Source organism: Phyllobates terribilis, unplaced genomic scaffold, assembly GCF_046119375.1.
Source record: "Phyllobates terribilis strain yellow unplaced genomic scaffold, ASM4611937v1 Scaffold_2__4_contigs__length_985480577, whole genome shotgun sequence".
Classification (NCBI taxonomy): Eukaryota; Metazoa; Chordata; class Amphibia; order Anura; family Dendrobatidae; genus Phyllobates; species Phyllobates terribilis.
In genome coordinates this window covers 574,877,903-574,949,991 of record NW_027362762.1, presented here as the reverse complement: position 1 = coordinate 574,949,991, position 72,089 = coordinate 574,877,903, and positions in this window count along the sequence as shown.

Sequence of the window (72,089 nt, the reverse complement as noted above, 5' to 3'; positions counted from 1 at the left end):
AGCTTAGTATAAATGGCCTAATAGAATGAGTACCACACACTGCTACAGGCCCAAAATTATTTTACAGGCAAGATGCAGCTAAATTTTTTTAGTAATTTAAAAACTGGTGGAGCTTAGTATAGATGGCCTAATCGAATGAGCACCACGCACTGCTAATATGCCCAAAATTATTTTACAGGCAAGATGCAGATAAAAATTATTAGTAATTTGAAAGCTGGTGGAGCTTAATATAGATGGCCTAATAGAATGAGAACCACACACTGCTACTGTGCCCAAAATTATTTTACAGGCAAGATGCAGCTAAAAACTATTAGTAATTTGAAAGATGGTGGAGCTTAGTATAGATGGCATAATAGAATGAAAACCACACAATGGTAATATGCCCAAAATTTTTTTACAGGCTAGATGCAGCTAAAACTTATTAGTAATTTGAAAGCTGGTGGAGCTTAGTATAGATGGCCCAATAGAATGAGTTCCACACTACTAATATGCCAAAAATTATTTTACAGGCAAGATGCAGCTAAAAATTATTAGTAATTTGAAAGCTGGTGGAGCTTAGTATTGATGGCCAAATAGAATGAGTGCCACACACTGCTAATATGCCCAAACTTATTTTACAGGCAAGATGGAGCTAAAAATTATTGGTAATTTGAAAGCTGGTGGAGCTTAGTATAGATGGCCTAATAGAATGATTACCACACACTGCTACTATGCCCAAAATAATTTTACAGGCAAGATGCAGCTAAAAATTATTAGTAATTTGAAAGCTGGCGTAGCTTAGTATAGATAGCCTATTGTAATGAGTAACACTCACTGTTACTATGCCCAAAATTATTTTACAGGCAAGATGCAGCTAAAAATTAATAGTAATTTGAATACTGGTGGAACTTAGTATCGATGGCCTAATAGAATGAGTTCCACACACTGCTACAGTGCCCAAATTATTTTACAGACAAGAAAAAGCAAAAATGATTAGTAATTTGAAAGCTGCTGGAGCTTAGTATAGATGGCCTAATAGAATGAGTACCACACACTACTAATATGCTCAAAATTATTTTACCGGCAAGATGCAGCTAAAAATTATTAGTAATTTGAAAGCTGGTGGAGCTTAGTATAGATGGCCTAACAGAATGAGTACCACATACTGCTACTATGCATAAAATTATTATAGAGGCAAGTTGCAGCTCAAAATTATTAGTAATTTGAAAGCTGGTGGAGCTTAGTATAGATAACCTAATAGAATGAGTACCACACCCTGCTACTATGCACAAAATTAATTTACAGGCAACATGCAGCTAAAAATTATTAGTAATTTGAAAGCTGGTGGAGCTTAGCATAGATGGCCTAATAGAATGAGTACCACACAATGCTACTATGCCCAAAATTATTTTACAGGAAGATGCAGCTAAAAATTATTAGTAATTTGAAAGCTGGTGGAGCTTAGTATAGATGGTCTATTAGAATGAGTACCACACACTGCTAATATGCCCAAAATTATTTTACAGGCAAGATGCAGCTAAAAATTATTAGTAATTTGAAAGCTAGTGGAGCTTAGTATAGAAGGCCTAATAGGATGAGTACCACATACTGCTACTATGCATAAAATTATTATACAGGCAAGTTGCAGCTAAAAATGATTAGTAATTTGAAAGCTGGTGGAGCTTAGTATAGATAACCTAATAGAATCAGTACCACACACTGCTACTGTGCCCAAAATTAATTTACAGGCAAGATGCAGCTAAAAATTATTAGTAATTTGAAAGCTGGTGGAGCTTAGTATAGATGGCCTAATGGAATGTGTACCACACACTGCTAATATGCCCAAAATTATTTTACAGGCAAGATGCAGCTAAAAATTATTGGTAATTTGAGAGCTCATGGACCTTAGTATAGATGGCCTAATAGAATGAGTTCCACACTACTAATATGCCCAAAATTATTTTACAGGCAAGAGGCAGCTAAAAATTATTAGTGATTTGAAAGCTGGTGGAGCTTATTATAAATGACCTAATAGAATGAGTACCACACACTGCTACAGGCCCAAATTTATTTTACAGGCAAGATGCAGCTAAAAATTTTTATTAATTTGAAAACTGGTGGAGTTAGTAGAGATGGCCTAATCTAATGAGTACCACACACTGCTAATATGCCCAAAATTATTTTAGATGCAAGATGCAGCTAAAAATTATTAGTAATTTGAAAGCTGGTGGAGATTAGTATAGATGGCCTAATAGAATGAGTACCACACACTGCTAATATGCCCAAAATTATTTTACAGGCAAGGTGCAGCTAGAAATTATTAGTAATTTGAAAGCTGGTGGAGCTTAGTATAGATGGACTAATAGAATGAGATCCCCACACTGCTACTATGCCCAAACTTATTTTACAGGCAAGATGCAGCTAAATATTATTAGTAATTTGAAAGCTGGTGGAGCTTAGTATAAATGGCCTAATAGAATGAGTACCACACACTGCTGCTCTGCCCAAAATTATTTTACAGGGAAGATGCAGCTAAAAATTATTAGTAATTTGAAAGTTCGTGGAGCTTAGTATAGATGGCCTAATACAATGAGTTCCACACTACTAATATGCCAAAAATTATTTTACAGGTAAGATGCAGCTAAAATTTTTTAGTAATTTAAAAACTGGTGGAGCTTAGTATAGATGGTCTAATCGAATGAGCACCACGCACTGCTAATATGCCCAAAATTATTTTACAGGCAAGATGCAGATAAAAATTATTAGTAATTTGAAAGCTGGTGGAGCTTAGTATAGATGGCCTAATAGAATGAGAACCACACACTGCTAATATGACCAAAATTATTTTACAGGCAAGATGCAGCTAAAAATTATTAGTAATTTGAAAGCTTATGGAGCTTAGTATAGATGGCCTAATGGAATGAGTACCACACGCTGCTAATATGCCTAAAATTATTTTACAGGCTAGATGCAGCTAAACATTATTAGTAATTTGAAAGCTCGTGGAGCTTAGTATAGTTGGCCTAAAAGAATGAGTACCACACTTCTAATATGCCCAAAATTATTTTACAGGCAAGATGCAGCTAAAAATTATTAGTAATTTGAAAGCTGGTGGAGCTTAGTATAAATGGCCTAATAGAATGAGTACCACACACTGCTGCTATGCCCAAAATAATTTTACAGGCAAGATGCAGCTAAAATTTTTTAGTAATTTAAAAACTGGTGGAGCTTATTATAGATGGCCTAATCGAATGAGCACCACGCACTGCTAATATGCCCAAAATTATTTTACAGGCAAGATGCAGATAAAAATTATTAGTAATTTGAAAGCTGGTGGAGCTTAGTATAGATGGCCAAATAGAATGAGTGCTACACACTGCTAATATGCCCAAACTTATTTTACAGGCAAGATGCAGCTAAAAACTATTGGTAATTTGAAAGCTGGTGGATCTTAGTATAGATGGCCTAATAGAATGAGTACCAGACACTGCTACTATGCCCAAAATAATTTTACAGGCAAGATGCAGCTAAAAATTATTAGTAATTTGAAAGCTGGTGGAGCTTAGTATAGATAGCCTATTGGAATGAGTAACTTACACTGATAATATGCCCAAAATTATTTTACAGGCAAGATGCAGCTAAAAATTAATAATAATTTGAATACTGGTGGAGCTTAGTATCGATGGCCTAATAGAATGAGTTCCACACACTGCTATAGTGACCAAATTATTTTACAGACAAGAAAAAGCAAAAATGATTAGTAATTTGAAAGCTGGCGGAGCTTAGTATAGATGGCCTAATAGAAGGAGTACCACACACTACTAATATGCTCAAAATTATTTTACCGGCAAGATGCAGCTAAAAATTATTAGTAATTTGAAAGCTGGTGGAGCTTAGTATAGATGGCCTAATAGAATGAGTACCACACACTGCTACTATGCCCAAAATTATTTTACAGGCAAAATGCAGCTAAAAACTATAAGTAATTTGAAAGATGGTGGAGCTTAGTATAGATGGCATAATAGAATGAAAACCACACACTGGTAATATGCATAAATTTTTTTTACAGGCTAGATGCAGCTAAAACTTATTAGTAATTGGAAAACTGGTGGAGCTTAGTATATATGGCCCAATAGAATGAGTACCACACACTGCTACTATGCCCAAAATTATTTTACAGGAAGATGCAGCTAAAAATTATTAGTAATTTGAAAGCTGGTGGAGCTTAGTATAGATGGTCTATTAGTATGAGTATCACACACTGCTAATATGCCCAAAATTAATTTACAGGGAAGATGCAGCTAAAAATTAATAATAATTTGAAAGCTCGTGGAGCTTAGTATAGATGGCCTAATACAATGAGTTCCACACTACTAATATGCCAAAAATTATTTTACAGGCAAGATGCAGCTAAAAATTATTAGTAATTTGAAAGCTGGTGGAGCTTAGTATAAATGGCCTAATAGTTTGAGTACCACACACTGCTACAGGCCCAAAATTATTTTACAGTCAAGATGCAGCTAAATTTTTTTAGTAATTTAAAAACTGGTGGAGCTTAGTATAGATGGCCTAATCGAATGAGCACCAACCACTGCTAATATGCCCAAAATTATTTTACAGGCAAGATGCAGCTAAAAATTATTAGTAATTTGAAAGCTGGTGGAGCTTAGTATTGATGGCCAAATAGAATGAGTGCCACACACTGCTAATATGCCCAAACTTTTTTTACAGGCAAGATGCAGCTAAAAATTATTGGTAATTTGAAAGCTGGTGGAGTTTAGTATAGATGGCCTAATAGAATGATTACCACACACTGCTACTATGCCCAAAATTATTTTACAGGCAAGATGCAGCTAAAAATTAATAGTAATTTGAATACTGGTGGAGCTTAGCATCGATGGCTTAATAGAATGAGTTGCACACACTGCTACAGTGCCCAAATTATTTTACAGACAAGAAAAAGCAAAAATGATTAGTAATTTGAAAGCTGGTGGAGCTTATTATAGATGGCCTAATAGAATGAGTACCACACACTACTAATATGCTCAAAATTATATTACCGGCAAGATTCAGCTAAAAATTATTAGTAATTTGAAAGCTGGTGGAGCTTAGTATAGATGGCCTAATAGAATGAGTACCACATACTGCTACTATGCATAAAATTATTATACAGGCAAGTTGCAGCTAAAAATTATTAGTAATTTGAAAGCTGGTGGAGCTTAGTATAGATAACCTAATAGAATCAGTACCACACACTGCTACTATGCCCAAAATTAATTTACAGGCAACATTCAGCTAAAAATTATTAGTAATTTGAAAGCTGGTGGAGCTTAGTATAGATGGCCTAATGGAATGTGTACCACACACTGCTAATATGCCCAAAATTATTTTACACTCAAAATGCAACTAAAAATTATGAGTAATTTCAAAGCTGGTGGAGCTTAGTATAGATAGCCTAATAGAATGAGTACAACACACTGCTACTATGCCCAAAATTATTTTACAGGAAGATGCAGCTAAAAATTATTAGTAATTTGAAAGCTGGTGGAGCTTAGTATAGATGGTCTATTAGAATGAGTACCACACACTGCTAATATGCCCAAAATTATTTTACAGGCAAGATGCAGCTAAAAATTATTAGTAATTTGAAAGCTAGTGGAGCTTAGTATAGAAGGCCTAATAGGATGAGTACCACATTCTGCTACTATGCATAAAATTATTATACAGGCAAGTTGCAGCTAAAAATTATTAGTAATTTGAAAGCTGGTGGAGCTTAGTATAGATAACCTAATAGAATCAGTACCACACACTGCTACTGTGCCCAAAATTAATTTACAGGCAAGATGCAGCTAAAAATTATTAGTAATTTGAAAGCTGGTGGAGCTTAGTATAGATGGCCTAATGGAATGTGTACCACACACTGCTAATATGCCCAAAATTATTTTACAGGCAAGATGCAGCTAAAAATTATTAGTAATTTGAAAGCTCATGGACCTTAGCATAGATGGCCTAATAGAATGAGTTCCACACTACTAATATGCCCAAAATTATTTTACAGGCAAGATGCAGCTAAAAATTATTAGTGATTTGAAAGCTGGTGGAGCTTATTATAAATGGCCTAATAGAATGAGTACCACACACTGCTACAAGCCCAAATTTATTTTACAGGCAAGATGCAGCTAAACATTTTTATTAATTTGAAAATTGGTGGAGCTTAGTATAGATGGCCTAATCGAATGAGTACCACACACTGCTACTATGCCCAAAATTATTTTAGATGCAAGATGCAGCTAAAAATTATTAGTAATTTGAAAGCTGGTGGAGATTAGTATAGATGGCCTAATAGAATGAGTACCACACACTGCTAATATGCCCAAAATTATTTTACAGGCAAGGTGCAGCTAAAAATTATTAGTAATTTGAAAGCTGGTGGAGATTAGTATACATGGACTAATAGAATGAGTACCACACACTGCTGCTCTGTCCAAAATTATTTTACAGGCAAGATGCAGCTAAAAATTATTACTTATTTGAAAGCTGGTGGAGCTTAGTAATGATTGCCTAATAGAATGAGTACCACACACTGCTACTATGCTTAAAATAATTTTACAGGCAAGATGCTGCTAAAAATTATTAGTAATTTGAAAGCTGGTGGAGCTTAGTGTAGATAGCATAATGGAATGAGTACCACATGCTTTTACTATGTCCAAAATTATTTTACAGGCAAGACGCAGCTAAAAATTAATAGTAATTTGAATGCTGGTGGAGCTTAGTATCGATGGCCTAATAGAATGAGTACCACACACTGCTACAGTGCCCAAATTATTTTACAGGCAAGAAAGAGCTAAAAATGAATAGTAATTTGAAAGCTAGTGGAGGTTAGTATAGATGGCCTAATAGAATGAGTACCACATACTGCTACTATGCATAAAATTATTATACAGGGAAGTTGCAGCTAAAAATTATTAGTAATTTGAAAGCTGGTGGAGCTTAGTATAGATAACCTAATAGAATCAGTACCACACACTGCTACTATGCCCAAAATTAATTTACAGGCAAGATGCAGCTAAAAAATTTTAGTAATTTGAAAGCTGGTGGAGCTTAGTATAGATGGCCTAATGGAATGTGTTCCACACACTGCTAATATGCCCAAAATTATTTTACAGGCAAGATGCAGCTAAAAATTATTAGGAATTTGAAAGCTAGTGGAGGTTAGTATAGATGGCCTAATAGGATGAGTACCACATACTGCTACTATGCATAAAATTATTATACAGGCAAGTTGCAGCTAAAAATTATTAGTAATTTGAAAGCTGGTGGAGCTTAGTATAGATAACCTAATAGAATCAGTACCACACACTGCTACTATGCCCAAAATTAATTTACAGGCAAGATGCAGCTAAAATTTTTTAGTAATTTGAAAGCTGGTGGAGCTTAGTATAGATGGCCTAATGGAATGTGTACCACACACTGCTAATATGCCCAAAATTATTTTATAGGCAAGATGCAGCTAAAAATTCTTAGTAATTTGAAAGCTCGTAGAGCTTAATATAGATGGCCTAATAGAATGAGTTCCACACTACTAATATGCCAAAAATTATTTTACAGGCAAGATGCAGCTAAAAATTATTAGTAATTTGAAAGCTGGTGGAGCTTATTATAAATGGCCTAATAGAATGAGTACCACACACAGATACAGGCCCAAATTTATTTTACAGGCAAGATGCAGCTAAAAATTTTTAGTAATTTGAAAACTGGTAGAGCTTAGTATAGATGGCCTAATCGAATGAGTACCACACACTGCTAATATGTCCAAAATTATTTTACATCCAAGATGCAGCTAAAAATTATTAGTAATTTGAAAGCTTGTGGAGCTTAGTATAGATGGCCTAATAGAATGAGTACCACACACTGCTAATATGCCCAAAATTATTTTACAGGCAAAATGCAGTTAAAAATTATTTGTAATTTGAAAGCTGGTAGAGCTTAGTGTAGATGGACTAATAGAATGGTTACCACACACTGCTACTATGCCCAAACTTATTTTACAAGCAAGATGCAGCTAAAAATTATTAGTAATTTGAAAGATGATGGAGCTTAGTATAGATGGCCTAATAGAATGAGTACCACACACTTCTGCTCTGTCAAAAATTATTTTACAGGCAAGATGCATCTAAAAATTATTATTTATTTGAAAGTTGGTGGAGCTTTGTAATGATGACCTAATAGAATGAGTACCACACACTGCTCCTATGCTCAAAATTATTTTACAAGAAAGATGCAGCTAAAAATTATTAGTAATTTGAAAGATGGTGGAGATAAGTATAGATGGCCTAATAGAATGAGTACTACACACTGCTAATATGCCCAAAATTCTTTTACAGGCAAGATGCAGTTAAAAATTATTTGTAATTTGAAAGCTGGTAGAGCTTAGTGTAGATGGACTAATAGAATGGGTACCACACACTGCTACTATGCCCAAACTTATTTTACAGGCAAGATGCAGCTAAAAATTATTAGTAATTTGAAAGCTGATGGAGCTTAGTATAGATGGCCTAATAGAATGAGTACCACACACTTCTGCTCTGTCAAAAATTATTTTACAGGCAAGATGCATCTAAAAATTATTATTTATTTGAAAGTTGGTGGAGCTTAGTAATGATGACCTAATAGAATGAGTACCACACACTGCTACTATGCTCAAAATTATTTTACAGGCAAGATGCAGCTAAAAATTATTAGTAATTTGAAAGCTAGAGGAGCTTAGTATAGATGGCCTAATAGAATGAGTACCACACACTTCTGCTCTGTCCAAAATTATTTTACAAGCAAGATGTAGCTAAAAATAATTATTTATTTGAAAGTTGGTGGATCTTAGTAATGATGGCCTAACAGAATGAGTACCACACACTGTTACTATGCCCAAAATTATTTTACAGGCAAGATGCAGCTAAAAATTAATAGTAATTTGAATGCTGGTGGAGCTTAGTATCGATGGCCTAATAGAATGAGTACCACACACTGCTACAGTGCCCAAATTTTTTTACAGGCAAGAAAAAGCTTAAAATGATTAGTAATTTGAAAGCTGGAGGAGCTTAGTATAGATGGCCTAATATAATGAGTACCACACACTACTAATATGCCCAAAATTATTTTACAGGCAAGATGCAGCTAAAATTATTAGTAATTTGAAAGCTGGAGGAGCTTAGTATAGATGGCCTAATAGAATGAGTACCACACACTGCTACTGTGTCCAAAATTATTTTACAGGCAAGGTGCAGCTAAAAATTATTAGTAATTTGAAAGCTGATGGAGCTTAGTATAGATGGCCTAATAGAATGAGTACCGCACACTGCTAATATGCTCAAAATCATTTTACGGGCAAAATGCAGCTAAAAATTATTAGTAATTTGAAAGCTGGTGGAGTTGAGTATAGATGGCCTAATAGAATGAGTACCACACATTGCTACTATGCCCAAAATTATTTTACAGGCAAAATGCAGCTAAAAATTATTAGTAATTTGAAAGCTGATGGAGCTTAGTATTGATGGCCTAATAGAATGAGTACTAGACACTGCTACTATGCCCAAAATTATTTTACACGCAAAATGCAACTAAAAATTATTAGTAATTTCAAAGCTGGTGGAGCTTAAGTATAGATGGCCTATTAGAATGAGTACCACACACTGCTACTATGCCCAAAATTATTTTACAGGAAGATGCAGCTAAAAATTATTAGTAATTTGAAAGCTGGTGGAGCTTAGTATAGATGGTCTATTAGATTGAGTACCACACACTGCTACTATGCCCAAAATTATTTTACAGGCAAGATGCAGCTAAAAATTATTAGTAATTTGAAAGCTGGTGGAGCTTATTAAAATTGGCCTAAGAGAATGAGTACCACACACTGCTACAGGCCCAAATTAATTTTACAGGCAAGATGCAGCTAAAAATTTTTAGTAATTTGAAAACTGGTGGAGCTTAGTATAGATGGCCTAATCGAATGAGTACCACACACTGCTAATATGCCCAAAAGTATTTTACAGGCAAGGTGCAGCTAAAAATTATTTGTAATTTGAAAGCTGGTGGCGCTTAGTATAGATGGACTAATAGAATGAGTACCACACACGGCTACTATGCCCAAACTTATTTTACAGGCAAGATGCAGCTAAAAATTATTAGTAATTTGAAAGCTGGTGGAGATAAGTATGGATGGCCTAATAGAATGAGTACCACACACTGTTGCTCTGTCCAAAATTATTTACAGGCAAGATGCAGCTAAAAATTATTACTTATTTGAAAGCTCGTGGAGCTTAGTAATGATGGCCTAATAGAATGAGTACCACACACTGCTACTATGTCTAAAATTATTTTACAGGCAAGATGCAGCTAAAAATTAATCGTAATTTGAAAGCTGGTGGAGATTAGTATCGATGGCCTAATAGAATGAGTACCACACACTGCTGCAGTGCCCAAATTATTTTACAGGCAAGAAAAAGCTAAAAATGATTAGTAATTTGAAAGCTGGTGGAGCTTAGTATAGATGACCTAATATAATGAGTACCACACACTACTAATATGCCCAAAATTATTTTACAGGCAAGATGCAGCTAAAAATTATTACTTATATGAAAGCTGGTGGAGCTTAGTAATGATGGCCTAATAGAATGAGTACCACACACTGCTACTATGCTCAAAATAATTTTACAGGCAAGATGCAGCTAAAAACTATTAGTAATATGAAAGCTGGTGGAGCTTAGTATAGATGGCCCAATAGAATGAGTACCACACACTGCTATTATGCTCAAAATCATTTTACAGGCAAGATGCCGCTAAAAATTTTTAGTAATTTGAAAGCTGATGGAGCTTAGAATGGATGGTCTATTAGAATGAGTACAACACACTGCTAATATGCCCAAAATTATTTTACAGGCAAGATGCAGCTAAACATTATTAGTAATTTGAAAGCTGGTGGAGCTTAGTATAGTGGGCCTATAAGAATGAGTACCACACTTCTAATATGCCCAAAATTATTTTACAGGCAAGATGCATCTAAAAAATATTAGTAATTTGAAAGCTGGTGGAGCTTAGTATAAATGGCCTAATAGAATGAGTACCACACACTGCTGCTATGCCCAAAATTATTTTACAGGCAAATTGCAGCTAAAAACTATTAGTAATTTGAAAGATGGTGGAGCTTAGTATAAATGGCATAATAGAATGAAAACCACACATTGTTAATATGGCCAAAATTATTTTACAGGCTAGATGCAGCTAAAAAATATTAGTAATTAGAAAGCTGGTGTAGCTTAGTATAGATGGCCGAATAGAATGAGTACCACACACTGCTAATATGCCCAAAATTATTTTACAGTCAAGATGTAGCTTAAAATTATTAATAATTTGAAAGCTGGCAGAGCTTAGTATAAATGGCGTAATAGAATGAGTACCACACTGCTAATATGCCCAAAATTATTTTACAGGCAAGATGCAGCTAAAAATTATTAGTAATTTGAAAGCTGGTGGAGCTTAGTATAGATGGCCTAATAGAATGAGTACCACATACTGCTAATATGCCCAAAATTATTTTACAGGCAAATGCAGCTAAAAATTATTAGTAATTTGAAAGCTGATGAAGCTTAGTATAGATGGCCTATTAGAATGAGTACCACACACTGCTAATATGCCCAAAATTATTTTACAGGCAAGATGCACCTAAAAATTATAAGTAATTTGAAAGATGGTGGAGCTTAGTATAAATGGCCTAATAGAATGAGTATCACACACTGCTACAGGCCCAAAATTATTTTACAGGCAAGATGCAGCTAAAAATTATTAGTAATTTGAAAGCTGGTGAAGCTTAGTATAGATGGCCTAATAGAATGAGTGCCACACACTGCTACTATGCACAAACTTATTTTACAGGCAAGATGCAGCTAAAAAATTTTAGTAATTTGAAAGCTGGTAGAGCTTAGCATAGATGACCTAATAGAATGAGTACCACACACTGCTAATATGCCCAAAATTATTTTACAGGCAAGGTGCAGCTAAAAATGATTAGTAATTTGAAAGCTGGTGGAGCATAGTATAGATGGACTAATAGAATGAGTACCACACTGCTAATATGCCCAAAATTATTTTACAGGCAAGGTGCAGCTAAAAATTATTAGTAATTTGAAAGCTGGTGGAGCTTAGTATAGATGGCCTAATAGAATGAGTACCACACACTGCTAATATGCCCAAAATTATTTTTCAGGCAAGATGCAGCTAAAAATTATTAGTAATTTGAAAGCTGGTGGAGCTTAGTATAGATGGCCTATTAGAATGAGTACCATACACTACTACTATGCCCAAAATTATTTTAAAGGCAAAATGCAGCTAAAAATTATTAGTAATTTGAAAGCTGGTGCAGCTTAGTATAGATGTCCTAATACAATGAGTACTAGACACTGCTACTATGCCCAAAATTATTTTACAGGCAAGATGCAGCTAAAAATTATTAGTAATTTTAAAGCTCTGAGAGCTTAGTATAGATGGCCTAATAGAATTAGTACCACACACGGCTAATATGCCCAAAATTCTTTTACAGGCAAGATGCAGCTAAAAATTATTAGTAATTTGAAAGCTGGTGGAGCATCCTATAGATGGCCTAATAGAATGAGTACCACACACTGCTACTGTGCCCAAAATTATTTTACAGGCAAGATGCAGCTTAAAATTATTAGTAATTTGAAAGCTGGTGGAGCTTAGTATAAATGGCCTAATAGAATGAGCACCACACACTGCTGCTATGCCCAAAATTATTTTACAGTCAAAATGCAGCTAAAAAATATTAGTAATTTGACAAATGGTGGAGCTTAGCATAGATGGCATAATAGAATGGAAACCACACACTGGTAATATGCCCAAAATTATTTTACAGGCTACATGCATCTAAAAACTATTAGTAATTTGAAAGATGGTGGAGCTTAGTTTAGCTAACCTTCTAGAATGAGTACCACACACTGCTACTGTGCCCAAAATTATTTTACAGGCAAGATGCAGCTTAAAATTATTAGTAATTTGAAAGCTGGTGGAGCTTAGTATAAATGGCCTAATAGAATGAGCACCACACACTGCTGCTATGCCCAAAATTATTTTACAGTCAAAATGCAGCTAAAAAATATTAGTAATTTGACAAATGGTGGAGCTTAGCATAGATGGCATAATAGAATGGAAACCACACACTGGTAATATGCCCAAAATTATTTTACAGGCTACATGCATCTAAAAACTATTAGTAATTTGAAAGATGGTGGAGCTTAGTTTAGCTAACCTTCTAGAATGAGTACCACACACTGCTAATATGCCCAAAATTATTTTACTGGAAAGATGCCACTAAAAATTATTAGTAATTTGAAAGCTGGTAGAGCTTAGTATAGAAGGACTAATAGAATGAGTACCACACACTGCTACTATGCCCAAACATATTTTACAGGCAAGATGCAGCTAAAAATTATTAGTAATTTGAAAGCTGGTGGAACTAAGTATAGATGGCCTAATACTATGAGTACCACACACTGCTACTGTGCCCAAACTTATTTTACATGCAAGATGCAGCTAAAAATTATTAGTAATTTGAAAGATGGTGAAGCTTAGTATAGATGGCCTCATAGAATGAGTACTACACACTGCTACTATGCCCAAAATTATTTTACAGTCAAGATGCAGCTAAAAATGATTAGTAATTTGAAAGCTGGTGGAGCTTACTATAGATGGCCTAATAGAATGAGCACCACACACTGCTAATATGCAGAAAATTATTTTACAGGCAAGATGCAGCTAAAAATTATTAGTAATTTGAAAGCTTGTGGAGCTTAGTATAAATGGCCTAATAGAATGAGTACCACACACTGCTACTGTGACCAAAATTATTTTACAGGCAAGATGCAGCTAAAAATTATTAGTAATTTGAAAGCTGGTGGAGCTTAGTATAGATGGCCTAATAGAATAAGTACCACACCCTGCTACTAAGCCCAAAATTAATTTACAGCCAGATGCAGCTAAAAATTATTAGTAATTTGAAAGCTGGTGTAGCTTAGTATAGATGGCCTAATAGAATGAATGCCACACAATGCTAACATGCCCAAAATTATTTTACAGGCAAGATGCAGCTAAAATTTTTTAGTAATTTGGAAGCTGGTGGAGCTTAGTGTAGATGGCCTAATAGAATGAGTACCACACACTGCTAATATGCCCAAAATTATTTTACAGGCAAGATGCAGCTAAAAATTATTAGTAATTTGAAACCTGGTGGAGCTTAGCATAGACGGCCTAAAAGAATGAGTAACACACACTGCTACTATGCCCAAAATTATTTTACAGGCAAAATGCATCTAAAAATTATTAGTAATTTGAAAGCTGGTGGAGCTTAGTATAGATGGACTAATAGAATGAGTACAACATACTGCTACTATGCCCAAAATTATTTTACAGGCAAGATGTAGCTAAAAATTATTAGTAATTTTAAAGCTCTGGGAGCTTAGTATAGATGGCCTAATAGAATGAGTACAACACACGGCTAATATGCCCAAAATTATTTTACAGGCAAGATCCAGCTAAAAATTATTAGTAATTTGAAAGCTGGTGGAGCTTAGTATAGATGGACTAATAGAATGAGTACAACATACTGCTACTATGCCCAAAATTATTTTACAGGCAAGATGTAGCTAAAAATTATTAGTAATTTTAAAGCTCTGGGAGCTTAGTATAGATGGTCTATTAGAATGAGTACCACACACTGCTAATATGCCCAAAATTATTTTATAGGCAGGATCCAGCTAAACATTACTAGTAATTTGAAAGCTCGTGGAGCTTAGTATAGTTGTCCTAATAGAATGAGTACCACACTTCTAATATGCCCAAAATTATTTTACAGGCAAGATGCAGCTAAAAATTATTAGTAATTTGAAAGCTGGTGGAGCTTAGTATAGATAGCCTATTGGAATGAGTACCGCACACTGTTAATATGCCCAAAATTATTTTACAGGCAAGATGCAGCTAAAAATTAATATTTATTTGAATGCTGGTGGAGCTTAGTATCGATGGCCTAGTAGAGTGAGTACCACACACTGCTACAGTGCCCAAATTATTTTACAGGAAGAAAAAGCTAAAAATGATTAGTAATTTGAAAGCTGGCGGAGCTTAGTATAGATGGCCTAATATAATGAGTACCACACACTACTAATATGCTCAAAATTATTTTACAGGCAAGATGCAGCTAAAAATTATTAGTAATTTGAAAGCTGGAGGAGCTTAGTATAGATGGCCTAATAGAATGTGTGCCACACACTGCTACTGTGCCCAAAATTATTTTACAGGCAAGATGCAGCTAAAAATTATTAGTAATTTGAAAGCTGGTGGAGCTTAGTATAGATGGCCTAATAGAATGAGTACCACACCCTACTAGTATGCCCAAAATTAATTTACAGCAAGATGCAGCTAAAAAATATTAGTAATTTGAAAGCTGGTAGAGCTTAGTATAGATGGCCTAATAGAATGAGTACCATACACTGCTACTATGCCCAAAATTATTTTAAAGGCAAAATGCAGCTAAAAATTATTAGTAATTTGAAAGCTGGTGTAGCTTAGTATAGATGGCCTAATACAATGAGTACTAGACACTGCTACTATGCCCAAAATTATTTTACAGGCAAGATGCAGATAAAAATTATTAGTAATTTTAAAGCTCTGAGAGCTTAGTATAGATGGCGTAATAGAATGAGTACCACACACGGCTAATATGCCAAAAATTATTTTACAGGCAAGATGCAGCTAAAAATTATTAGTAATTTGAAAGCTGGTGGAGCTTCCTATAGATGGCCTAATAGAATGAGTACCACAAACTGCTACTGTGCCCAAAATTATTTTACAGGCAAGAAGCAGCTAAAAATTATTAGTAATTTGAAAGCTGGTGGAACTTAGTATAAATGGCCTAATAGAATGAGCACCACACACTACTACTATGCCCAAAATTATTTTACAGTCAAAATGCAGCTAAAAAATATTAGTAATTTGAAAGATGGTGGAGCTTAGCATAGATGGCATAATAGAATGAAAACCACACACTGGTAACATGGACAAAATTATTTTACAGGCTAGATGCATCTAAAAATGATTAGTAATTTGAAAGCTGGTGGAGCTTAGTACAGATGGCCCAATAGAATGAGTATCACACACCGCTAATATGCCCAAAATTATTTTACAGGCAAGATGAGGCTTAAAATTATTAATAATTTGAAAGCTGGCAGAGCTTAGTATAGATGGTCTAATAGAATGAGTACCACACCATGCTACTATGCTCAAAATCATTTTACAGGCAAAATGCAGCTAAAAATTATTAGTAATTTGAAAGCTGATGGAGCATAGTATAGATGGCCTAAAAAAATGAGCACCATACACTGCTACTATGCCCAAAATTATTTTAAAGGCAAAATGCAGCTAAAAATTATTAGTAATTTGAAAGCTGGTGGAGCTTAGTATAGATGGCTTAATACAATGAGTACTAGACACTGCTACTATGCCCAAAATTATTTCATAGGCAAGATGCAGCTAAAAATTATTAGTAATTTTAAAGCTCTGAGAGCTTAGTATAGATGGCCTAATAGAATGAGTACCACACACGGCTAATATGCCCAAAATTATTTTACAGGCAAGATGCAGCTAAAAATTATTAGTAATTTGAAAGCTGGTGCAGCTTCCTCTAGATTGCCTAATAAAATGAGTAAAACACACTTCTTCTGTGCCCAAAATTATTTTACAGACAAGATGCAGCTAAAAATTATAAGTAATTTGAAAGCTGGTGGAGCTTAGTATAAATGGCCTAATAGAATGAGTACCACATACTGCTAATATGCCCAATATTATTTTACAGGCAAAATGCAGCTAAAAACTATGAGTAATTTGAAAGATGGTGGAGCTTAATATAGATGGCATAATAGAATGAGAACCACACACTGGTAATATGCCCAAAATTATTTTACAGGCAAGATGCAGCTTAAAATTATAAATAATTTGAAAGCTGGCAGAGCTTAGTATAGATGGCCTAATAGAATGAGTACCACACCCTGCTACTAAGCCCAAAATTAATTTACAGCACGATGCAGCTAAAAATTATTAGTAATTTGAAACCTGGTAGAGCTTAGCATAGACGGCCTAATAGAATGAGTAACACACACAGCTACTATGCTCAAAATTATTTTGCAGGCAAGATGCAGCTAAAAATAATTAGTAATTTTAAAGCTGGTGGAGCTTAGAATAGATGGTCTATGAGAATGAGTACCACACACTGCTAATATGCCCAAAATTATTTTACAGGCAAGATCCAGCTAAACATTATTAGTAATTTGAAAGCTCGTGGAGCTTAGTATAGTTGGCCTAATAGAATGAGTACCACACTTCTAATATGCCCAAAATTATTTTACAGGCAAGATGCAGCTAAAAATTATTAGTAATTTGAAAGCTGTTGGAGCTTAGTATAGATAGCCTATTGGAATGAGTACCACACACTGTTAATATGCCCAAAATTATTTTACAGGCAAGATGCAGCTAAAAATTTATATTTATTTGAATGCTGGTGGAGCTTAGTATCGATGGCCTAGTAGAATGAGTACCACACACTGCTACAGTGCCCAAATTATTTTACAGGAAGAAAAAGCTAAAAATGATTAGTAATTTGAAAGCTGACGGAGCTTAGTATAAATGGCCTAATAGAATGTGTGCCATACACTGCTACTGTGCCCAAAATTATTTTACAGGCAATTTGCAGTTAAAAATTATAAGTAATTTGAAAGCTGGTGGAGCTTAGTATAGATGGCCTAATAGAATGAGTACCATACACTGCTTCTATGCCCAAAATTATTTTAAAGGCAAAATGCAGCTAAAAATTATTAGTAATTTGAAAGCTGGTGGAGCTTAGTATAGATGGCCTAATACAATGCGTACTAGACACTGCTACTATGCCCAAAATTATTTTACAGGCAAGATGCAGATAAAAATTATTAGTAATTTTAAAGCTCTGAGAGCTTAGTATAGATGGCCTAATAGAATGAGTACCACACACGGCTAATATGCCCAAAATTATTTTACAGGCAAGATGCAGCTAAAAATTATTAGTAATTTGAAAGCTGGTGGAGCTTCCTATAGATGGCCTAATATAATTAGTACCACACACTGCTACTGTGCCCAAAATTATTTTACAGGCAAGATGCAGCTAAAAATTATTAGTAATTTGAAAGCTGGTGGAGCTTAGTATAAATGGCCTAATAGAATGAGCACCACACACTGCTGCTATGCCCAAAATTATTTTACAGTCAAAATGCAGCTAAAAAATAATAGTAATTTGAATAATGGTGGAGCTTAGCATAGATGGCATAATAGAATGAAAACCACACACTGGTAATATGCCCAAAATTATTTTACAGGCTAGATGCATCTAAAAACTATTAGTAATTTGAAAGAGGGTGGAGCTTAGTTTAGATAACCTTCTAGAATGAGTACCACACACTGCTAATATGCCCAAAATTATTTTACAGGAAAGATGCAGCTAAAAATTATTAGTAATTTGAAAGCTGGTAGAGCTTAGTATAGAAGGCCTAATAGAATGAGTACCACACACTGCTACTATGCCCAAACATATTTTACAGGCAAGATGCAGCTAAAAATTATTAGTAATTTGAAAGCTGGTGGAGCTAAGTATAGATGGCCTAATACTATGAGTACCACACACTGCTACTGTGCCCAAACTTATTTTACATGCAAGATGCAGCTAAAAATTATTAGTAATTTGAAAGCTGGTGGAGCTTAGTATAGATGGCCTCATAGAATGAGTACTACAAACTGCTGCTATGCCCAAAATTATTTTACGGTTAAGATGCAGCTAAAAATGATTAGTAATTTGAAAGCTGGTGGAGCTTAGTATAGATGGCCTAATAGAATGAGTGCCACACACTGCTAATATGCCCAAAATTAATTTACAGCAAGATGCAGCTAAAAATTATTAGTAATTTGAAAGCTGGTGGAGCTTAGTATAGATGGCCTAATAGAATGAGTACCACACCCTGCTACTAAGCCCAAAATTAATTTACAGCAAGATGCAGCTAAAAATTATTAGTAATTTGAAAGCTGGTGGAGCTTAGTATAGATGGCCTAATAGAATGAGTGCCACACACTGCTAACATACCCAAAATTATTTTACAGGCAAGATGCAGCTAAAATTTTTTAGTAATTTGGAAGCTGGTGGAGCTTAGTGTAGATGGCCTAATAGAATGAGTACCACACACTGCTAATATGCCCAAAATTATTTTAAAGGCAAGATGCAGCTAAAAATTATTAGTAATTTGAAACCTGGTGGAGCTTAGCATAGACGGCCTAATAGAATGAGTAACACACACTGCTACTATGCCCAAAATTATTTTACAGGCAAAATGCATCTAAAAATTATTAGTAATTTGAAAGCTGGTGGAGCTTAGTATAGATGGACTAATAGAATGAGTACCACACACTGCTACTATGCCCAAAATTATTTTACAGGCAAGATGCAGCTAAAAATTATTAGTAATTTTAAAGCTCTGGGAGCTTAGTATAGATGGCCTAATAGAATGAGTACCACACACGGCTAATATGCCCAACATTATTTTACAGGCAAGATTCAGCTAAAAATTACTAATAATTTGAAAGCTGGTGGAGCTTAGTATAGACGGCCTAATAGAATGAGTAACACACACTGGTACTATGCCCAAAATTATTTTACAGGCAAAATGCAGCTAAAAATTATTAGTAATTTGAAAGCTGGTGGAGCTTAGTATAGATGGCCTAGTAGAATGAGTACCACACCCTGCTACTATGCCCAAAATTATTTTACAGGCAAGATGCAGCTAAAAATTACTAGTAATTTGAAAGCTGGTGGAGCTTAGTAGAGATGGCTTAATGGAATGAGAACTACACGATGCTAATATGCCCAAAAGTATTTTACAGGCAAGATGCAGCTAAAAATTATTAGTAATTTCAAAGCTGGTGGAGCTTAGTATAGATGGCCTAATAGAATGAGTACCACACACTGCTACTATGCTCAAAATTATTTTACAGGAAAGATGCAGCTAAAAATAATTAGTAATTTTAAAGCTGGTGGAGCTTAGAATAGATGGTCTATTAGAATGAGTACCACACACTGCTAATATGCCCAAAATTATTTTACAGGTAAGATCCAGCTAAACATTATTAGTAATTTGAAAGCTCGTGGAGTTTAGTATAGTTGGCCTAATAGAATGAGTACCACACTTCTAATATGCCCAAAATTATTTTACATGCAAGATGCAGCTAAAAATTATAAGTAATTTGAAAGATGGTGGAGCTTAATATAGAAGGCATAATAGAATGAGAACCACACACTGGTAATATGCCCAAAATTATTTTACAGGATAGATGCAGCTAAAAATTATTATTAATTTGAAAGCTGGCAGAGCTTAGTATAGATGGCCTAATAGAATGAGTACCACACCCTGCTACTAAGCCCAAAATTAATTTACAGCAAGATGCAGCTAAAAATTATTAGTAATTTGAAAGCTGGTGGAGATTAGTATAGATGGCCTAATAGAATGAGTGCCACACACTGCTAACATGCCCAAAATTATTTTACAGGCAAGATGCAGCTAAAAATTTTTAGTAATTTGGAAGCTGGTGGAGCTTAGCGTAAATGGCCTAATAGAATGAGTACCACACACTGCTAATATGCCCAAAATTATTTTACAGGCAAGATGCAGCTATAAATTATTAGTAATTTGAAAGATGGTGGAGCTTAATTTAGATGGCCTTATAGAATGAGTACCACACACTGCTAATATGCCCAAAATTATTTTACAGGAAAGATGCCGCTAATAATTATTAGTAATTTGAAAGCTGGTTGAGCTTAGAATAGATGGCCTAATAGAGTGAGTACCACACACTGCTACTATGCCCAAACCTATTTTACAGGCAAGATGCAGCTAAAAATTATTAGTAATTTGAAAGCTGGTGGAACTAAGTATAGATGGCCTAATACTATGAGTAACACACACTGCTACTGTGCCCAAACTTATTTTCCAGGCAAGATGCAGTTAAAAATTATTAGTAATTTGAAAGCTGGTGGAGCTTAGTATAGATGGCCTAACAGAGTGAGCACCACACACTGCTAATATGCCCAAAATTATTTTACAGGCAAGATGCAGCTAAAAATTTTTAGTAATTTGAAAGCTGGTTGAGCTTAGTATAAATGGCCTAATAGAATGAGCACCACACACTGCTGCTATGCCCAAAATTATTTTACAGTCAAAATGCAGCTAAAAACTATTAGTCATTTGAAAGATGGTGGAGCTCAGTATAGATAGCCTTATAGAATGAGTACCACACACTGCTAATATGCCCAAAATTATTTTACAGAAAAGATGCCGCTAAAAATTATTAGTAATTTGAAAGCTGGTAGAGCTTAGTATAGAAGGCCTAATAGAATGAGTGCCACACACTGCTACTATGCCCAAACTTATTTTACAGGCAAGATGCAGCTAAAAATTATTAGTAATTTGAAAGCTGGTGGAACCAAGTATAGATGGCCTAATACTATGAGTACCACACACTGCTACTGTGCCCAATCTTATTTTACATGCAAGATGCAGCTAAAAATTATTAGTAATTTGAAAGCTGGTGGAGCTTAGTATAGATGGCCTCATAGAATGAGTACTAAACACTGCTACTATGCACAAAATTATTTTACAGTCAAGATGCAGCTAAAAATGATTAGTAATTTGAAAGCTGGTGGAGCTTACTATAGATGGCCTAATAGAATGAGCACCACACACTGCTAATATGCCCAAAATTATTTTACAGGCAAGATGCAGCTAAAAATTATTAGTAATTTGAAAGCTTGTGGAGCTTAGTATAAATGGCCTAATAGAATGAGTACCACACACTGCTACTGTGCCAAAAATTATTTTACAGGCAAGATGCAGCTAAAAATGATTAGTAATTTGAAAGCTGGTGGAGCTTAGTATAGATCGACTAATAGAATGAGTACCACACCCTGCTACTAAGCCCAAAATTAATTTACAGCAAGATGCATCTAAAAATTATTAGTAATTTGAAAGTTGGTGGAGCTTAGTATAGATGGCCTAATAGAATGAGTACCACACACTGCTACTATGCCCAAAATTATTTTACAGGCAAGATGTAGCTAAAATTTATTAGTAATTTTAAAGCTCTGGGAGCTTAGTATAGATGGCCTAATAGAATGAGTACCAAACACGGCGAATGTGCCCAAAATTATTTTACAGGCAAGATGCAGCTAAAAATTATTAGTAATTTGAAAGCTGTTGGAGCTTATCATAGATGGCCTAATAGAATGAGTAACACACACTGCTACTATGCCCAAAATTATTTTACAGGCAAAATGCATCTTAAAATTATTAGTAATTTGAAATCTGGTGGAGCTTAGTATAGATCGCCTAATAGAATGAGTACCACACCCTGCTACTATGCCCAAAATTATTTTACAGGCAATATGCAGCTAAAATTATTTGTAATTTTAAAGCTCTGGGAGCTTAGTATAGATGGTCTAATAGAATGAGTACCACACACGGCTAATATGCCCAAAATTATTTTACAGGCAAGATGCAGCTAAAAATTATTAGTAATTTGAAAGCTGGTGGAGCTTAGTATAGATGGCCTAATGGAATGATAACCACACGATGCTAATATGCCCAAAATTATTTTACAGGCAAGATGCAGCTAAAAATTATTAGTAATTTCAAAGCTGGTGGAGCTTAGTATAGATGGCCTAATAGAATCAGTACCACACACTGCTACTCTGCTCAAAATTATTTTACAGGCAAGATGCAGCTAAAAATAATTAGTAATTTGAAAGATGGTGGAGCTTAGTATAGATGGCCTAATAGAATGAGTACCACACTTCTAATATGCCCAAAATTATTTTACAGGCAAGATGCAGCTAAAAATTATAAGTAATTTGAAAGCTGGTGGAGCTAAGTATAAATGGCCTAATAGAATGAGTACCACATACTGCTAATATGCCCAAAATTGTTTTACAGGCAAAATGCAGCTAACAACTATGAGTAATTTGAAAGATGGTGGAGCTTAATATAGATGTCATAATAGAATGAGAACCACACACAGGTAAAATGCCCAAAATTATTTTACAGGCAAGATGCAGCTAAAAATTATTAGTAGTAATTTGAAAGCTTGTGGAGCTTAGTATAAATGGCCTAATAGAATGAGTACCACACACTGCTACTGTGCCCAAAATTATTTTACAGGCAAGATGCAGCTAAAAATTATTAGTAATTTGAAAGCTGTTGGAGCTTATCATAGACGGCTTAATAGAATGAGTAACACACACTGCTACTATGCCCAAAATTATTTTACAGGCAAAATGCATCTAAAAATTATTAGTAATTTGAAAGCTGGTGGAGCTTAGTTTAGATGGTCTAATAAAATGAGTACCACACATGGCTAATATTCCCAAAATTATTTTACAGACAAGATGCAGCTAAAAATTATTAGTAATTTGAAAGCTGGTGGAGCTTAGTATAGATGGCCTAATGGAATGAGTACCACATGATGCTAATATGCCCAAAATTATTTTACAGGCAAGATGCAGCTAAAAATTATTAGTAATTTCAAAGCTGGTGGAGCTTAGTATAGATGGCCTAATAGAATCAGTACCACACACTGCTAGTATGCTCAAAATTATTTTACAGGAAAGATGAAGCTAAAAATAATTAGTAATTTTAAAGCTGTTGGAGCTTAGAATAGATGGTCTATTAGAATGAGTACCACATACTGCTAATATGCCCAAAATTATTTTACAGGCAAGATCCAGCTAAACATTATTAGTAATGTGAAAGCTCATGGAGCTTAGTATAGTTGGCCTAATAGAATGAGTACCACACTTCTAATATGCCCAAAATTATTTTACAGGCAAGATGCAGCTAGAAATTATAAGTAATTTGAAAGCTGGTGGAGCTTAGTATAAATGGCCTAATAGAATGAGTACCACATACTGCTAATATGCCCAAAATTATTTTACAGGCAAAATGCAGCTAACAACTATGAGTAATTTGAAAGATGGTGGAACTTAATATAGATGGCATAATAGAATGAGAACCACACAAAGGTAATATGCCCAAAATTATTTTACAGGATAGATGCAGCTAAAAATTATTAGTAATTTGAAATCTGGTGGAGCTTAGTATAGATGGCCCAATAGAATGAGTACCACATACTGCTAATATGCCCAAAAATTTTTTACAGGCAAGATGCAGCTTACAATTATAAATAATTTGAAAGCTGGGAGAGCTTAGTACAGATGGCCTAATAGAATGAGTACCACACTGCTAATATGCCCAATATTATTTTACAGGCAAGATGCAGCTAAAAATTATTAGTAATTTGAAAGCTGGTGGAGCTTAGTATAGATAGCCTAGTAAAATGAGTACCACACACTGCTAATATGCCCAAAATTATTTTACAGGCAAGATGCAGCTAAAAATTATTAGTCTTTTTTTAAGCAGGTGGAGCTTAGTATAGATGGCCTATTAGAATGAGTACCACACACTGCTAATATGCCCAAAATTATTTTACAGGCAAGATACAGCTAAAAATTATTAGTAATTTGAAAGCTGGTGGAGCTTAGTATAAATGGCCTAATAGAATGAGCACCACACACTGCTACAGGCCCAAAATTATTTTACAGGCAAGATGCAGCTAAAAATTATAAGCAATTTGAAAGCTGATGGAGTTTAGTATAGATGGCCTAATAGAATGCGTGCCACACACTGCTACTATGCCCAAACTTATTTTACAGGCAAGATGCAGCTAAAAAAATTTAGTAATTTGAAAGCTGGTAGAGCTTAATATAGATGGCCTAATAGAATGAGTACCACACACTGCTAATATGCCCAAAATTATTTTACAGGCAAGATGCAGCTAGATATTATTAGTAATTTGAAAGCTGGTGGAGATTAGCATAGATGCCAAATAGAATGAGTACCACACACTGCTACTATGCTCAAAATCATTTTACAGGCAAAATGCAGCTAAAAATCATTAATAATTTGAAAGCTTGTGGAGCTTAGTATAGATGGCCCAATAGAATGAGTACCACACAATGCTACTATGCTCAAAATCATTTTACAGGCAAAATGCAGCTAAAAATTATTAGTAATTTGAAAGCTTGTGGAGCTTAGTATAGATGACCTAATACAATGAGTAGTAGACACTGCTACTATGCCCAAAATTATTTAACAGGCAAAATGAAGCTAAAAATTATTAGTAATTTGAAAGCTGGTGGAGCTTAGTATAGATGGCCTAATGGAATGAGTACCACACGCTGCTAATATGCCCAAAATTATTTTACAGGCAAAATGCAGCTAAAAATTATTAGTAATTTGAAAGCTGGTGGAGCTTAGTATAGATGGCCTAATAGAATGTGTGCCACACACTCCTAACATGCCCAAAATCATTTTACAGGCAAGATGCAGCTAAAAATTGTTAGTAATTTGAAAGCTGGTGGAGCTTAGTATAGATGGCCCAATAGAATGAGTACCACACACTGCTACTGTGCTCAAAATTATTTTACAGGCAAGAGGCAGCTAAAAATTATTAGTAATTTGTAAGCTGTGGGAAATTAGTATAGATGGCCTAATAGAATGAGTACCACACACTGCTAATATGCCCAAAATTATGTTACAGGCAAGATGTAGCTAAAATTATTAGTGATTTGAAAGATGGTGGAGCTTAGTATAGATGGCATAATAGAATGAGTACCACACACTGCTAATAAGCCCAAAATTATTTTACAGGCAAGATGCAGCAAAAAATTAGTAGTAATTTGAATGCTCGTGGAGCTTAATATCGATGGCCTATTAGAATGAGTACCACACACTGCTACAGTGCACAAATTATTTTACAAGCAAGAAAAAGCTAAAAATGATTAGTAATTTGAAAGCTGGTGGAGCTTAGCATAGATGGCCTAATATAATGAGTACCACACACTACTAATATGCCCAAAATTATTTTACAGGCAAGATGCAGCTAAAATTTTTAGTAATTTGAAAGCTGGAGGTTAGTATAGATGGCCTAATAGAATGAGTACCACACACTGCTACTGTGCCCAAACTTATTTTACAGGCAAATGCAGCTAAAAATTATTAGTAATTTGAAAGCTGGTGGAGCTTGGTATAGATGCCTAATATAATGAGCACCCCACCCTGCTACTATGCTCAAATCATTTCACAGGCAAAATGCAGCTAAAAACTATTAGTAATTTGAAAGCTGGTGGAGCTTAGTATAGATGGCCTACTAGAATGAGTACCACACACTGCTACTATGCCCAAAATTATTTTACAGGCAAAATGCAGCTAAAAATTATTAGTAATTTGAAAGCTGGTGGAGCTTAGTATAGATGGCCTAATAGAATCAGTACCACACACTGCTACTATGCTCAAAATCATTTTACAGGCAAGATGCAGCTAAAAATTATTATTAATTTGTAAGCTGGGGGAAATTAGTATAGATGGCCTAATAGAATGAGTACCACACACGGCTAATATGCCCAAAATTATTTTACAGGCAAGATGCAGCTAAAAATTATTAGTAATTTGAAAGCTGGTGGAGCTTCGTATAGTTGGCCTAATAGAATGAGTACCACACACTACTACTGTGCCCAAAATTATTTAACAGTCAAAATGCAGCTAAAAAATTATTAGTAATTTGAAAGCTGGTGGAGCTTAGTATAGATGGCCCAATAGAATGAGTACCACAGTCTGCTACTATGCCCAAAATTATTTTAAAGGCAAAATGCAACTAAAAATTATTAGTAATTTGAAAGCTGGTGGAGCTTAGTATAGATGGCCTAATAGAATGAGTACTAGACACTGCTACTATGCCCAAAATTATTTTACAGGCAAAATGCAGCTAAAAATTATTAGTAATTTGAAAGCTGGTGGAGCTTAGTATAGATGGCCTAATAGAATCAGTACCACACACTGCTACTATGCTCAAAATCATTTTACAGGCAAGATGCAGCTAAAAATTATTAGTAATTTGTAAGCTGGGGGAAATTAGTATAGATGGCCTAATAAAATGAGTACCACACACTGCTAATATGCCCAAAATTATGTTACAGGCAATATGTAGCTAAAATTATTAGTGATTTGAAAGATGGTGGAGCTTAGTATAGATGGCATAATAGAATGAGTACCACACACTGCTAATAAGCCCAAAATTATTTTACAGGCAAGATGCAGCTAAAAATTAGTAGTAATTTGAATGCTCGTGGAGCTTAATATCGATGGCCTATTAGAATGAGTACCACACACTGCTACAGTGCCCAAATTATTTTACAAGCAAGAAAAAGCTAAAAATGATTAGTAATTTGAAAGCTGGTGGAGCTTAGCATAGATGGCCTAATATAATGAGTACCACACACTACTAATATGCCCAAAATTATTTTACAGGCAAGATGCAGCTAAAATTATTAGTAATTTGAAAGCTGGACCTTAGTATAGATGGCCTAATAGAATGAGTACCACACACTGCTACTGTGCCCAAACTTATTTTACAGGCAAATGCAGCTAAAAATGATTAGTAATTTGAAAGCTGGTGGAGCTTGGTATAGATGCCTAATATAATGAGTACCCCACCCTGCTACTATGCTCAAATCATTTTACAGGCAAAATGCAGCTAAAAACTATTAGTAATTTGAAAGCTGGTTTAGCTTAGTATAGATGGCCTACTAGAATGAGTACCACACACTGCTACTATGCCCAAAATTATTTTAAAGGCAAAATGCAGCTAAAAATTATTAGTAATTTTAAAGCTCTGAGAGCTTAGTATAGATGGCCTAATAGAATGAGTACCACACACGGTTAATATGCCCAAAATTATTTTACAGGCAAGATGCAGCTAAAAATTATTAGTAATTTGAAAGCTGGTGGAGCTTCGTATAGTTGGCCTAATAGAATGAGTACCACACACTGCTACTGTGCCCAAAATTATTTAACAGTCAAAATGCAGCTAAAAAATTATTAGTAATTTGAAAGCTGGTGGAGCTTAGTATAGATGGTCCAATAGAATGAGTACCACACACTGCTACTATGCCCAAAATTATTTTACAGGCAAAATGCAGCTAAAAATTATTAGTAATTTGAAAGCTGGTGGAGCTTAGTATAGATGGCCTAATAGAATCAGTACCACACACTGCTACTATGCTCAAAATCATTTTACAGGCAAGATGCAGCTAAAAATTATTAGTAATTTGAAAGCTGGTGGAGCTTAGAATAGATGGTCTATTAGAATGAGTACCACACACTGCTAATATGCCCAAAATTATTTTACAGGCAAGATGCAGCTAAAAATTAGTAGTAATTTGAATGCTGGTGGAGCTTAATATCGATGGCCTAATAGAATGAGTACCACACACTGCTGCAGTGCCCAAATTATTTTACAAGCAAGAAAAAGCTAAAAATGATAAGTAATTTGAAAGCTGGTGGAGCTTAGCATAGATGGCCTAATATAATGAGTACCACACACTGCTACTGTGCCCAAACTTATTTTACAGGCAAGATGCAGCTAAAAATTATTAGTAATTTGAAAGCTGGTGGAGCTTAGTTCAGATGCCTAATATAATGAGTACCCCACCCTGCTACTATGCTCAAAATCTTTTTACAGTCAAAAAGCAGCTAAAAACTATTAGTAATTTGAAAGCTGGTGGAGCTTAGTATAGATGGCCTACTAGAATGAGTACCACACACTACTACTATGCCCAAAATTATTTTAAAGGCAAAATACAGCTAAAAATTATTAGTAATTTGAAAGCTGGTGGAGCTTAGTATAGATGGCCTTATAGAATGAGTACTAGACACTGCTACTATGCCCAAAATTATTTTACAGGCAAGATGCAGCTAAAAATTATTAGTAATTTTAAAGCTCTGAGAGCTTAGTATAGATGGCGTAATAGAATGAGTACCACACACGGCTAATATGCCCAAAATTATTTTACAGGCAAGATGCAGCTAAAAATTATTAGTAATTTGAAAGCTGGTGGAGCTTTGTATAGTTGGCCTAATAGAATGAGTACCACACACTGCTACTGTGCCCAAAATTATTTAACAGGCAAAATGCAGCTAAAAATTATTAGTAATTTGAAAGCTGGTGGAGCTTAGTATAGATGGCCTAATGGAATGAGTACAACATGCTGCTAATTTCCCCAAAACTATTTTACAGGCAAGATGCAGCTAAAAATTATTATTAATTTGAAAGCTGGTGGAGCTTAGTATAGATGGCCTAATAGAATCAGTACCACACACTGCTACTATGCTAAAAATCATTTTACAGGCAAGATGCATCTAAAAATTATTAGTAATTTGATATCTGTTGGAGCTTAGAATAGATGGTCTATTAGAATGAGTACCACACACTGCTAATATGCCCAAAATTATTTTACAGTCAAGATGCAGCTAAACATTATTAGTAATTTGAAAGCTCGTGGAGCTTATTATCGTTGGCCTAAAAGAATGAGTACCACACTTCTAATATGCCCAAAATATTTTACAGGCAAGATGCAGCTAAAAATTATTAGTAATTTGAAAGCTGGTGGAGCTTAGTATAAATGGCCTAATAGAATGAGTACCACACACTGCTGCTATGCCCAAAATTATTTTACAGTCAAAATGCAGCTAAAAACTATTAGTAATTTGAAAGATGGTGGAGCTTAGTATAGATGGCATAATAGAATGAAAACCACACACTGGTAATATGCCCAAAATTATTTTACAGGCTAGATGCAGCTAAAAATTATTAGTAATTTGAAAGTTGGTGGAGCTTAGTATAGATGGCCCATTAGAATGAGTACCACACACTGCTAATATGCCCAAACTTATTTTACAGGCAAGATGCAGCTTAAAATTATTAATAATTTCAAATCTGGCAGAGCTTAGTATAGATGGCCTAATAGAATGAGTACCACACACTGCTAATATGCCCAAAATTATTTTACAGGCAAGATCCAGCTAAAACTTATTAGTAATTTGAAAGTTGGTGGAGCTTAGTATAGATGGCCTATTAGAATGAGTACCACATACTGCTAATATGCCCAAAATTATTTTACAGGCAACATGCACCTAAAAATTATTAGTAATTTGAAAGCTGGTGGAGATTAGTATAAATGGCCTAATAGAATGAGTACCACACACTGCTACAGGCCCAAAATTATTTTACAGGCAAGATGCAGCTAAAAATTATTAGTAATTTGAAAGCTGGTGGAGCTTAGTATAGATGGCCTAATAGAATGAGTGCCACACACTGCTACTATGCACCAACTTATTATACAGGCGAGATGCAGCTAAAAAATTTTAGTAATTTGAAAGCTGGTAGAGCTCAGTATAGATGGCCTAATAGAATGAGTACCACACACTGCTAATATGCCCAAAATTATTTTACAGGCAAGATACAGCTAAAAATGATTAGTAATTTGAAAACTGGTGGAGCTTAGTGTAGATGGCCTATTAGAATGAGTACCACACACTGCTACTCTGTCCAAAACTATTTTACAGGCAAGATGCAGCTAAAAATTATTACTTATTTGAAATCTGGTGGAGCTTAGTAATGATGGCCTAATAGAATGAGTACCACACACTGCTACTATGCCCAAAATAATTTTACAGGCAAGATGCAGCTAAAAATTATTAGTAATTTGAACGCTGGTGGAGCTTAGTATAGATAGCCTATTGGAATGAGTACCACACACTGTTACTAGGCCCAAAATTATTTTACAGGCAAGATGCAGCTAAAAATTAATAGTAATTTGAATGCTGGTGGAGCTCAGTATCGATAGCCTAATAGAATGAGTACCACACACTGCTACAGTGCCCACATTATTTTACAGGCAAGAAAAAGTTAAAAATGATTAGTAATTTGAAAGCTGGTTTAGCTTAGTATAGATGGCCTAATATAATTAGTACCACAGACTACTAATATGCCCAAAATTATTTTACAGCAAGATGCTGCTAAAAAATATTAGTAATTTGAAAGCTGGTGGAGCTTAGTATAGATGGCCTTATAGAATGTGTGCCACACACTCCTAACATGCCCAAAATCATTTTACAGGCAAGATGCAGCTAAAAAAATTTTAGTAATTTGAAAGCTGGTGGAGCTTAGTATAGATGGCCCAACAGAATGAGTACCGCACACTGCTACTGTGCCCAAAATTATTTTACAGGCAAGAGGCAGCTAAAAATTATTAGTAATTTGTAAGCTGGGGGAAATTAGTATAGATGGCCTAATAGAATGAGTACCACACACTGCTAATATGCCCAAAATTATGTTACAGGCAAGATGTAGCTAAAATTATTAGTGATTTGAAAGATGGTGGAGATTAGTATAGATGGAATAATATAATGAGCACCACACACTGCTAATATGCCCAAAATTATTTTACAGGCAAGATGCACCTAAAAATTATTAGTAATTTGAAAGATGGTGGAGCTTAGTATAAATGGCCTATTAGAATGAGTACCACACACTGCTACAGGCCCAAAATTATTTTACAGGCAAGATGCAGCTAAAAATTATTAGTAATTTGAAAGCTGGTTGAGCTTAGTATAGATGGCCTAATAGAATGAGTGCCACATACTGCTACTATGCACAAACTTATTTTACAGGCAAGATGCAGCTAAAAAATTTTAGTAATTTGAAAGCTGGTAGAGCTTAGTATAGATGGCCTAATAGAATGAGTACCACACACTGCTAATATGCCCAAAATTATTTTACAGGCAAGATGCAGCTAAAAATGTTTAGTAATTTGAAAGCTGGTGGAGATAGTATAGATGGACTAATAGAATGAGCACCACACACTGCTACTATGCCCAACCTTATTTAACATGCAAGAAGCAGCTAAAAATTATTAGTAATTTGAAAGCTGGTGGAGCTTAGTATAGATGGCCTATTAGAATGAGTACCACACACTGCTACTATGCCCAAAATAATTTTACAGGCAAGATGCAGCTAAAAATTATTACTTATTTGAAAGCTGGTGGAGCTTAGTAAGGATGGCCTAATAGAATGAGTACCACACACTGCTACTATGCCCAAAATAATTTTACAGGCAAGATGCAGCTAAAAATTATTAGTAATTTGAAAGCTGGTGGAGCTTAGTATAGCTAGCCTATTGGAATGAGTACCACACACTGTTACTATGCCCAAAATTATTGTACAGGCAAGATGCAGCTAAAAATTAATAGTAATTTGATTGCTGGTGGAGCTTAGTATCGATAGCCTAATAGAATGAGTACCACACACTGCTACAGTGCCCAAATTATTTTACAGGCAAGAGGCAGCTAAAAATTATTAGTAATTTGTAAGCTGGGGGAAATTAGTATAGATGGCCTAATAGAATGAGTACCACACACTGCTAATATGCCCAAAATTATGTTACAGGCAAGATGTAGTTAAAATTACTAGTGATTTGAAAGATGGTGGAGCTTAGTATAGATGGCATAATAGAATGAGTACCACACACTGCTAATATGCCCAAAATTATTTTACAGGCAAGATGCAGCTAAAAATTAGTAGTAATTTGAATGCTGGTGGAGCTTAGTATCGATGGCCTAATAGAATGAGTACCACACACTGCTACAGTGCCCAAATTATTTTACAAGCAAGAAAAAGCTAAAAATGATTAGTAATTTGAAAGCTGGCGGAGCTTAGTATAAATGGCCTAATAGAATGAGTACCACACACTACTAATATAACCAAAATTATTTTACAGGCAAGATGCAGCTAAAATTCTTAGTAATTTGAAAGCTGGAGCTTAGTATAGATGGCCTAATAGAATGAGTACCACACACTGCTACTGTGCCCAAAATTATTTTACAGCCAAGGAGCAGCTAAAAATTATTAGTAATTTGAAAGCTGGTGGAGCTTAGTATAGATGCCTAATAGAATGAGTACCCCACCCTGCTACTATGCTCAAAATCATTTTACAGGCAAAATGCAGCTAAAAACTATTAGTAATTTGAAAGCTGGTGGAGCTTAGTATAGATGGCCTACTAGAATGAGTACCACACACTGCTACTATGCCCGAAATTATTTTAAAGGCAAAATGCAGCTAATAATTATTAGTAATTTGAAAGCTTGTGGAGCTTAGTATAGATGGCCTTATAGAATGAGTACTAGACACTGCTACTATGCCCAAAATTATTTTACAGGCAAGATGCAGCTAAAAATTATTAGTAATTTTAAAGGTCTGAGAGCTTAGTATAGATGGCCTAAAAGAATGAGTACCACACACGGCTAAAATGGCCAAAATTATTTTACAGGCAACATGCAGCTAAAAATTATTAGTAATTTGAAAGCTGGTGGAGCTTCGTATAGTTGGCCTAATAGATGGCCTAAAAGAATGAGTACCACACACTGCTACTGTGCCCAAAATTATTTTACAGGCAAAATGCAGCAAAAAATTTTTAGTAATTTGAAAGCTTGTGGAGCTTAGTATAGATGGCCTAATGGAATGAGTACCACATGCTGCTAATATGCCCAAAATAATTTTACAGGCAAGATGCAGCAAAAAATTATTAGTAATTTGAAAGCTGGTGGAGCTTAGTATAGATAGCCTATTGGAATGAGTACCACACACTGTTACTATGCCCAAAATTATTTTACAGGCAAGATGCAGCTAAAAATTAATAGTAATTTGATTGCTGGAGGAGCTTAGTATCGATGGCCTAATAGAATGAGTACCACACACTGCTACAGTGCCCCAATTATTTTACAGGCAAGAAAAAGCTAAAAATGATTAGTAATTTGAAAGCTGGTGGAGCTTAGTATAGATGGCCTAATAGAATGAGTACCACACACTGCTAATATGCCCAAAATTATTTTACAGGCAAGATGCAGCTAAAAATTATTAGTAATTTGAAAGCTGGTGGAGCTTAGTATAGATGGCCTATTAGAATGAGTACCACACACTGCTAATATGCCTAAAATTATTTTACAGGCAAGATGCACCTAAAAATTATTAGTAATTTGAAAGCTGGTGGAGCTTAGTATAGATCGCTTAATAGAATGAGGACCACACACTGCTACTATGCCCAAAATTAATTTACAGCAAGATGCTGCTAAAAAATATTAGTAATTTGAAAGCTGGTGGAGCTTAGTATAGATGGCCTAATAGAATGTGTGCCACACACTCCTAACATGCCCAAAATCATTTTACAGGCAAGATGCAGCTAAAAATTGTTAGTAATTTGAAAGCTGGTGGAGCTTAGTATAGATGGCCCAATAGAATGAGTACCACACACTGCTACTGTGCTCAAAATTATTTTACAGGCAAGAGGCAGCTAAAAATTATTAGTAATTTGTAAGCTGGGGGAAATTAGTATAGATGGCCTAATAGAATGAGTACCACACACTGCTAATATGCCCAAAATTATGTTACAGGCAAGATGTAGCTAAAATTATTAGTGATTTGAAAGATGGTGGAGCTTAGTATAGATGGCATAATAGAATGAGTACCACACACTGCTAATAAGCCCAAAATTATTTTACAGGCAAGATGCAGCTAAAAATTAGTAGTAATTTGAATGCTGGTGGAGCTTAATATCGATGGCCTAATAGAATGAGTACCACACACTGCTACAGTGCCCAAATTATTTTACAAGCAAGAAAAAGCTAAAAATGATTAGTAATTTGAAAGCTGGTGGAGCTTAGCATAGATGGCCTAATATAATGAGTACCATACACTACTAATATGCCCAAAATTATTTTACAGGCAAGATGCAGCAAAAATTATTAGTAATTTGAAAGCTGGAGCTTAGTATAGATGGCCTAATAGAATGAGTACCACACACTGCTACTGTGCCCAAACTTATTTTACAGGCAAGATGCAGCTAAAAATTATTAGTAATTTGAAAGCTGGTGGAGCTTAGTTCAGATGTGTAATATAATGAGTACCCCACCCTGCTACTATGCTCAAAATCATTTTACAGGCAAAATGCAGCTAAAAACTATTAGTAATTTGAAAGCTGGTGGAGCTTAGTATCGATGGCCTACTAGAATGAGTACCACACACTGCTACTATGCCCAAAATTATTTTAAAGGCAAAATGCAGCTAAAAATTATTAGTAATTTGAAAGCTGGTGGAGCTTAGTATAGATGGCCTAATAGAATGAGTACTAGGCACTGCTACTATGCCCAAAATTATTTTACAGGCAAGATGCAGCTAAAAATTATTAGTAATTTTAAAGCTCTGAGAGCTTAGTATAGATGGCCTAATAGAATGAGTACCACACACGGCTAATATGCCCAAAATTTTTTACAGGCAAGATGCAGCTAAAAATTATTAGTAATTTGAAAGCTGGTGGAGCTTCGTATAGTTGGCCTAATAGAATGAGTACCACAAACTGCTACTGTGCCCAAAATTATTTAACAGGCAAAATGCAGCTAAAAATTATTAGTAATTTGAAATCTGGTGGTGCTTAGTATAGTTGGCCTAATGGAATGAGTACCGCATGCTGCTAATATCCACAAAACTATTTTACAGGCAAGATGCAGCTAAAAATTATTAGTAATTTGAAAGCTGGTGGAGCTTAGAATAGATGGCCTAATAGAATCAGTACCACACACTGCTACTATGCTAAAAATCATTTTACAGGCAAAATGCAGCTAAAAATTATTAGTAATTTGAAAGCTGGTGGAGTTTAGAATAGATGGTCTATTAGAATGAGTACCACACACTGCTAATATGCCCAAAATTATTTTACAGTCAAGATGCAGCTAAACATTATTAGTGATTTGAAAGCTCGTGGAGCTTAGTATAGTTGGCCTAAAAGAATGAGTACCACACTTCTAATATGCCCAAAATATTTTACAAGCAAGATGCAGCTAAAAATTATTAGTAATTTGAAAGCTGGTGGAGCTTAGTATAAATGGCATAATAGAATGAAAACCACACACTGGTAATATGCCCAAAATTATTTTACAGGCTAGATGCAGCTAAAAATTATTAGTAATTTGATAGCTGGTGGAGCTTAGTATAGATGGTCCATTAGAATGAGTACCACACACTGCTAATATGCCCAAACTTATTTTACAGGCAAGATGCAGCTTTAAATTATTAATAATTTGAAAGCTGGCAGAGCTTAGTATAGATGGCCTAATAGAATGAGTACCACACACTGCTAATATGCCCAAAATTATTTTACAGGCAAGATCCAGCTAAAACTTAAAAGTAATTTGAAAGCTGGTGGAGCTTAGTATAGATGGCCTATTAGAATGAGTACCGCACACTGCTAATATGCCCAAAATTATTTTACAGGCAAAATGCAGCTAAAAAATTTTAGTAATTTGAAAGCTGGTTTAGCTTAGTATAGATGGCCTAATATAATTAGTACCACAGACTACTAATATGCCCAAAATTATTTTACAGCAAGATGCTGCTAAAAAATATTAGTAATTTGGAAGCTGGTGGAGCTTAGTATAGATGGCCTAATAGAATGTGTGCCACACAATCCTAACATGCCCAAAATCATTTTACAGGCAAGATGCAGCTAAAAAATTTTAGTAATTTGAAAGCTAGTGGAGCTTAGTATAGATGGCCCAACAGAATGAGTACCACACACTGCTACAGGCCCAAAATTATTTTACAGGCAAGATGCAGCTAAAAATTATTAGTAATTTGAAAGCTGGTGGAGCTTAGTATAGATGTCCTAATAGAATAAGTGCCACACACTGCTACTATGCACAAACTTATTTTACAGGCAAGATGCAGCTAAAAAATTTCAGTAATTTGAAAGCTGGTAGAGCTTAGTATAGATGGCCTAATAGAATGAGTACCACACACTGCTAATATGCCCAAAATTATTTTACAAGCAAGATGCAGCTAAAAATGATTAGTAATTTGAAAGCTGGTGGAGATAGTATAGATGGACTAATAGAATGAGTACCACACACTGCTACTATGCCCAACCTTATTTAACAGGCAAGATGCAGCTAAAAATTATTAGTAATTTGAAAGCTGGTGGAGCTTAGTATAGATGGCCTATTAGAATGAGTACCACACACTGCTACTCTGTCCAAAATTATTTTACAGGCAAGATGCAGCTAAAAATTAATAGTAATTTGAATGCTGGTGGAGCTTAGTATCGATAGCCTAATAGAATGAGTACCACACACTGCTACAGTGACCAAATTATATTACAGGCAAGAAAAAGTTAAAAATGATTAGTAATTTGAAAGCTGGTTTAGCTTAGTATACATGGCCTAATATAATGAGTACCACAGACTACTAATATGCCCAAAATTATTTTACAGCAAGATGCTGCTAAAAAATATTAGTAATTTGAAAGCTGGTGGAGCTTAGTGTAGATGGCCTAATAGAATTTGTGCCACACACTCCTAACATGCCCAAAATCATTTTACAGGCAAGATACAGCTAAAAAATGTTAGTAATTTGAAAGCTGATGGAGCTTAGTATAGATGGCCCAATAGAATGAGTACCGCACACTGCTACTATGCCCAAAATTATTTTAAAGGCAAAATGCAGCTAATAATTATTAGTAATTTGAAAGCTGGTGGAGCTTAGTATAGATGGCCTAATAGAATGAGTACTAGACACTTCTACTATGCCCAAAATTATTTTACAGGCAAGATGCAGCTAAAAATTATTAGTGATTTTAAAGCTCTGAGAGCTTAGTATAGATGGCCTAAAAGAATGAATACCACACACGGCTAATATGCCCAAAATTATGTTACAGGCAATATGCAGCTGAAAATTAGTAGTAATTTGAATGCTGGTGGAGCTTAGTATCGATGGCGTAATAGAATGAGTACCACACACTGCTACAGTGCCCAAATTATTTTACAAGCAAGAAAAAGCTAAAAATGATTAGTAATTTGAAAGCTGGTTCGAGCTTAGTATAAATGGCCAAATATAATGAGTACCACACACTACTAATATGCCCAAAATTATTTTACAGGCAAGATGCAGCTAAAATTATTAGTAATTTGAAAGCTGGAGCTTAGTATAGATGGCCTAATAGAATGAGTTCCACACACTGCTACTATGCCCAAAATTATTTTAAAGGCAAAATGCAGCTAATAATTATTAGTAATTTGAAAGCTGGTGGAGCTTAGTATAGATGGCCTAATAGAATGAGTACCAGACACTGCTACTATGCCCAAAATTATTTTACAGGCAAGATGCAGCTAAAAATTATTAGTAATTTGAAAGCTGGTGGAGCTTAGTATAGATAGCCTATTGGAATGAGTACCACACACTGTTACTATGCCCAAAATTATTTTACAGGCAAGATGCAGCTAAAAATTAATAGTAATTTGAATGCTGGTGGAGCTTAGTATCGATGGCCTAATAGAATGAGTACCACACTCTGCTACAGTGGCCAAATTATTTTACAGGCAAGAAAAAGCTAAAAATGATTAGTAATTTGAAAGCTGGTGGAGCTTAGTATAGATGGCCTAATATAATGAGTACCACACACTACTAATGTGCCCAAAATTATTTTACAGGCAAGATGCAGCTAAAAATTGTTAGTAATTTGAAAGCTGGTGGAGCTTAGTATAGATGGCCTAATAGAATGAGTACCACACACTGCTAATATGCCCGAAATTATTTTACAGGCAAGATGCAGCTGAAAATTATTAGTAATTTGAAAGCTGGTGGAGCTTAGTATAGATGGCCTATTAGAATGAGTACCACACACTGCTAATATGCCCAAAATTATTTTACAGGCAAGATGCACCTAAAAATTATTAGTAATTTGAAAGCTGGTGGAGCTTAGTATAAATGGCCTAATAGAAAGAGTACCACACACTGCTACAGGCCCAAAATTATTTTACAGGCAAGATGCAGATAAAAATGATTACTTATTTGAAAGCTGGTGGAGCTTAGTAATGATGGCCTAATAGAATGAGTACCACACACTGCTACTATGCCCAAAATAATTTTACAGGCAAGATGCAGCTAAAAATTATTAGTAATTTGAAAGCTGGTGGAGCTTAGTATAGATAGCCTATTGGAATGATTACCACACACTGTTACTATGCCCAAAATTATTTTACAGGCAAGATGCAGCTAAAAATTAATAGTAATTTGAATGCTGGTGGAGCTTAGTATCGATGGCCTAATAGAATGAGTACCACACACTGCTACTATGCCCAAAATAATTTTACAGGCAAGATGCAGCTAAAAAATTTTAGTAATTTGAAAGCTGGTAGAGCTTAGTATAGATGGCCTAATAGAATGAGTACCACACACGGCTAATATGCCCAAAATTATTTTACAGGCAAGATGCAGCTAAAAATGATTAGTAATTTGAAAGCTGGTGGAGCTTAGTATAGATAGACTAATAGAATGAGTACCACACACTGCTACTATGCCCAAACTTATTTAACAGGCAAGATGCAGCTAAAAATTATTAGTAATTTGAAAGCTGGTGGAGCTTAGTATAGATGGCCTTATAGAATGAGTACCACACACTGCTACTCTGTCCAAAATCATTTTAGAGGCAAGATGCAGCTAAAAATTATAACTTATTTGAAAGCTGGTGGAGCTTAGTAATGATGGCCTAATAGAATGAGTACCACACACTGCTACTATGCCCAAAATAATTTTACAGGCAAGATGCAGCTAAAAATTATTAGTAATTTGAAAGCTGGTGGAGCTTAGTATAGATAGCCTATTGGAATGAGTACCACACACTGCTACTATTCCCAAAATTATTTTACAGCCAAGATGCAGCTAAAAATTAATAGTAATTTGAATGCTGGTGGAGCTTAGTATCGATGACCTAATAGAATGAGTACCACACACTACTACAGTGCCCAAATTATTTTACAGGCAAGAAAAAGCTAAAAATAATTAGTAATTTGAAAGCTGGTGGAGCTTAGTATAGATGGCCTAATATAATGAGTACCACAAACTACTAATATGCCCAAAATTATTTTACAGGCAAGATGCAGCTAAAGATTATTAGTAATTTGAAAGCTGGAGAGCTTTGTATAGATGGCCTAATAGAATTAGTACCACACACTGCTACTGTGCACAAAATTATTTTACAGGCATTTTGCAGCTAAAAATTATTACTAATTTGAAAGCTGGTGGAGCTTAGTATAGATAGCCTAATAGAATGAGTACCACACCCTACTACTATGCCCAAAATTAATTTACAGCAAGATGCAGCTAAAAAATATTAGTAATTTGAAAGCTGGTGGAGCTTAGTATAGATGGCCTAAAAGAATGAGTGTCACACACTGCTAACATGCCCAAAATCATTTTACAGGCAAGATGCAGCTAAAAATTTTTAGTAATTTGAAAGCTGGTGTAGCTTAGTATACATGGCCTAATAGAATGAGTACCACACACTGCTACTATGCCCAAAATTATTTTACAGGCAAATTGCAGCTAAAAATTATTAGTAATTTGAAAGCTGGTGGAGATTAGTATAGATGGCCTAATAGAATGAGTACCACACACTGCTACTATGCCCAAAATTATTTTACAGGCAAGATGCAGCTAAAAATTATTAGTAATTTTAAAGCTCTTGGAGATTAGTATAGATGGACTACTAGAATGAGTACCACACGCAGTTAATATGCCGAAAATTATTTTACAGGCAAGATGCAGCTAAAAATTATTAGTAATTTTAAAGCTGGTGGAGCTTAGTATAGATGGCCTAATAAAATCAGTACCACACACTGCTACTATGCTCAAAATCATTTTACAGGCAAGATGCAGCTAAAAATTATTAGTCATTTGAAAGCTGGTGGAACTTAGAATAGATGGTCTATTAGAATGAGTACCACCCACTTCTAATATGCCCAAAATTATTTTACAGGCAAGATGCAGCTAAACATTATTAGTAATTTGAAAGTTCGTGGAGCTTAGTATAGTTGGCCTAGTACAATGAGTACCACGCTTCTATTATTCCCAAAATTATTTTACAGGCAAGATGCAGCTAAAAATTATTAGTAATTTGAAAGCTGGTGGAACTTAGAATAGATGGTCTATTAGAATGAGTACCACCCACTGCTAATATGCCCAAAATTATTTTACAGGCAAGATGCAGCTAAATATTATTAGTAATTTGAAAGTTCGTGGAGCTTAGTATAGTTGGCCTAATAGAATGAGTACGACGCTTCTATTATGCCCAAAATTATTTTACAGGCAAGATGCAGCTAAAAATTAAAAGTAATTTGAAAGATGGTGGAGATTAGTATAGATGGCATAATAGAATGAGTACCACACACTGGTAATATGCCCAAAATTATTTAACAGGCAAAATGCAGCTAAAGATTATTAGTAATTTGAAAGCTGGTGGAGCTTAGTATAGATGGCCCAATAGAATGAGTACCACACACTGCTAATATGCCCAAAATTATTTTACAGGCAAGACGCAGCTTAAAATTATAAGTAATTTGAAAGCTGGCAGAGCTTAGTATAGATGGCCTAATAGAATGAGTACCACACTGCTAATATGCCCAAAATTATTTTAAAGGCAAGATGCAGCTAAAAATTATTAGTAATTTGAAAGCTGGTGGAGCTTGGTATAGATGGCCTAATAAAAAGAGTACCACACACTGCTAATATGCCCAAAATTATTTTACAGGCAAGATGCAGCTAAAAATTATTAGTAATTTGAAAGCTGGTGAAGCTTAGTATAGATGGCCTATTAGAATGAGTACCACACACTGCTAATATGCCCAAAATAATTTTACAGGCAAGATGCACCTAAAAATTATTAGTAATTTGAAAGCTGGTGGAGCTTAGTATAAAAGGCCTAATAGAATGAGTACCACACACTGCTAAAGGCCCAAAATTAATTTACAGGCAAGATGCAGCTAAAAATTATTAGTAATTTGAAAGCTGGTGGAGCTTAGTATAGATGGCCTAATAGAATGGGTGCCACACACTGCTACTATGCACAAATTATTTTACAGGCAAGATGCAGCTAAAATTGATTAGTAATTTGAAAGCTGGTGGAGCTTTGTATAGATGGACTAATAGAATGAGTAGCACACACTGCTACTATGCCCCAACTTATTTAACAGGCAAGATGCAGCTAAAAATTATTAGGAATTTGAAAGCTGATGGAGCTTAGTATAGATAGTCTAATAGAATGAGTACCACACACTGCTACTCTTTCCAAAATTATTTTACAGGCAAGATGCAGCTAAAAATTATTACTTATTTGAAAGCTGGTGGAGCTTAGTAATGATGGCCTAATAGAATGAGTACCACACACTGCTGCTATGCCCAAAATAATTTTACACGCAAGATGCAGCTAAAAATTATTAGTAATTTGAAAGCTGTTGGAGCTTAGTATAGATAGCCTATTGGAATGAGTACCACACACTGTTACTATGCCCAAAATTATTTTACAGGCAAGATGCAGCTAAAAATTAATAGTAATTTGAATGCTGGTGGAGCTTAGTATCGATGGCCTAATAGAATGAGTACCACACACTGCTACAGTGCCCAAATTATTTTACAGGCAAGAAAAAGCTAAAAATGATTAGTAATTTGAAAGCTGGTGGAACTTAGTATAGATGGCCTAATATAATGAGTACCACACACTACTAATATGCCCAAAATTATTTTACTGGCAAGATGCAGCTAAAAATTATTAGTAATTTGAAAGCTGGAGGAGCTTAGTATAGATGGCCTAATAGAATGAGTACCACACACTGCTATTGTGCCCAAAATTATTTTACAGGCAAGATGCAGCTAAAAATTATTAGTGATTTGAAAGCTGGTGGAGCTTAGTATAGATGGCCTAATAGAATGATTACCACACCCTGCTACTATGCCCAAAATTATTTACAGCAAGATGCAGCTAAAAAATATTAGTAATTTGAAAGCTGGTGGAGCTTAGTATAGATGGCCTAATAGAATGAGTGCCACACACTGCTAACATGCCCAAAATCATTTTACAGGCAAGATGCAGCTAAAATTTTTTAGTAATTTGAAAGCTCTTGGAGCTTAGTATAGATGGCCTAATAGAATGAGTACCACACACGGCTAATATGCCCAAAATTATGTTGCAGGCAAGATGCAGCTAAAATTATTAGTGATTTGAAAGGTGGTGGAGCTTAGTATACATGGAATAATAGAATGAGTACCACACACTGCTAATATGCCCAAAATTATTTTAGAGGCAAGTTGCAGCTAAAAATTAGTAGTAATTTGAATGCTGGTGGAGCTTAGTATCGATGGCCTAATAGAATGAGTACCACACACTGCTACAGTGCCCAAATTATTTTGCAGGCAAGAAAAAGCTAAAAATGATTAGTAATTTGAAAGCTGGTGGAGCTTAGTATAGATGGCCTATTAGAATGAGTACCACACACTGCTAATATGCCCAAAATAATTTTACAGGCAAGATGCACCTAAAAATTATTAGTAATTTGAAAGCTGGTGGAGCTTAGTATAGATGGCCTAATAGAATGAGTGCCACACACTGCTAACATGCCCAAAATCATTTTACAGGCAAGATGCAGCTAAAATTTTTTAGTAATTTGAAAGCTCTTGGAGCTTAGTATAGATGGCCTAATAGAATGAGTACCACACACTGCTAATATGCCCAAAATTATGTTGCAGGCAAGATGCAGCTAAAATTATTAGTGATTTGAAAGGTGGTGGAGCTTAGTATAGATGGAATAATAGAATGAGTAACACACACTGCTAATATGCCCAAAATTATTTTAGAGGCAAGATGCAGCTAAAAATTAGTAGTAATTTGAATGCTGGTGGAGCTTAGTATCGATGGCCTAATAGAATGAATAAAACACACTGCTACAGTGCCCAAATTATTTTGCAGGCAAGAAAAAGCTAAAAATGATTAGTAATTTGAAAGCTGGTGGAGCTTAGTATAGATGGCCTAATATCATGAGTACCACACACTACTAATATGCCCAAAATTATTTTACAGGCAAGATGCAGCTAAAATTATTAGTAATTTGAAAGCTGGTGGAGCTTAGTATAGATGACTAATAGTATGAGTACCCCACCCTGCTACTATGCTCAAAATCATTTTACAGGCAAAATGCAGCTAAAAATTATTAGTAATTTGAAAACTGGTGGAGCTTAGTATAGATGGCCTAATAGAATGAGTACCACACACTGCTACTATGCCCAAAATTTTTTTAAAGGCAAAATGCAGCTAAAAATTATTAGTAATTTGAAAGCTGGTGGAGCTTAGTATAGATGGCCTAATAGAATGTGTACTAGACACTGCTACTATGCCCAAAAGTATTTTACAGGCAAGATGCAGCTAAAAATTATTAGTAATTTTAAAGCTCTGAGAGCTTAGTATAGATGGCCTAATAGAATGAGTACCACACACGGCTAATATGCCCAAAATTATTTTACAGGCAAGATGCAGCTAAAAATTATTAGTAATTTGAAAGCTGGTGGAGATTAGTATAGATGGCCTATTAGAATGAGTACCACACACTGCTAATATGCCCAAAATTATTTTACAGGCAAGATGCACCTAAAAATTATTAGTAATTTCAAAGCTGGTGGAGCTTAGTATAAATGGCCTAATAGAATGAGTGCCACACACTGCTAATATGCACAAACTTATTTTACAGGCAAGATGCAGCTAAAAATTATTAGTAATTTGACAGCTGGTGGAGGTTAGTATAGATGGCCTAATAGAATGAGTGCCACACACTGCTACTATGCACAAACTTATTTTACAGGCAAGATGCAGCTAAAAAAATTTAGTAATTTGAAAGCTGGTAGAGCTTAGTATAGATGGCCTAATAGAATGAGTACCACACACTGCTAATATGCCCAAAATTATTTTACAGACAAGATGCAGCTAAAAATTTCTAGTAATTTGAAAGCTGGTGGAGCTTAGTATAGATGGAATAATAGAATGAGTACCACACACTGCTACTATGCCCAAACTTATTTAACAGGCAAGATGCAGCTAAAAAATTTTAGTAATTTGAAAGCTGGTAGAGCTTAGTATAGATGGCCTAATAGAATGAGTACCACACACTGCTAATATGCCCAAAATTATTTTACAGGCAAGATGCAGCTAAAAATTATTAGTAATTTGAAAGCTGGTGGAGCTTAGTATAGATGGCCTAATAGAATGAGTACCACACACTACTACAGTGCCCAAATTATTTTGCAGGCAAGAAAAAGCTAAAAATGATTAGTAATTTGAAAGCTGGTGGAGCTTAGTATAGATGGCCTAATATAATGAGTACCACACACTACTAATATGCCCAAAATTATTTTACAGGCAAGATGCAGCTAAAATTATTAGTAATTTGAAAGCTGGAGCTTAGTATAGATGGCCTAATAGAATGAGTACCCCACCCTGCTACTATGCTCAAAATCATTTTACAGGCAAAATGCAGCTAAAAATTATTAGTAATTTGAAAACTAGTGGAGCTTAGTATAGATGGCCTAATACAATGAGTACCACACACTGCTACTATGCCCAACATTATTTTAAAGGCAAAATGCAGCTAAAAATTATTAGTAATTTTAAAGCTCTGAGAGCTTAGTATAGATGGCCTAATAGAATGAGTACCACACACAGCTAATATGCCCAAAATTATTTTACAGGCAAGATGCAGCTAAAAATTATTAGTAATTTGAAAGCTGGTGGAGCTTAGTATAGATGGACTATTAGAATGAGTACCACACACTGCTAATATGCCCAAAATTTTTTTACAGGCAAGATGCACCTAAAAATTATTAGTAATTTGAAAACTGGTGGAGCTTAATATAAATGGCCTAATAGAATGAGTACCACACACTGCTACAGGCCCAAAATTATTTTACAGGCAAAATGCAGCAAAAAATTATTAGTAATTTGAAAGCTGGTGAAGCTTAGTATAGATGGCCTAATAGAATGAGTGTCACACACTGCTACTATGCACAAACTTATTTTACAAGCAAGATGCAGCTAAAAAATTTTAGTAATTTGAAAGCTGGTAGAGCTTAGTATAGATGGCCTAATAGAATGAGTACCACACACTGCTAATATGCCCAAAATTATTTTGCAGGCAAGATGCAGCTAAAAATTTTAGTAATTTGAAAGCTGGTGGAGCTTAGTATAGATGGCCTATTAGAATCAGTACCACACACTGCTAATATGCCCAAAATTATTTTACAGGCAAGATGCAGCTAAAAATTGATAGTAATTTGAAAGCTGGTGGAGCTTAGTATAGATGGACTAATAGAATGAGTACCTAACACTGCTACTATGCCCAAACTTATTTAACAGGCAAGATTCAGCTAAAAATTATTAGTAATTTGAAAGCTGGTGGAGCTTAGTATAGATGGCCTAATAGAATGAATACACACACTGCTACTCTGTCTAAAATAATTTTACAGGAAAGATGCAGCTAAAAATTATTACTTATTTGAAAGCTGGTGGAGCTTTGTAATGATGGCCTAATAGAATGAGTACCACACACTGCTACTATGCCCAAAATAATTTTACAGGCAAGATGCAGCTAAAAGTTATTAGTAATTTGAAAGTTGGTGGAGCTTAGTATAGATAGCCTATTGGAATGAGTACCACACACTGTTACTATGCCCAAAATTATTTTACAGGCAAGATGCAGCTAAAAATTATTAGCAATTTGAAAGCTGGTGGAGCTTAGTATAGATGGCCTAATAGAATGAGTACCACACCCTGCTACTATGCCCAAAATTAATTTACAGCAAGATGCAGCTAAAAAATATTAGTAATTTGAAAGCTGGTGGAGCTTAGTATAGATGGCCTAATAGAATGAGAGCCACACACTACTAACATGACCAAAATCATTTTACAGGCAAGATGCAGCTAAAAATTTTTAGTAATTTGAAAGCTGGTGGAGCTTAGTATAGATGGCCTAATAGAATGAGTACCACACACTGCTACTATGCCCAAAATTATTTTACAGGCAAATTGCAGCTAAAAATTATTAGTAATTTGAAAGTTGGTGGAGCTTAGTATAGATGGCCTAATAGCATGAGTACCACACACTGCTACTATGCCCAAAATTATTTTACAGGCAAGATGCAGCTAAAAGTTATTAGTCATTTTAAAGCTCTGGGAGCTTAGTATAGATGGCCTAATAGAATGAGTACCACATGCTGCTAATATGCCCAAAATTATTTTACAGGCAAGATGCAGCTAAAAATTATTAGTAATTTCAAAGCTGGTGGAGCTTAGTATAGATGGCCTAATAGAATCAGTACCACACACTGCTACTATGCTCAAAATCATTTTACAGGCAAGATGCAGCTAAAAATTATTAGTAATTTGAAAGCTGGTGGAACTGAGAATAGATGGTCTATTAGAATGAGTACCACCCACTGCTAATATGCCCAAAATTAATTTACAGGCAAGTTGCAGCTAAACATTATTAGTAATTTGAAAGCTCGTGGAACTTAGTATAGTTGGCCTAATAGAATGAGTACCACGCTTCTATTATGCCCAAAATTATTTTACAGGCAAGATGCAGCTAAAAATTATAAGTAATTTGAAAGCTGGTGGAGCTTAGTATAAATGGCCTAATAGAATGAGTACAACACACTGCTGCAATGTCCAAAATTATTTTACAGGCAAAATGCAGCTAAAAACTATTAGTAATTTGAAAGATGGTGGAGATTAGTATAGATGGCATAATAGAATGAGTACCACACACTGGTAATATGCCCAAAATTATTTTACAGGCTAGATGCAGCTAAAGATTATTAGTAATTTGAAATCTGGTGGAGCTTAGTATAGATGGCCTAATAGAATGAGTGCCACACACTGCTACTATACACAAACTTATTTTACAGGCAAGATGCAGCTAAAAAATTTTAGTAATTTGAAAGCTGGTAGAGCTTAGTATAGATGGCCTAACAGAATGAGTTCCACACACTGCTAATATGCCCAAAATTATTTTACAGGCAAGATGCAGCTAAAAATTAATAGTAATTTGAATACTGGTGGAGCTTAGTATCGATGGCCTAATAGAATGAGTACCAAACACTGCTACAGTGCCCAAATTATATTACAGGCAAGAAAAAGCTAAAAATGATTAGTAATTTGAAAGCTGGTAGAGCTTAGTATAGATGGCCTAATATAATGAGTACCACACACTACTAATATGCCCAAAATTATTTTACAGGCAAGATGCAGCTAAAAATTATTAGTAATTTGAAAGCTGGAGGAGCTTAGTATAGATGGCCTAATAGAATGAGTACCACACACTGCTACTGTGCCCAAAAAATTTTTACAGGCAAGATGCAGCTAAAAAAAATTAGTAATTTTAAATCTGGTGGAGCTTAGTATAGATGGCCTAATATAATGTGTACCACACCCTGCTACTATGCCCAAATTAATTTACAGCAAGATGCAGCTAAAAAATATTAGTAATTTGAAAGCTGGTGGAGCTTAGTATAGATGGCCTAATAGAATGAGTGCCACACACTGCTAACATGCCCAAAATCATTTTACAGGCAAGGTGCAGCTAAAATTTTTTAGTAATTTGAAAGCTGGTGGAGCTTAGTATAGATGGCCTAATAGAATGAGTACCACACACTGCTACTGTGCCCAAAATTATTTTACAGGCAAGAGGCAGCTAAAAATTATTAGTAATTTGAAAGCTGGGGGAGATTAGTATAGATGGCCTAATAGAATGAGTACCACACACTGCTAATATGCCCAAAATTATGTTACAGGCAAGATGCAGCTAAAATTAATAGTGATTTGACAGATGGTGGAGCTTAGTATAGATGGCATAATAGAATGAGTACCACACACTGCTAATATGCCCAAAATTATTTTACAGGCAAGATGCAGCTAAAAATTAGTAGTAATTTGAATGATGGTGGAGCTTAGTATCGATGGTCTAATAGAATGAGTACCACACACTGCTACAGTGCCCAAATTATTTTGCAGGCAAGAAAAAGCTAAAAATGATTAGTAATTTGAAAGCTGGTGGAGCTTAGTATAGATGGCCTAATATAATGAGTATCACACACTACTAATATGCCCAAAATTATTTTACAGTCAAGATGCAGCTAAAATTATTAGTAATTTGAAAGCTGGAGCTTAGTATAGATGGCCTAATAAAATGAGTACCACACACTGCTACTGTGCCCAAAATTATTTTACAGGCAAGATGCAGCTAAAAATTATTAGTAATTTGAAAGCTGGTGGAGCTTAGTATAGATGCCTAATAGAATGAGTACCCCACCCTGCTACTATGCTCAAAATCATTTTAAAGGCAAAATGCAGCTAAAAATTATTAGTAATTTGAAAACTGGTGAAGCTTAGTATAGATGGCCTAATAGAATGAGTACCACACACTGCTACTATGCCCAAAATTATTTTAAAGGCAAAATGCAGCTAAAAATTATTAGTAATTTGAAAGCTGGTGGAGCTTAGTATTGATGGCCTAATGCAATGAGTACCACACGCTGCTAATATGCCCAAAATTATTTTACAGGCAAGATGCAGCAAAATATTATTAGTAATTTGAAAGCTGGTGAAGCTTAGTATAGATGGCCTAATAGAATCAGTAACACACACTGCTACTATGCTCAAAATTATTTTACAGGCAAAACGCAGCTAAAAATTATTAGTAATTTGAAAGCTGGTGGAGCTTAGTATAGATGGCCTAATAGAATGAGTACCACACACTGCTACTATGCCCAAAATTATTTTAAAGGCCAAATGCAGCTAAAAATTATTAGTAATTTGAAAGCTGGTGGAGTTTAGTATAGATGGCCTAATAGAATGAGTACTAGACACTGCTACTATGCCCAAAATTATTTTACAGGCAAGATGCAGCTAAAAATTATTAGTAATTTTAAAGCTCTGAGAGCTTAGTATAGATGGCCTAATAGAATGAGTACCACACACAGCTAATATGCCCAAAATTATTTTACAGGCAAGATGCAGCTAAAAATTATTACTAATTTGAAAGCTGGTGTAGCTTCGTATAGTTGGCCTAATAGAATGAGTACCACACACTGCTACTGTGCCCAAAATTATTTTACAGACAAAATGCAGCTAAAAATTATTTGTAATTTGAAAGCTGGTGGAGCTTAGTATAGATGGACTAATAGAATGACTACCACACACTGCTACTATGCCCAAACGTATTTAACAGGCAAGATGCAGCTAAAAATTATTAGTAATTTGAAAGCTGGTGGAGCTTAGTATAGATGGTCTAATAGAATGAGTACCACACACTGCTACTCTTTCCAAAATTATTTTACAGGCAAGATGCAGCTAAAAATTATTACTTATTTGAAAGCTGGTGGAGCTTAGTAATGATTGCCTAATAGAATGAGTGCCACACACTGCTACTATGCCCAAAATAATTTTACAGGCAAGATGCAGCTAAAAATTATTAGTAATTTGAAAGCTGGTGGAGCTTAGTATAGATAGCCTATTGGAATGAGTACCACACACTGTTACTATGCCCAAAATTATTTTACAGGCAAGATGCAGCTAAAAATTAATAGTAATTTGAATGCTGGTGGAGCTTAGTATCGATGGCCTAATAGAATGAGTACCAAACACTGCTACAGTGCCCAAATTATTTTACAGGCAAGAAAAAGCTAAAAATGATTAGTAATTTGAAAGCTGGTGGAGCTTAGTATAGATGGCCTAATATAATGAGTACCACACACTACTAATATGTCCAAAATTATTTTACAGGCAAGATGCAGCTAAAAATTATTAGCAATTTGAAAGCTGGAGGAGCTTAGTATAGATGGCCTAATAGAATGAGTACCACACACTGCTACTGTGCCCAAAATTATTTTACAGGCAAGATGCAGCTAAAAATTGTTAGTAATTTGAAATCTGGTGGAGCTTAGAATAGATGGCCTAATATAATGTGTACCACACCCTGCTACTATGCCCAAATTAATTTACAGCAAGATGCAGCTAAAAAATATTAGTAATTTGAAAGCTGGTGGAGCTTAGTATAGATGGCCTAATAGAATGAGTGCCACACACTGCTAACATGCCCAAAATCATTTTACAGGCAAGGTGCAGCTAAAATTTTTTAGTAATTTGAAAGCTGGTGGAGCTTAGTACAGATGGCCTAATAGAATGAGTACCACACACTGCTACTGTGCCCAAAATTATTTTACAGGCAAGAGGCAGCTAAAAATTATTAGTAATTCGAAAGCTGGGGGAGATTAGTATAGATGGCCTAATAGAATGAGTACCACACACTGCTAATATGCCCAAAATTATGTTACAGGCAAGATGCATCTAAAATTACTAGTGATTTGACAGATGGTGGAGCTTAGTATAGATGGCATAATAAAATGAGTACCACACACTGCTAATATGCCCAAAATTATTTTACAGGCAAGATGCAGCTAAAAATTAGTAGTAATTTGAATGCTGGTGGAGCTTAGTATCGATGGCCTAATAGAATGAGTACCACACACTGCTACAGTGCCCAAATTATTTTGCAGGCAAGAAAAAGCTAAAAATGATTAGTAATTTGAAAGCTGGTGGAGCTTAGTATAGATGGCCTAATATAATGAGTATCACACACTACTAATATGCCCAAAATTATTTTACAGTCAAGATGCAGCTAAAATTATTAGTAATTTGAAAGCTGGAGCTTAGTATAGATGGCCTAATAAAATGAGTACCACACACTGCTACTGTGCCCAAAATTATTTTACAGGCAAGATGCAGCTAAAAATTATTAGTAATTTGAAAGCTGGTGGAGCTTAGTATAGATGCCTAATAGAATGAGTAACCCACCCTGCTACTATGCTCAAAATCATTTTACAGGCAAAATGCAGCTAAAAATTGTTAGTAATTTGAAAACTGGTGAAGCTTAGTATAGATGGCCTAATAGAATGAGTACCACACGCTGCTAATATGCCCAAAATTATTTTACAGGCAAGATGTAGCTAAAAATTATTAGTAATTTTAAAGCTCTGAGAGCTTAGTATAGATGGCCCAATAGAATGAGTACCACACACTGCTACTGTGCCCAAAATTATTTTACAGACAAAATGCAGCTAAAAATTATTAGTAATTTGAAAGCTGGTGGAGCTTAGTATAGATGGCCTAATGGAATGAGTACCACACGCTGCTAATATGCCCAAAATTATTTTACAGGCGAAATGCAGCTAAAAATTATTAGTAATTTGAAAGCTGGTGGAGCTTAGTATTGATGGCCTAATAGAATCAGTACCACACACTGCTACTATGCTCAAAATCATTTTACAGGCAAGAGGCAGCTAAAAATTATTAGTAATTTGAAAGCTGGTGGAGCTTAGAATAGATGGTCTATTAGAATGAGTACCACACACTGCTAATATGCCCAAAATTATTTTACAGGCAAGATGCAGCTAAACATTATTAGTAATTTGAACACTCGTGGAGCTTAGTATAGTTGGCCTAAAGAATGAGTACCACACTTCTAATATGCCCAAAATTATTTTACAGGCAAGATGCAGCTAAAAATTATTAGTAATTTGAAAGCTGGTGGAGCTTAGTATAAATGGCCTAATAGAATGTGTACCACACACTGCTGCAATGCCCAAAATTATTTTACAGGCAAAATGCAGCTAAAAACTATTAGTAATTTGAAAGATGGTGGAGCTTAGTATAGATGTCATAATAGAATGAAAACCACACACTGGTAATATGCCCAAAATAATTTTACAGGGTAGATGCAGCTAAAAATTATTAGTAATTTGAAAGCTTGTGGAACTTAGTATAGATGGCCCAATATAATGAGTACCACACACTGCTAATATGCCCAAAATTATTTTACAGGCAAGATGCAGCTTAAAATTATTAATAATTTAAAAGCTGGCAGAGCTTAGTATAGATGGCCTAATAGAATGAGTACCACACTGCTAATATGCCTAAAATTATTTTACAGGCAAGATGCAGCTAAAAATTATTAGTAATTTGAAAGCTGGTGGAGCTTAGTATAGATGGCCTATTAGAATGAGTACCACCCACTGCTAATATGACCAAAATTATTTTACAGGCAAGATGCACCTAAAAATTATTAGTAATTTGAAAGCTATTGGAGCTTAGTATAAATGGCCTAATAGAATGAGTACCACACACTGCTACAGGACCAAAATTATTATACGGACAAGATGCAGCTTAAAATTATTAGTAATTTGAAAGCTGGTGAAGCTTAGTATAGATGGCCTAATAGAATGAGTGCCACACACTGCTACTATGCACAAACTTATTTTACATGCAAGATGCAGCTAAAAATTTTTAGTAATTTGAAAGCTGGTAGAGCTTAGTATAGATGGCCTAATAGAATAAGTACCACACACTGCTAATATGCCCAAAATTATTTTACAGGCAAGATGCAGCTAAAAATGATTAGTAATTTGAAAGCTGGTGGAGCTTAGTATAGATGGACTATTAGAATGAGTACCACACACTGCTACTATGCCCAAACTTATTTAACAGGCAAGATGCAGCTAAAAATTATTAGTAATTTAAAAGCTGGTGGAGCTTAGTATAGATGGCCTAATAGAATGAATACCACACACTGCTACTCTGTCCACAATTATTTTACAGGCAAGATGCAGCTAAAAATTATTACATATTTGAAAGCTGGTGGAGCTTAGTAATGATGGCCTAATAGAATGAGTACCACACCCTGCTACTATGCCTAAAATAATTTTACAGGCAAGATGCAGCTAAAAATTATTAGTAATTTGAAAGCTGGCGGAGCTTAGTATAGATAGCCTACTGGAATGTGTACCACACACTGTTAATATGCCCAAAATTATTTTACAGGCAAGATGCAGCTAAAAATTAATAGTAATTTGAATGCTGGTGGACCTTAGTATCGATGGCCTATTAGAATGAGTACCACACACTGCTACAGTGCCCAAATTATTTTACAGGCAAGAAAAAGCTAACATTGATTAGTAATTTGAAAGCTGGTGGAGCTTAGTTTAGATGGCCTAATATAATGAGTACCATACACTACTAATATGCCCAAAATTATTTTACAGGCAAGATGCAGCTAAAAATTATTAGTAATTTGAAAGCTGGAGGAGCTTAGTATAGACGGCCTAATAGAATGAGTACCACACACTGCTAATGTGCCCAAAATTATTTTACAGGCAAGATGCAGCTAAAAATTATTAGTAATTTGAAAGCTGGTGGTGCTTAGTATAGATGGCCTAGTAGAATGAGTACCACACCCTGCTACTATGCCCAAAATTAATTTACAGCAAGATGCAGATAAAAAATATTAGTAATTTGAAAGCTGGTGGAGCTTAGTATAGATGGCCTAATAGAATGAGTGCCACACACTGCTAACATGCCCAAAATCATTTTACAGGCAAGATGCAGCTAAATTTTTTTAGTAATTTGAAAGCTGGTGGAGCTTAGTATAGATGACCTAATAGAATGAGTACCACACACTGCTACTATGCCCAAAATTATTTAACAGGCAAGATGCAGCTAAAAATTATTAGTAATTTTGAAAGCTGGTGGAGCTTAGTATAGATGGCATAATAGAATGAGTACCACACACTGCTACTATGCCCAAAATTATTTTACAGGCAAGATGCAGCTAAAAATTATTAGTAATTTGAAAGCTGGTGGAGCTTAGTATAGATGGCCTAATAGAATGAGTACCACACACTGCTAATATGCCCAAAATTATTTTACAGGCAAGATGCAGCTAAAAATTATTAGTAATTTTAAAGCTCTTTGAGCTTAGTATAGATGGCCTAATAGAATGAGTACCACACGCTGCTAATATGCCCAAAATTATTTTACAGGCAAGATGCAGCTAAAAATTATTAGTAATTTCAAAGCTGGTGGAACTTAGAATAGATGGTCTATTAGAATGAGTACCACCCACTGCTAATATGCCCAAAATTATTTTATAATCAAGATGCAGCTAAACATTATTAGTAATTTGAAAGCTCGTGGAGCTTAGTACAGTTGGCCTAATAGAATGAGTACCACGCTTCTAATATGCCCAAAATTATTTTACAGGCAAGATGCAGCTAAAAATTATAAGTAATTTGAAAGCTGGTGGAGCTTAGTATAAATGGCCTAATAGAATGGGTACCACACACTGCTATTGTGCCCAAAATTATTTTACAGGCAAGAGGCAGCTAAAAATTATTAGTAATTTGAAACCTGGTGGAGATTAGTGTAGATGGCCTAATAGAATGAGTACCACACACTGCTAATATGCCCAAAATTATGTTACAGGCAAGATGCAGCTAAAATTATTAGTGATTTGAAAGATGGTGGAGCTTAGTATAGATGGCATAATAGAATCAGTACCACACACTGCTAATATGCCCAAAATTATTTTACAGGCTAGATGCAGCTAAAAATTATTAGTAATTTGAAAGCTGGTGGCGCTTAGTATAGATGGCCCAATAGAATGAGTACCACACACTCCTAATATGCCCAAAATTATTTTACAGGCAAGATGCAGCTAAAATTATTAGTAATTTGAAAGCTGGAGCTTAGTATAGATGGCCTAATAAAATGAGTACCACACACTGCTACTGTGCCCAAAATTATTTTACAGGCAAGATGCAGCTAAAAATTATTAGTAATTTGAAAGCTGGTGGAGCTTAGTATAGATGCCTAATAGAATGAGTACCCCACCCTGCTACTATGCTCAAAATCATTTTAAAGGCAAAATGCAGCTAAAAATTATTAGTAATTTGAAAACTGGTGAAGCTTAGTATAGATGGCCTAATAGAATGAGTACCACACACTGCTACTATGCCCAAAATTATTTTAAAGGCAAAATGCAGCTAAAAATTATTAGTAATTTGAAAGCTGGTGGAGCTTAGTATTGATGGCCTAATGCAATGAGTACCACACGCTGCTAATATGCCCAAAATTATTTTACAGGCAAGATGCAGCAAAATATTATTAGTAATTTGAAAGCTGGTGAAGCTTAGTATAGATGGCCTAATAGAATCAGTAACACACACTGCTACTATGCTCAAAATTATTTTACAGGCAAAACGCAGCTAAAAATTATTAGTAATTTGAAAGCTGGTGGAGCTTAGTATAGATGGCCTAATAGAATGAGTACCACACACTGCTACTATGCCCAAAATTATTTTAAAGGCCAAATGCAGCTAAAAATTATTAGTAATTTGAAAGCTGGTGGAGTTTAGTATAGATGGCCTAATAGAATGAGTACTAGACACTGCTACTATGCCCAAAATTATTTTACAGGCAAGATGCAGCTAAAAATTATTAGTAATTTTAAAGCTCTGAGAGCTTAGTATAGATGGCCTAATAGAATGAGTACCACACACAGCTAATATGCCCAAAATTATTTTACAGGCAAGATGCAGCTAAAAATTATTACTAATTTGAAAGCTGGTGTAGCTTCGTATAGTTGGCCTAATAGAATGAGTACCACACACTGCTACTGTGCCCAAAATTATTTTACAGACAAAATGCAGCTAAAAATTATTTGTAATTTGAAAGCTGGTGGAGCTTAGTATAGATGGACTAATAGAATGACTACCACACACTGCTACTATGCCCAAACGTATTTAACAGGCAAGATGCAGCTAAAAATTATTAGTAATTTGAAAGCTGGTGGAGCTTAGTATAGATGGTCTAATAGAATGAGTACCACACACTGCTACTCTTTCCAAAATTATTTTACAGGCAAGATGCAGCTAAAAATTATTACTTATTTGAAAGCTGGTGGAGCTTAGTAATGATTGCCTAATAGAATGAGTGCCACACACTGCTACTATGCCCAAAATAATTTTACAGGCAAGATGCAGCTAAAAATTATTAGTAATTTGAAAGCTGGTGGAGCTTAGTATAGATAGCCTATTGGAATGAGTACCACACACTGTTACTATGCCCAAAATTATTTTACAGGCAAGATGCAGCTAAAAATTAATAGTAATTTGAATGCTGGTGGAGCTTAGTATCGATGGCCTAATAGAATGAGTACCAAACACTGCTACAGTGCCCAAATTATTTTACAGGCAAGAAAAAGCTAAAAATGATTAGTAATTTGAAAGCTGGTGGAGCTTAGTATAGATGGCCTAATATAATGAGTACCACACACTACTAATATGTCCAAAATTATTTTACAGGCAAGATGCAGCTAAAAATTATTAGCAATTTGAAAGCTGGAGGAGCTTAGTATAGATGGCCTAATAGAATGAGTACCACACACTGCTACTGTGCCCAAAATTATTTTACAGGCAAGATGCAGCTAAAAATTGTTAGTAATTTGAAATCTGGTGGAGCTTAGAATAGATGGCCTAATATAATGTGTACCACACCCTGCTACTATGCCCAAATTAATTTACAGCAAGATGCAGCTAAAAAATATTAGTAATTTGAAAGCTGGTGGAGCTTAGTATAGATGGCCTAATAGAATGAGTGCCACACACTGCTAACATGCCCAAAATCATTTTACAGGCAAGGTGCAGCTAAAATTTTTTAGTAATTTGAAAGCTGGTGGAGCTTAGTACAGATGGCCTAATAGAATGAGTACCACACACTGCTACTGTGCCCAAAATTATTTTACAGGCAAGAGGCAGCTAAAAATTATTAGTAATTCGAAAGCTGGGGGAGATTAGTATAGATGGCCTAATAGAATGAGTACCACACACTGCTAATATGCCCAAAATTATGTTACAGGCAAGATGCATCTAAAATTACTAGTGATTTGACAGATGGTGGAGCTTAGTATAGATGGCATAATAAAATGAGTACCACACACTGCTAATATGCCCAAAATTATTTTACAGGCAAGATGCAGCTAAAAATTAGTAGTAATTTGAATGCTGGTGGAGCTTAGTATCGATGGCCTAATAGAATGAGTACCACACACTGCTACAGTGCCCAAATTATTTTGCAGGCAAGAAAAAGCTAAAAATGATTAGTAATTTGAAAGCTGGTGGAGCTTAGTATAGATGGCCTAATATAATGAGTATCACACACTACTAATATGCCCAAAATTATTTTACAGTCAAGATGCAGCTAAAATTATTAGTAATTTGAAAGCTGGAGCTTAGTATAGATGGCCTAATAAAATGAGTACCACACACTGCTACTGTGCCCAAAATTATTTTACAGGCAAGATGCAGCTAAAAATTATTAGTAATTTGAAAGCTGGTGGAGCTTAGTATAGATGCCTAATAGAATGAGTAACCCACCCTGCTACTATGCTCAAAATCATTTTACAGGCAAAATGCAGCTAAAAATTGTTAGTAATTTGAAAACTGGTGAAGCTTAGTATAGATGGCCTAATAGAATGAGTACCACACGCTGCTAATATGCCCAAAATTATTTTACAGGCAAGATGTAGCTAAAAATTATTAGTAATTTTAAAGCTCTGAGAGCTTAGTATAGATGGCCCAATAGAATGAGTACCACACACTGCTACTGTGCCCAAAATTATTTTACAGACAAAATGCAGCTAAAAATTATTAGTAATTTGAAAGCTGGTGGAGCTTAGTATAGATGGCCTAATGGAATGAGTACCACACGCTGCTAATATGCCCAAAATTATTTTACAGGCGAAATGCAGCTAAAAATTATTAGTAATTTGAAAGCTGGTGGAGCTTAGTATTGATGGCCTAATAGAATCAGTACCACACACTGCTACTATGCTCAAAATCATTTTACAGGCAAGAGGCAGCTAAAAATTATTAGTAATTTGAAAGCTGGTGGAGCTTAGAATAGATGGTCTATTAGAATGAGTACCACACACTGCTAATATGCCCAAAATTATTTTACAGGCAAGATGCAGCTAAACATTATTAGTAATTTGAACACTCGTGGAGCTTAGTATAGTTGGCCTAAAGAATGAGTACCACACTTCTAATATGCCCAAAATTATTTTACAGGCAAGATGCAGCTAAAAATTATTAGTAATTTGAAAGCTGGTGGAGCTTAGTATAAATGGCCTAATAGAATGTGTACCACACACTGCTGCAATGCCCAAAATTATTTTACAGGCAAAATGCAGCTAAAAACTATTAGTAATTTGAAAGATGGTGGAGCTTAGTATAGATGTCATAATAGAATGAAAACCACACACTGGTAATATGCCCAAAATAATTTTACAGGGTAGATGCAGCTAAAAATTATTAGTAATTTGAAAGCTTGTGGAACTTAGTATAGATGGCCCAATATAATGAGTACCACACACTGCTAATATGCCCAAAATTATTTTACAGGCAAGATGCAGCTTAAAATTATTAATAATTTAAAAGCTGGCAGAGCTTAGTATAGATGGCCTAATAGAATGAGTACCACACTGCTAATATGCCTAAAATTATTTTACAGGCAAGATGCAGCTAAAAATTATTAGTAATTTGAAAGCTGGTGGAGCTTAGTATAGATGGCCTATTAGAATGAGTACCACCCACTGCTAATATGACCAAAATTATTTTACAGGCAAGATGCACCTAAAAATTATTAGTAATTTGAAAGCTATTGGAGCTTAGTATAAATGGCCTAATAGAATGAGTACCACACACTGCTACAGGACCAAAATTATTATACGGACAAGATGCAGCTTAAAATTATTAGTAATTTGAAAGCTGGTGAAGCTTAGTATAGATGGCCTAATAGAATGAGTGCCACACACTGCTACTATGCACAAACTTATTTTACATGCAAGATGCAGCTAAAAATTTTTAGTAATTTGAAAGCTGGTAGAGCTTAGTATAGATGGCCTAATAGAATAAGTACCACACACTGCTAATATGCCCAAAATTATTTTACAGGCAAGATGCAGCTAAAAATGATTAGTAATTTGAAAGCTGGTGGAGCTTAGTATAGATGGACTATTAGAATGAGTACCACACACTGCTACTATGCCCAAACTTATTTAACAGGCAAGATGCAGCTAAAAATTATTAGTAATTTAAAAGCTGGTGGAGCTTAGTATAGATGGCCTAATAGAATGAATACCACACACTGCTACTCTGTCCACAATTATTTTACAGGCAAGATGCAGCTAAAAATTATTACATATTTGAAAGCTGGTGGAGCTTAGTAATGATGGCCTAATAGAATGAGTACCACACCCTGCTACTATGCCTAAAATAATTTTACAGGCAAGATGCAGCTAAAAATTATTAGTAATTTGAAAGCTGGCGGAGCTTAGTATAGATAGCCTACTGGAATGTGTACCACACACTGTTAATATGCCCAAAATTATTTTACAGGCAAGATGCAGCTAAAAATTAATAGTAATTTGAATGCTGGTGGACCTTAGTATCGATGGCCTATTAGAATGAGTACCACACACTGCTACAGTGCCCAAATTATTTTACAGGCAAGAAAAAGCTAACATTGATTAGTAATTTGAAAGCTGGTGGAGCTTAGTTTAGATGGCCTAATATAATGAGTACCATACACTACTAATATGCCCAAAATTATTTTACAGGCAAGATGCAGCTAAAAATTATTAGTAATTTGAAAGCTGGAGGAGCTTAGTATAGACGGCCTAATAGAATGAGTACCACACACTGCTAATGTGCCCAAAATTATTTTACAGGCAAGATGCAGCTAAAAATTATTAGTAATTTGAAAGCTGGTGGTGCTTAGTATAGATGGCCTAGTAGAATGAGTACCACACCCTGCTACTATGCCCAAAATTAATTTACAGCAAGATGCAGATAAAAAATATTAGTAATTTGAAAGCTGGTGGAGCTTAGTATAGATGGCCTAATAGAATGAGTGCCACACACTGCTAACATGCCCAAAATCATTTTACAGGCAAGATGCAGCTAAATTTTTTTAGTAATTTGAAAGCTGGTGGAGCTTAGTATAGATGACCTAATAGAATGAGTACCACACACTGCTACTATGCCCAAAATTATTTAACAGGCAAGATGCAGCTAAAAATTATTAGTAATTTTGAAAGCTGGTGGAGCTTAGTATAGATGGCATAATAGAATGAGTACCACACACTGCTACTATGCCCAAAATTATTTTACAGGCAAGATGCAGCTAAAAATTATTAGTAATTTGAAAGCTGGTGGAGCTTAGTATAGATGGCCTAATAGAATGAGTACCACACACTGCTAATATGCCCAAAATTATTTTACAGGCAAGATGCAGCTAAAAATTATTAGTAATTTTAAAGCTCTTTGAGCTTAGTATAGATGGCCTAATAGAATGAGTACCACACGCTGCTAATATGCCCAAAATTATTTTACAGGCAAGATGCAGCTAAAAATTATTAGTAATTTCAAAGCTGGTGGAACTTAGAATAGATGGTCTATTAGAATGAGTACCACCCACTGCTAATATGCCCAAAATTATTTTATAATCAAGATGCAGCTAAACATTATTAGTAATTTGAAAGCTCGTGGAGCTTAGTACAGTTGGCCTAATAGAATGAGTACCACGCTTCTAATATGCCCAAAATTATTTTACAGGCAAGATGCAGCTAAAAATTATAAGTAATTTGAAAGCTGGTGGAGCTTAGTATAAATGGCCTAATAGAATGGGTACCACACACTGCTATTGTGCCCAAAATTATTTTACAGGCAAGAGGCAGCTAAAAATTATTAGTAATTTGAAACCTGGTGGAGATTAGTGTAGATGGCCTAATAGAATGAGTACCACACACTGCTAATATGCCCAAAATTATGTTACAGGCAAGATGCAGCTAAAATTATTAGTGATTTGAAAGATGGTGGAGCTTAGTATAGATGGCATAATAGAATCAGTACCACACACTGCTAATATGCCCAAAATTATTTTACAGGCTAGATGCAGCTAAAAATTATTAGTAATTTGAAAGCTGGTGGCGCTTAGTATAGATGGCCCAATAGAATGAGTACCACACACTCCTAATATGCCCAAAATTATTTTACAGGCAAGATGCAACTAAAAATTATTAATAATTTGAAAGCTGGCAGAGCTTAGAATAGATGGCCTAATAAAATGAGTACTACACATTGCTAATATGCCCAAAATTATTTTACAGGCAAGGTGCAGCTAAAAATTATTAGTAATTTGAAAGCTGTTTGAGCTTAGTATAGATGGCCTATTAGAATGAGAACCACACACTGCTAATATGCCCAAAATTATTTTACAGGCAAGATGCAGCTAAAAATTATAAGTAATTTGAAAGCTGGTGGAGCTTAGTATACATGGCCTAATAGAATGAGTACCACACACTGCTAATATGCCCAAAATTATTTTACAGGTAAGATGCAGCTAAAAATTATTAGTATTTTGAAATCTGGTAGAGATTAGTATAGATGGCCTAATAGAATGAGTACCACACACTGTTACTATGCCCATTCTTATTTTACAGGCAAAATTCGGCTAAAATTTTTTAGTAATTTGAAAGCTGGTAGAGCTTAGTATAGATGGTGTAAGGCAGCGCTAGTCATCATACTGGGGGTAACTCGCTTCGCTGCTTCAATCAATGCACACGTGCAATGTCTTTACGTTTTTCACCACAATGCAGTTTATTATTTCGGTATAAACCGCTAGTCACACAGTCCATCTTAGTATACTCCTGGCATGTTTACACCTATCACCTCCGGGAGCTTCTCAAGTGGCAGACCGGCATATTACACACATCACAATTCGTGAGCCAAGTGGCACACAGGCCCACTTGCTCCAGGTTACAGCTTACGGCAAGTTAATAAAGTAGCAATGTTCATATCACAATGTCCATATAGCACAGGGTATTACCTTTGCCGGGTTTAGCTGACTCAGTCCGTTACTCTGCCACCACTGTGGCTCTGCGGCTTCCCAGGTGGGGGTCTCCAGCCGTCGTTCCCTCAAAGGCCACTGACATCCACACAGGATCCAGGCTCTGCCTTTCAGGACTCTTACTCAAGCCGGCTCTCCCTCAAAGGCCACTGACATCCACACAGGATCCAGTCTCGACCTTTCAGGTACCAGGCTTCACTCCAAAGCCGCTGCCTTCCAAGGCCACTAGCATCCACACAGGATCAAGTCTCGACCTTTCAGGCTTCCAGGCTTCACGGTATCACGGTATCCCACACACATGGGGAACAGGCCTCACACCGAACTCACCTGTCTCAAATTAAGCAGGGTTTATATATGCTGTGCACAGACAGCCACATACTGACAGGACCTTGCTGATGTCACAGTCATGTGATCAGTCAGCTGTGTCTATAGGTCCTGCGTGCTATCCCAGTCATGTGTACAGAACTTTACTGTGCATACATGACCTGTGTGATGTCACAGTTATGTGACCAGTCAGTTAAAGGGGAAGGTACATGGTCCGGTAAACGCATCCTGGAGCATTTACAGTAATGCTAGCAAGCTGCCGCATTACATAGGCCTAATAGAATGAGTACCACACACTGCTAATATACCCAAAATTATTTTAAAGGCAAGATGCAGCTAAAAACTATTAGTAATATGAAAGCTGGTGGAGCTTACTAAAAATGGCCTAATAGAATGAGTACCACACACTGCTACAAGCCCAAAATTATTTTACAGGCAAGATGCAGCTAAAAATTATTATTAATTTGAAAGCTGGTGGAGCTTAGTATAGATGGCCTAATAGAATGAGTACCACACACTGCTACTATGCCCAAACTTATTTTACCGGCAAGATGCAGCTGAAAAATTTTAGTAATTTGAAAAATGGTGGAGCTTAGTATAGATGGCCTAATAGAATGAGTACCACACACTGCTACTCTGTCCAAAATTATTTTACAGGCAAGATGCAGCTAAAAATTATTACTTATTTGAAAGCTGGTGGAGCTTAGTTAAGATGGCCTAATAGATGAGAATCACACACTGCTACTATGCCCAAAATAATTTTACAGGCAAGATGCAGCTAAAAATTATTAGTAATTTGAAAGCTGGTGGAGCTTAGTATAGATAGCCTATTGGAATGAGTACCACACACTATTACTATGCCCAAAATTATTTTACAGGCAAGATGCAGCTAAAAATTAATAGTAATTTGAATGCTGGTGGGGCTTAGTATCGAAGGCCTAATAGAATGAGTAACACACACTGCTACTGTGCCCAAAATTATTTTACAGGCAAGATGCAGCTAAAAATTATTAGTAATTTGAAAGCTGGTGGAGCTTAGTATAGATGGCCCAATAGAATGAGTACCACACCCTGCTACTATGCCCAAAATTAATTTACAGCAAGAGGCAGCTAAAAAATATTAGTAATTTGAAAGCTGGTGGAGCTTAGTATAAATGGCCTAATAGAATGAGTACCACACACTGATGCTATGCCCAAAATTATTTTACAGGCAAAATGCAGCTAAAATCGATTAGGAATTTGAAAGATGGTGGAGCTTAGTATAGAGGGCATAATAGAATGAGTACCACACACTGGTAATATGCCCAAAATTGTTTTACAGGCTAGATGCAGCTAAAGATTATTAGTAATTTGAAAGCTGGTGGAGCTTAGTATAGATGGCCCAATAAAATGAGAACCACACACTGCTAATATGCCCAAAATTATTTTACAGGCAAGATGCAGCTAAAAATTATAAATAATTTGAAAGCTGGCAGAGCTTAGTATAGATGGCCTAATAGAATGAGTACCACACTGCTAATATGCCCAAAATTATTTTACAGGGAAGATGCAGCTAAAAATTATTAGTAATTTGAAAGCTGGTGGAACTTGGAATAGATGACCTAATAAAATGAGTACCACACACTGCTAATATGCCCAAAATTATTTTACAGCCAAGATGCAGCTAAAAATTATTAGTAATTTGAAAGCTGGTGAAGCTTAGTATAGATGGCCTATTAGAATGAGTAACACACTGCTAATATGCCCAAAATTATTTTACAGGCAAGATGCAACTAAAAATTATTAGTAATTTGAAAGCTGGTGGAGCTTAGTATAGATGGCCTAATAGAATGAGTACCACACACTGCTAATATGCCCAAAATTATTTTAGAGCCAAGATGCAGCTAAAAATGATTAGTAATTTGAAAGCTGGTGGAGCTTATTAAAAATGGCCTAATAGAATGAGTACCACACACTGCTACAAGCCCAAAATTATTATACAGGCAAGATGCAGCTAAAAATTATTAGTAATTTGAAAGCTGGTGGAGCTTAGTTTAGATGGCCTTATAGAATGAGTACAACACACTGGTAATATGCCCACAATTATTTTACAGGCAAGATGCAGCTAAAAATTATTAGTAATTTGAAAGCTTGTGGAGCTTAGTATAAATGGCCTAATAGAATGATTACCACACACTGCTACTGTGCCCAAAATTATTTTACAGGCAAGAGGCAGCTATTAATTATTAGTAATTTGAAAGCTGGTGGAGATTTGTATAGATGGCCTAATAGAATGAGTACCACACAATGCTAATAAGCCCAAAATTATTTTACAGGCTAGATGCAGCTAAAAGTTATTAGTAATTTGAAAGCTGGTAGAGCTTATTATAGATGGCCTAATAGAATGAGTACCACACACTGGTGCTATGCCCAAACTTATTTTACAGGCAAGATGCAGCTAAAAATTATTAGTAATTTGAAAGCTTGTGGAGCTTAGTATAAATGGCCTTATAGAATAATTACCACACACTGCTACTGTGCCCGAAATTATTTTACAGGCAAGAGGCAGCTAAAAATTATTAGTAATTTGAAAGCTGGTGGAGTTTAGTATAGATGGCCTAATAGAATGAGTACCACACACTGCTAATAAGCCCAAAATAATTTTACAGTCTAGATGCAGCTAAAAATTATTAGTAATTTGAAAGCTGGTGGAGCTTAGTATAGATGGCCCAATAGAATGAGTACCACAAACTGCTACAAGCCCAAAATTATTATACAGGCAAGATGCAGCTAAAAATTATTAGTAATTTGAAAGCTGGTGGAGCTTAGTTTAGATGGCCTTATAGAATGAGTACAACACACTGCTAATATGCCCAAAATTATTTTACAGGCAAGATGCAGCTAAAAATTATTAGTAATTTGAAAGCTGGTAGTGCTTATTATAGATGGCCTAATAGAATGAGTACCACACACTGCTACTATGCCCAAACTTATTTTACAGGCAAGATGCAGCTAAAAATTATTAGTAATTTGAAAGCTGGTGGAGCTTAGTATAGATGTCCTAATGGAATGAGTACCACACACTGCTACTGTGCCCAAGATTATTTTACAGGCAAGAGGCAGCTAAAAATTATTAGTAATTTGAAAGCTGGTGGAGATTAGTATAGATGGCCTAATAGAATGAGTACCACACACTGCTAATAAGCCCAAAATTATTTTACAGGCTAGATGCAGCTAAAAATTAGTAGTAATTTGAAAGCTGGTGGAGCTTAGTATAGATGGCCCAATAGAATGAGTACCACACACTGCTAATATGCCCAAAATTATTTTACAGGCAAGATGCAGCTAAAAATTTATAATAATTTGAAAGCTGTCAGAGCTTAGTATAGATGGCCTAATAGAATGAGTACCGCACTGCTAATATGCCCAAAAATGTTTTACAGGCAAGGTGCAGCTAAAAATTATTAGTAATTTGAAAGCTGTTAGAGCTTAGTATAGATAACCTATTAGAATGAGAACCACACACTGCTAATATGCCCAAAATTATATTACAGCAAGATGCAGCTAAAAATTATTAGTAATTTGAAAGCTGGTGAAGCTTAGTATAAATGGCCTAATAGAATGAGTACCACACACTGCTACGGGCCCAAAATTATTTTACAGGCAAGATGCAGCTAAAAATTATTAGTAATTTGAAAGCTGGTGGAGCTTAGTATAGATGGCCTAATAGAATGAGTACCACACACTGCTAATGAGCCCAAAATTATTTTACAGGCAAGATGCAGCTAAAAATTATTAGTAATTTGAAAGCTGGTGGAGCTTAGTATACATGGCCTAATAGAATGAGCACCATACACTGCTAATATGCCCAAAATTATTTTACAGGTAAGATACAGCTAAAAATTATTAGTAATTTGAAAGCTGGTGGAGCTTAGTACAGATGGCCCAATAGAATGAGTATCACACACTGATACTATGCCCAAACTTATTTTACAGGCAAAATGCGGCTAAAATCTTTAAGTAATTTGAAAGCTGGTAGAGCTTATTATAGATGGCCTAATAGAATGAGTACCACACACTGCTGCTATGCCCAAACTTATTTTACAGGCAAGATGCAGCTAAAAATTATTAGTAATTTGAAAGCTTGTGGAGCTTAGTATAAATGGCCTTATAGAATGAGTACCACACACTGCTACTGTGCCCAAAATTATTTTACAGGCAAGAGGCATCTAAAAATTATAAGTAATTTGAAAGCTGGTGGAGATTAGTATAGATGGCCTAATAGAATGAGTACCACACACTGCTAATAAGCCCAAAGTTATTTTACAGGCTAGATGCAGCTAAAAATTATAAGTAATTTGAAAGCTGGTGGAGCTTAGTATAGATGGCCCAATAGAATGAGTACCACACACTGCTACAAGCCCAAATTTTTATACAGGCAAGATGCAGCTAAAAATTATTAGTAATTTGAAAGCTTGTGGAGCTTAGTATAAATGGCCGAATAGAATGAGTACCACACACTGCTACTGTGCCCAAGATTATTTTACAGGCAAGAGGCAGCTAAAAATTAATAGTAATTTGAAAGCTGGTGGAGATTAGTATAGATGGCCTAATAGAATGAGTACCACACACTGCTAATAAGCCCAAAATTATTTTACAGGCTAGATGCAGCTAAAAATTATTAGTAATTTGAAAGCTGGTGGAGCTTAGTATAGATGGCCCAATAGAATGAGTACCACACACTGCTAATATGCCCAAAATTATTTTACAGGCAAGATGCAGCTAAAAATTATTAATAATTTGAAAGCTGGCAGAGCTTAGTATAGATGGCCTAATAGAATGAGTACCGCACTGCTAATATGCCCAAAATTATTTTACAGGCAAGGTGCAGCTAAAAATTATTAGTAATTTGAAAGCTGTTAGAGCTTAGTATAGATAACCTATTAGAATGAGAACCACACACTGCTAATATGCCCAAAATTATTTTACAGGCAAGATGCAGCTAAAAATTATTAGTAATTTGAAAGCTGGTGAAGCTTAGTATAAATGGCCTAATAGAATGAGTACCACACACTGCTACAGGCCCAAAATTATTTTACAGGCAAGATGCAGCTAAAAATTATTAGTAATTTGAAAGCTGGTGGAGCTTAGTATAGAGGGCCTAATAGAATGAGTACCACACACTGCTAATGAGCCCAAAATTATTTTACAGGCAAGATGCAGCTAAAAATTATTAGCAATTTGAAAGCTGGTGGAGCTTAGTATACATGGCCTAATAGAATGAGTACCACACACTGCTAATATGCCCAAAATTATTTTACAGGTAAGATGCAGCTAAAAATTTTTACTAATTTCAAAGCTGGTGGAGCTAAGTATAGATGGCCTAATAAAATCAGTACCACACACTGCTACTCTGCTCAAAATCATTTTACAGGCAAGATGCAGCTAAAAATTATTAGTAATTTGTAAGCTGGTGGAGCTAAGAATAGTTGGCCTAATAGAATGAGTACCACACACTGCTAATGAGCCCAAAATTATTTTACAGGCAAGATGCAGCTAAAAATTATTAGTAATTTGAAAGCTGGTGGAGCTTAGTATACATGGCCTAATAGAATGAGTACCACACACTGCTAATATGCCCAAAATTATTTTACAGGTAAGATGCAGCTAAAAATTATTAGTAATTTGAAAGCTGGTGGAGCTTAGTATAGATGGCCAAATAGAATGAGTACCACACACTGATACTATGCCCAAACTTATTTTACAGGCAAAATGCGACTAAAATTTTTAGTAATTTGAAAGATGGTAGAGCTTATTATAGATGGCCTAATTCAATGAGTACCACACACTGCTAATATGCCCAAAATTATTTTAAAGGCAAGATGCAGCTAAAAACTATTTGTAATATGAAAGCTCGTGGAGCTTAGTAAAAATGGCCTAATAGAATGAGTACCACACACTGCTACAAGCCCAAAATTATTTTACAGGCAAGATGCAGCTAAAAATTATTAGTAATTTGAAAGCTGGTGGAGATTAGTATAGATGGCCTCATAGAATGAGTACCACACACTGCTACTATGCCCAAACTTATTTTACAGGCAAGATGCAGCTGAAAAATTTTAGTAATTTGAAAGATGGTAGAGCTTAGTATAGATGGTCTAATAGAATGAGTACCACACACTGCTAATATGCCCAAAATTATTTTACAGGCAAGATGCAGCTAAAAATGATTAGTAATTTGAAAGCTGGTGGAGCTTAGTAAAAATGGCTTCATAGAATGAGTACTACACACTGCTACTATGCCCAAAATTATTTTACAGTCAAGATGCAGCTAAAAATTATTACTTATTTGAAAGCTGGTCAAGCTTAGTAATGATGGCCTAATAGAATGAGTTCCACACACTGCTACTATGCCCAAAATTATTTTTCAGGCAAGATGCAGCTAAAAATTATTAGCAATTTGAATGCTGGTGGAGCTTAGTATCGAGGGCCTAATAGAATGAGTTCCACACACTGCTACAGTGCCCAAAATAATTTTACAGGAAAGATGCAGCTAAAAATTATTAGTAATTTGAAAGCTGGTGGAGCTTAGTATAGATGGCCTAATGGAATGAGTGCCACACACTGCTAACATGCCCAAAATCATTTTACAGGCAAGATGTAGGTAAAATTTTTTAGTAATTTGAAAGCAGGTGGAGCTTAGTATAGACGGCTTAATAGAATGAGTACCACACACTGCTACTATGCCCAAAATTATTTTACAGGCAAAATGCAGCTAAAAATTATTAGTAATTTGAAAGCTGGTGGAGCTTAGTATAGATAGCCTAAAAGAATGAGTACCACACACTGCTATTATGCCCAAAATTAATTTACAGCAAGATGCAGCTAAAAAATATTAGTAATTTGAAAGCTGGTGGAGCTTAGTATAGATGGCCTAATGGAATGAGTGCCACACACTGCTAACATGCCCAAAATCATTTTACAGGCAAGATGTAGGTAAAATTTTTTAGGAATTTGAAAGCAGGTGGAGCTTAGTGTAGACGGCTTAATAGAATGAGTACCACACACTGCTACTATGCCCAAAATTATTTTACAGGCAAAATGCAGCTAAAAATTATTAGTAATTTGAAAGCTGGTGGAGCTTAGTATAGATAGCCTAAAAGAATGAGTACCACACACTGCTACTATGCCCAAAATTATTTTACAGGCAAGATGCAGCTAAAAATTATTAGTAATTTTAAAGCTCTGGGAGCTTAGTATAGATGGCCTAATAGAATGAGTGCCACACGCTGCTAATATGCGCAAAATTATTTTCGAGGCAAGATGCAGCTGAAAATTATTAGTAATTTCAAAGCTGGTGAAGCTTAGTATAAATGGCCTAATAGAATGAGTACCACACACTGCTACAGGCCCAAAATTATTTTACAGGCAAGATGCAGCTAAAAATTATTAGTAATTTGAAAGCTGGTGTAACTTATTATAGAGGGCCTAATAGAATGAGTACCACACACTGCTAATGAGTCCAAAATTATTTTACAGGCAAGATGCAGCTATAAATTATTAGTAATTTGAAAGCTGGTGTAGCTTAGTATACATGGCCTAATAGAATGAGTACCACACACTGCTAATATGCCCAAAATAATTTTACAGGTAAGATGCAGCTAAAATTTTTTACTAATTTCAAAGCTGGTGGAGCTAAGTATACATGGCCTAATAAAATCAGTACCACACCCTGCTAATATGCCCAAAATAATTTTACAGGTAAGCAGCAGCTAAAAATTATTAGTAATTTGAAAGCTGGTGGAGCTTAGTATAGATGGCCAAATAGAATGAGTACCACACACTGATACTATGCCCGAACTTATTTTACAGGCAAAATGCGGCTAAAACTTTTAGTAATTTGAAAGATGGTAGAGCTTAGTATAGATGGCCTAATTCAATGAGTACCACACACTGCTAATATGCCCAAAATTATTTTAAAGGCAAGATGCAGCTAAAAACTATTTGTAATATGAAAGCTGGTGGAGCTTAGTAAAAATGGCCTAATATAATGAGTACCACACACTGCTACAAGCCCAAAATTATTTTACAGGCAAGATGCAGCTAAAAATTATTAGTAATTTGAAAGCTGGTGGAGATTAGTATAGATGGCCTCATAGAATGAGTACCACACACTGCTACTATGCCTAAACTTATTTTACAGGCAAGATGCAGCTGAAAAATTTTAGTAATTTGAAAGATGGTAGAGCTTAGTATAGATGGTCTAATAGAATGAGTACCACACACTGCTAATATGCCCAAAATTATTTTACAGGCAAGATGCAGCTAAAAATGATTAGTAATTTGAAAGCTGGTGGAGCTTAGTAAAGATAGCCTAAAAGAATGAGTACCACACACTGCTATTATGCCCAAAATTAATTTACAGCAAGATGCAGCTAAAAAATATTAGTAATTTGAAAGCTGGTGGAGCTTAGTATAGATGGCCTAATGGAAAGAGTGTCACACACTGCTAACATGCCCAAAATCATTTTACAGGCAAGATGTAGGTAAAATTTTTTAGTAATTTGAAAGCAGGTGGAGCTTAGTATAGACGGCTTAATAGAATGAGTACCACACACTGCTACTATGCCCAAAATTATTTTACAGGCAAAATGCAGCTAAAAATTATTAGTAATTTGAAAGCTGGTGGAGCTTAGTATAGATAGCCTAAAAGAATGAGTACCACACACTGCTACTATGCCCAAAATTATTTTACAGGCAAGATGCAGCTAAAAATTATTAGTAATTTTAAAGCTCTGGGAGCTTAGTATAGATGGCCTAATAGAATGAGTGCCACATGCTGCTAATATGCCCAAAATGATATTCGAGGCAAGATGCAGCTAAAAATTATTAGTAATTTCAAAGCTGGTGGAGATTACTATAGATGGCCTAATAAAATAAGTACCACACACTGCTACTCTGCTCAAAATCATTTTACAGGCAAGATGCAGCTAAAAATTATAAATAATTTGAAAG